The following is a 71,776-nucleotide window of genomic DNA, read 5'->3' on the forward strand; positions in this document are numbered from 1 at the left end:
GATAGGAGAGATGAAGCCATTAGAAATCAGATTCTCTCTACACAGAGACCTATACAACACAAAGATCAAACCATGGCACCTACAATCACTATGATCCACTATAGACCAACATGGTCCATTGTGTTTGTCTCAGAGTGGAACTCCAGTCTGTAAGACTCTACCAGGGCCTCCAGAGGGCGATGTTAACTGGACTTCTCTTCACTGATGTTGTGCTAGGTTGGGGAGCTCAATTTAGGTAGGTCACTCTCCATCCGGTTCTTATCAGAGGATGGCTGCAGGCTCTGGAAGTGGCTCAGCAGTCTTCTCTATGATCCTCCATTCGCTATGATCCACTCTAAAGATTCAAATTCAAGGACCATTATTCAATTTGATTTGATTATTATTTATTTCAATAATGCCATATTGCTGAGCAATGTTATTAATGACTCTCCTCTTCTTACAGCTAAGAAAGCCAGTGGTGGAGATAGTATCAACAGCAGTGTTGAGTAGCTCATGTCTCTCCTGGGTCCAGAGATCCTCAATCAGCAGCCTGACTCCAAGCTGGAAAAGTGACATCCTGGAGATGATGCTTACTGAGATGACGGCAACAGTACCAGCCAGTGAGCTCCTACTCATACTCAGCACCTGTCAATCTTGGTTACTCCAGATGTGCACTTCAGATTGTGCATGTCCTGTCCAAGGATGAGGTGAAGACACTGTCCCAGAGAAGACTGCTGAGCCACTTCCACTTCCAGCCACCATCAGTAAAGAGAAGAGTCCAGTTAACATCGCCCTCTGGAGGCCATGGTAGAGTCTTACAGACTGGAGTTCCACTGAGACAAACACAATGGACCATGTTGGTCTATATTAATGTCATATGTGTCATGGACAATAATGACAATAGGAAGATATATTCTATATCTCCTTATTCAGGAGTTTTTTAAAGTCTTGCTGTGATTGAGACTGTTAATTTCAGTTGTACTCAAGAAGTTGTACTGCTAAATGGCCTATACTATTATTGTATTATTCTAAGACAAGTGTCCATGAAAATTAGATTTTTGTTGTGTGATGGTATTATAAAATTGACATCATAACCTTTATGTTTTGTGAAATATGTGTTGAATATGTTGATTATGTGTTTATTCAACTTTAACAGTCCTCTATGAGGACTTTTACCTAAAATTACCAATATTTTTGTGATTGTCTAATGATCTGTTTTAAGGTCAAAGCTTAGAGAATAAGCAATTGTTTCCACTACATTTGTGTATTGATAAAGATTTACATAATATTGAGCATCTTATATGAAGCATGTATCAGATATCCATTTGATAATAATGGACCTAAAACTACAGCATCATTTTTCATGTGAGGATGATTTACCTAAACTGGGTAGCCTATTATACCTGTAATCATCACTCTATGTGATAAGCAAAAACGTATCTGTTTTAAGATCATAATACATTACCTGAATATGTCTATACTGAAGAAAGACTTTCTCAAAATTGTTGTTAATTTTCAACAATCCGGTGTGTCTTTTGTAAAGACAGTAAATGTAGGCAATATCCCCATACTCCACCTGGCAGCCCATACTCTGTTAGAGTATGTCTTGGAGATTTTTCCAAGTTTCTGTTTGTGATGTATAATTACTTTGCACAGTGTCTCATTGAGACGATTTTAATAAATTCAAAAACAATCAAATGAAATACTTTTTTTTCTTGTTCTTTATTTACTTTTTCTTATCTTTACTATGATAGTTTACATTTCAGTTCAATAATTGTGTAGGCGTAGGCCTAAACGTTAAATGCTTGCAAATGACCATTTTGTTATGAAGATATTCCCATCACATCAGCATGACATGCAGGAGGTTTATGATGATATGATATTGATTTTAGGTGCACATCAAATGTGTGCCGAATAGCTTCGTGTTTTACCAAATGTTCACCTATGTGTATGTATGTATGTTTACAGAAAATATCACAGAAAACCAGAGATTACCTACCACATTATCACAGAAATCCGGGGCCATGTTCAGTTGCCAAACGTTATCGAACGTTGCATATAGAAATCCCATGAATAGAACCAATTCACTGTTCTACATGTCTGAACGTTCCAAAACGTGGCGTCCTCCTGAACGCCCCAGAGATTTTTCCATTGAGGGATTATTATTTATTTGTACCTGAACGTCATTGCGCAACACAAGATGGCGGCGGAAAGTGAGAGAGTAGACAGGAGTAGTCACAGCATGGATAAAAGCATAACTCTTCCACCCAATGAGATCTTCAGGAATTTGGAAAATGCAAAGAGGTTCGCAATAGACATAGGTATAAACTAAATTAATATTTAGATCGCTACTTGAATATATTCACTTGTCTTGTTACTTTGACAACACAGCAGGCACACAAGAGGCTAGCAAGCAACGACGTGTGGCTGGCTAGCTAAACTAGCTGATTTAAGTACTGTAGTTAGCTACCAGTAGTTGCGAAGTTACCTTTGCCACATACATTTTAGCTGGCTAATTAGCGTTTGTTTATGGGCTGGATAGCTACAGGTTTCTCAAATGGCTAACTAGCTAACCAACCAGCTAATTTGACCGCTGCGCCAGAGTGGCTGAGTTGTCAATAGTTGACTGATGGAATTATTTATCTCACGTGAGACTGCAGAAATCTTTTTGTTCCTCCCACAGGTGGCTCTCTGACGAAACTCGCCTATTACTCCACTGTTCAACACAAAGTAGCGAAAGTACGGTCATTCGACCATACTGCAAAGGTATGTGGTGTCAACAAACTTTGCAACACTGTCCGTAACAAACGTTAGGTCCAATGTAGCAGATGACACCACTAAATAAGAGCTTGCGTTCAACGTGTAGTGTGCTATTTGTCGTAGGTCTCCAATGGGCCAACCTGATAAAGGTGTGTGAATGGAGCTACAGAAAAGTAAACTAACTAAGCATGTGTTAATTAGAGAGTAGCCAATATGGGATTGCTTGAGTGTGGGGTTTGTGGTAGACATATAGGCCACTGATTCATGATGTTGGGCTTCAAAAGGCTGTGTACCTTGGGACAGTGAATATGTAGACTTACTGAGCCCACTCAGGTTGCCCTGGAGGTCTCAGGTCTGCAGATTTGGTCTGGTTCCTTATCTGTGTCCCTCTTTACCAGGACACTGAGGATGACCCCCTCTATGAGATCTCAATGCAGGAGGAGATCTTGGCTCGCCTTCACTTCATCAAGTTTGAAAATGCCTACATTGAAACCTGCCTGGACTTTATCAAAGACCACCTGGTCAACACTGACACCAAAGTCATCAAAGCCACCGGTGGAGGGGCTCATAAGTTCAAAGATCTCATAGAGAAGAAACTGAAGCTCAGGTGAGAAAAGGAATATCTTTTGAGTTATTTTGTTGAAATCTAAAACGGCTTTATTTTTAAAGACAGCTTGACCGGTATAAGGTTGAGCTCATTATAATGTAGCTGCTCTTTATGTTTTGACAAGGGTGGACAAGGAGGATGAAATGACATGCCTGATTAAGGGCTGCAACTTTGTGCTGAAGAACATCCCCCACGAGGCTTTTGTCTATGTCAAGCATGCAGACTCTGAATTCCGCTTCCAGAACACTCACCCTGACATCTTCCCTTACCTGCTCATCAACATCGGCTCAGGGGTGTCAATCATCAAGGTACCAATGCCTGATACTCATCTAGATCTGGTGTGACGTTTGGCCTATGTACCAATTAATTCAACAAACAATATTTATTTCCAAACAGGTTGAATCAGAGGATACATTTGAGCGTGTTGGAGGAAGCTCCATAGGTGGGGGGACGTTCTGGGGCCTTGGAGCTCTGCTCACAAAAACAAAGGTAAAACCCCTCCTCACCCCCATGCAGACACTTCAAGCAATAGGCTTTTTAAAAAGTCAGGCTACTCAAATGAACTGATGTATAGTCTTATTTTCTGTTTGTTCTTGCCTAATATCTTGCCAGTTGACATTACTGCAACTTTTATTATCAGGAAGACTGCCTTCTGTACTTACAAGCTCTTGTTCTGTATAGGGTTCAGGGGATTTTCTGTGTGGAAAAGTCTTGGCTGGGCAGTCTGTCCAAACAGCATGCACATTATTAATGTGCACCTTGTGCTGGGGACAATAAATGCCCACTCTAAAATGTACAGTTTTGTCACACTACACAATGCCACAAATTTGTCAAGTTTTGAAGGTGTGTGCAATTGTCTTGCTGACTGCAGGAATGTCCAGTAGAGTTGTTGCCAGAGAATTGCATGTTAGTTTCTCTACCATAAGCCTCATTCGTTTTATAATTTGTCTGTACATCCTCCCGGCCTCACGACCGCAGACCACGTGTTACCAGCCCAGGACCACATCGGGCTTCTATACCTGTGTCTAAGACCAGCCACCTGGACAGCTGATGAAACTGTGGGCTTGCACAACCAAAACATTTTTGCACAAACTAAGGGAAGCTCATCTGTGTGTTAATCATCCTCACCAGGGTCTTGACCTGACTGCAGTTTGGCATCATAACTGACTTCAGTGAGCAAATTTTCACCTTTGATGGCCACTGGCACGATGAAATTCTCTTCACGGATGAATCACGGTTTCAACTGTACCAGGAAGATGGCAGACAGGGTGTATGGCATTGTGTGGGCGAGCGGTTTGCTGATGTCAATGTTGTGAACAGAGTACCCCATGGTGGCAGTGGGGTTATGGAATGGGCATGCATAAGCTACGGACAATGAACACAATTCCATTTTATTGATATCAATTTGAATGCACAGAGATACTGTAATGAGGGGTCCCGTGCGACTCAGTAGAGAGTGGCGCTTGCAATGCCAGGATTGTGGGTTTGATTCCCTCGGACTGGTACGGGAAAAAAAGTGTGAAATGTTTTCTCTCACTACTGTAAGTCGCTCCGATCAGAGCGTCTGCTAAATTGCCAAAATCTAAATTTGTTGAGATGCTAAGACCCATTGTAGTGCCATTCATCCACCGCCATCACCTGATGTTTCAGCATGATTGTACACGGCCCGTGTCGCAAGGATCTGTACACAATTCCTGGAAGCTGAAAATATCCCAGTTCATCCATAGTCTGTATACTCACCAGACATGTCACTCATTGAACATGTTTGGGATGCTCTGGATCGATGTGTACGACAGCATGTTCCAGTTCATGGTAATATCCAGCAACTTCGCACAGCCATTGAAGAGTAGTGGAACAACATTCCGCAGGCCACAACCAACAGCCTGATCAACTCTATGTGAAGGAGATGTCACACTGCATGAGGCAAATGGTGGTCACTAGGGCATAAAATTAACACCTGCTAAGTGCGGGTAGATTTAGGTAAGAATGTCTATTTCACCAGACCTGTTGGCAGGTGGTCAATTTCCATGGCTCTACATTGCGAGCATTACATTTATTAGTAAAAATAAAGTATAATCTAATAAAATTGTCACGTGCGCTGAGTACAGCAGATGTAGGTAGACCTTACCATGAAATGCTTAGATACAAGCCGTTAACCAACAATGCCACTCAATAAAAAGTTTAGAAAAGATTTACTAAACTAAAGTTTAAAAAAAAATTAAAAAGTGACATTAACGAGGCTGTATACAGGGGGTACCGGTTCCAAGTCAATGTGCGGGGGCACAGGTAAGGGAAAGGGGGATGCCTAGTCTGTTGTACAACTGAAATGTTTCTTCTGCATTTAACCCAATCCCTCTGAATCAGAAAGGTGTGGGACTGCCTTAATCGACATCCACGTCTTTGTCGACTGGGGAACAGTGGGTTAACTGCCTTGCTCAGGGGCAGAACAATAGATTTTTACCATGTCAGCTCGGAGATTGGATCCAGTAACTTTTCGGTTACTGGCCAACGCCCTAACCACTAGTTGTGGAAAATTGTACTTGAAGGTAGGCGCAAAGTGACTATGCATAGATGATTAACAGTGAGTAGCAGCAGTGTAAAAATAAAGCTGGTGTCAATGTAAATAGTCCAGGTGCCCATTTGATAAATTTTTCAGCAGTCTTATGTTAGTTAGAAAAATGCTGCAGTAGCTGTTTATAAAGTATTTATGCTGTTTTGTTTCATAGCTGATATTTAAACAAATAATTATTCATCCTATATCCCACCACTGCCTGGCAGGGGAGCTGTGCGCACTGAGTGAAGTGCTGATACTGTAGATTTTTGGAGGTGCTGAGCACAGGCATAAAACTTGGTCTAATTTACTAAAGTCTACAAAGTGAGACTTTGTCCTTGTGTTTTGTCTATTTACATTGTTTTGTTCACAAGCTTGGTGGTTTTTCAACGTTAGTTTGAGTCTGCTGCTTCAACTAATAGTCAGATCTCAGACAGACACGTGACATGACTCCAGTGGCCCCGTTACCATGGTAATCTCTCTGCCTGATTACAAGACTGGTCACAAAAAATGTAATTAAATTTAACATACCACAATTCTTGTTTTAGGAACATTAAAAAGCATGGGCATCAGATTGTTTTTATATTATAAATCTATATATTTTGACGAGTAAAAAAATATTGTACCTGCCACACTGGCTGGTGGACCAAAAAGTTAATGTTAGGCCCTGGGGGTCAAACCTGATACGACTGGTTTTCTGCTCAGTGGTTGTAGAGGGTGCAACAGGTCAGCACCTCAGGAGTAAATGTCAATTGGCTTTTTATAGCTGAGAAGAGAGGGGGGAGAGGGAGAGAAAAAAACTATACACACACTTAAGTTCACACAGGACACCACAGAAGACAGGAATTTCACCAGCACATTGACTATTGCAGCATAGATACGGGAGGCTGAGACGGGAGGTCAGGGGACACTGGCCCTGTCCGACTATACCCCCAGACAGTGCAAACCAGGCAGGATATAACCCCACCCAGTTTGACAAAGCACAGCCACCACACCACTAGAGAGAGAGCAGCTTACTACCCCGAAACAAGGCTGAGTATAGCCCACTAAGATCTCCTCCACTTCACAAGCCCGAGAGGGTGCAAAAACAGGCAGGCATATCACGACAGTAACTCAACCCACTCGAGTCAAGTTTAGCAAAAAAGACTCCTAGGGATGGCATGGAATAGTGCTAGAAGGCCAGTAATAGGGTCTGAGGCCGAGAATCCCAGAGGAGAGCCGGCCAGGCAGAGACTGCAATGGCCATTCATCTTCGCACTCCTGGGCTAGATTACACTGGGGGGGCATTTGAGGTCAGGGGTCTGCAGGCCAGTCAAGTTCATCCACACTGATCTCAACAAACCATTTCTGTATGAACCTCACTTTGTGCATGGGGGCATTGTCATGCTGAAACAGTAAAGGGGGGGGCCTTGCTCGAAACATGAAAAACAGCCCCAGACCATTATTCCTCCTCCACCATACTTTTTACAGTTTGCACTATGCATTCGGACAGGTAGCTTTCTCCTGGCATCCACCAAACCCGGAGTCGTCCGTCGGACTGGCAGATGGTGAAGCGTGATTCATCAAGACAGAACGCTTTTCCACTTCTCCAGAGTCCATTTGCGGCGAGCTTTACACCATTCCAGCCAACGCTTTGCATTGTGCATGCTGATCTTAGGCTGAAGTGAGGCTGCTCGCCCAAGGAAAACCATATTCATGACTTTCCCGAAGAACAGTTCTTGCTTGTGCTGACGTTGCTTCCAGAGGCAGTTTGGAACTTGGTAGTGAGATTGCAACCTAGAACAGACTTTTTACGCCCTATGCACCTCAGCACTTGGTGGTCCTGTTATGTGAGCTTGTGTGCCCTACCACTTTGCGGCTGAGATGTTGTTGCTCCTAGACATTTATACTTCACAATACCAGCACCTACAGTTGACCGGGCAGCTCTAGCAGGGTAGATATTTGATGAACTGATTTGTTGGAAAGGTGGCATCCTATGACGGTGCCATGCTAAAAGTCACTGAGCTCTTCAGTAAGGCAATTCTACTGCCAATGTTTGTCTATGGAGATTGCATGGCTGTGTGCTCAATTTTATACACCTGTCAGCAATGGGTGTGGCTGAAATAGCTGAATCCACAAATTTTTAAGGGATGTCCACATACTCTTGTGTATGTTCGTCAAAAGAGATCAGGGTCTAGAGTAACGCCGAGTTCCTAAAGTTTTATTTGAGACGACTTTATAACCATCAAGATGAAATGTCAGATCAAACAGCAGATCTGTTTGTTTCTTGGGACCGAGAACTAGCATCTCTGTTTTGTCTGAGTTTTAAAATGTTGACGCCATCTATTTCCTTATGTCTGAAACGCATACGTCCAGGGTAGGTAATTTTGGTGCTTCACCATGTTTCATAGAAATGTACAGCTGTGTGTCGTCTGCATAGCAGTGAAAGTTGATATTGTGTTTCCGAATGACATCACCAAGAGGTAGAATATACACTACTGTTCAAAGTTTGGGGTCACTTAGAAATGCCCTTGTTTTTGAAAGAATTCCTCACTCTTTCTATTCTGTTTAGAGCCAGTTTGCGCTGTTCTATGAAGGGAGGAGTACACCGTGTTGTACGAGATCTTCAGTTTCAGAACAACAGTTTTCAGCTGTGCCAACATAATTGCAAAAGGTTTTTCTAATGATCAATTAGCCTTCTAAAATTATGAACTTGGATTAGCTAACACAACATGCCATTGGAACACAGGAGTGATGGTTGCTGATAATGGGTCTCTGTACGCCTGTAGATATTCCATTAAAAATCTGCTGTTTCCAGCTACAATAGTAATTTACAACGTTAACCATGTCTACATTGTATTTCTGAATCAATTTGATGTTATTTGAATGGACAAAATATTTGCTTTTCTTTCAAAACAAGGATATTTAAGTGACAACTTTTGAATGGTTGTGTGTATAGATGGTGAAATCGGAACCTTGAGGAACACCGAAACAACATATAATTGATTTGTCAGAGGACAAACCATCCACAGAGACAAGCTGATATCTTTCCGACAGATAAGATCTAAACCAGGCAAGAACTTGTCCGTGTAGACTAATTAGGGTTTCCAATCTCTCCAAAAGAGTGTGGTGATTGATGTCAAAGGCAACACTAAGGTCTGGGAGCATGAGGACCGATGCAGAGCCTTGGTCTGACGCCATTAAACACTCATTTACTACCACCTTCAAATGGACTCTGCAAGGTGTTCAAAGCTTTCCAGAGATGTTGACTCCAATGCTTCCCACAGTTGTCAAGTTGGCTTCATGTCCTTTTTTGAGTGGTAGACCATTCTTGATGCACACAGGAAACAGTTGAGCATTAAAAACCCAGCAGCGTTGCAGTTCACCGGTGCGTCTGGCACCAACTACCATACCCCGTTCAAAGGAACTTACAGTTCTCTTGCCCATTCACCCTCTGAATGCAACACATACACAATCCATGTTTCATTTTTCTTGAGGCTTAAAAATCCTTCTTTAACCTGTCCATCTACACTTATTTAACAAGTGACATCATCAATAAGTGATCATCGCATTCATCTGGTCTGTCTCATGGAAAGAGCAGTTGTTGATGTTTTTATACTCAGTGTAATACATACATTGCACGTTACCCTTATACTGCTCAGGCACATGCATAATACTTTACATTTTCCCATATTCTGTCTGGTGTTCAGCCTTATGGCGGTTTAGGTATTTGAGGGACCCTATAGCATCTGCCTGAGGGGAGGAGCTGATACTAAGAGTGAAGTACATGGGATGGATCTGAAATAATTGAGCATACTACTTCTATGATTGCATGGTAAAACGAGCATTCTTTTGTTTTTCAAATATTTTTTAACTCCTTTTTCTCCACAGTTTTGTGGTATTCAATTGGTAATTAGTCTTGACCCTTTCGCTGCAACTCCCGTATGGACTCGAGAGGTGAAGGTCGAGAGCCGTGTGTCCTCACACAACCCAGCCAAGTTGCACTGCTTCTTGACACGATGGCCGATTTTAACCCGGAAGCCAGCCGCACCAAGGTGTCGGAGGAAACACTGTGCACCTGGTGACTGTCGGCGTGCAATGAGTCCGGCATGCCACAGAAGTCGCTAGTGTGCAATGGGACAGGAACATCCCTGCTGGCTGGGCCAGTTTTGTGCCGCCCCATGGGTCTCCCGGTCGCGACAGAGCCTGTACTCGAACCAGAACTCTAGTGGCACAGTTAGCACTGCAATGCAGTGCCTTAAATCACTGCACCACTCGGGAGGCCCCAGAGCATTATTTTCTGGTCAACTTCAAAAACCTTGAGTCTATGTAGGAAATGGAGGTGTTGTTGGACTCTGCAGCATGCCTTTTACTTGGCCCTTCCAGCTCAGCATATTGTCCATGTGTACACCCAGGAACAAACTAACCTGTGCTATGGCATTGTGGACAACCACAGCCACGTGGCCACCGACAGATTTAGGGTGAAACACCATTGGGGTCAAAACACCAATTTGTATTGTTTGAATATCTGACCTGTACGCAGTAGTATCAGCATCTTTAGGCATCAGACCAGGAATGGCAGTATCATCAGAAAACTGGACAATATATTTATCAGGATTACTGCTAGTTCATTCATTTGTGTACAGAGTGAATAAGATGGGTGTCCTCACACAACCCAGCGGGGCCCCCATGCTAATGTCTATAGCCTCAGAGGGTACTGTTAACTAATCTGTTGAGTACTGCTAGTCATGAATGAGTGGTACCACCTTATGGTATAGGGGTTAATGCCCATCTGCTTTAACTTGCTGAGTACGACGTGTGGCTGTATTGTGTTAAATGCTTAACTTAAATCAATAAATGGCAGTCTAGCACAGGCCTTGGGGTTTTCCAGATTCTTAACAATGATATGCACTATGGTGTTGATTGCATCATCAGTCCTGCAACTTTTCTTATAGGCAAATTGATACAGATCTTTTCAGAACTTCATTATGATGGCCAGACCAACAGGTCATTATTTTATTTTTGGGACTGGAGTGATGATGGCCTTTTTCCACAGAGATGGGACTGTATGGGAGTCTAGAGACCTCTGAAAGATAGGGCACCAAGCCGGAGTAAATTCCTCTGCACATGTTTTTAGAAGAAAAGCAGAGATGCCATCAGGACCTGTTGCCTTATTCATACAGGTGTGCTTGAAGACTAGTGACCTCTATTAGGTTGATTTCCAACCTATGAACACAATTATCAATGGAGCCAATCACATCACACTTGACAGAGAAGTCATGTACTGTGCATTCAGACCCATTGACTGTTTCCACATTTTGTTACGTTAGTCTTATTCTAAGATGTTTTTTTTATCAATCTACACACAACCCATAATGACAAAGAAACAGGTTTATAGGACTTTTAGCACATATACATATGTATTTTGACCCTTTACTCAGTACTTTGTTGACACTTTTGACAGTGATTACAGCCTCGTCTTCTTGGGTATGACACTACAAGCTTGGCACTTGAATTTGGAGAGTTTCTCCCATTCTCTGTCGATCCTTTCAAGCTCTGTCAGGTTGCATGGGGAGTGTCGCTGCACAGCTATTTTCAGGTCTCAGAGTTAATCGATAAGGGTTCAAGTCTGGGCTCCAGTTGGGCCACTTAAGGGCATTCAGAGACTTGTCCTGAAGCCATGCCTGTGTTGTCTTGGCTGTGTGCTTATGGTAGTTGTCCTGTTGGAAGGTGAACCTTTGCCCCTGTCTGAGGTCCTGAGCAGGTTTTCGTCAAGGATCTCTCTGTACTTTGCTTCTTTCATCTTTCCTTCAATCCTGACTAGTTTCCCATTCCCTGCTGCTAAAAAACATCCCCAACCTGGTGCCAGGTTTCCTCCAGACGTGACGCTTGGCATTCAGGCTAACCAGTTCAATCTTGGTTTCATCAGACCAGAGAATCTTGTTTCTCATGGTCTGAGAGTCCTTTTAGGTGCCTTTTGGCCAACTCCAAGCAGGCTGTTATACCTTTTACTGAGGAGTGGCTTCAGTCTTGCCACGCTACCATAAAGGCCTGATTGGTGGAGTGCTGCAGAGATGGTTCTCCCATCTCCACAGTGGAACTCTGGAGCGACCATCGGATTCTCGGAACACCTTGCTGACCATGGCCCTTCTCCCCTGATTGCTCAGTTTGTCTGCATGGCCAGCTCTAGGAAGAGTCTTGGTGGGTCCAAAATTCTTCCATTTAAGAATGGTGGAGGCCACTGGGTTCTTGGGGACCTTCAATGCTGCAGACATGTTTTGGTACCCTTCACCAGATCTGTGCCTCAGCACAATCCTGTCTCTGAGCTCTATGGTCAATTGCATCGACCTCATGGCTTGGTTTTGCTCTGACGTGCACTGTCAACTGTGGGAACTTATATAGACAGGTGTGTGCCTTTCCAAATCATGTTCAATCAATTTCATTTACCACAGGTTGTCTCCAATTACGTTGTAGAAACTTCTCAAGGATGATCAATGGAAACAGGATGCATCTGAGCTCAATTTTGAGTCTCATAGCAAAGGGTCTGAGTACTTATGTAAATAAGATATTTCTGTATTTTATTTTTTATAAATTTGCAAACATTTCAAAATATTGTTTACGCTTTGTAGTTATGGGTTATTGTGTGTAGATTGATGAGGAAAATTTCATTTAACCCATTTTAGAAATGCAAAGTAACTAATGTAACAAAATGTGGAAAAAGTCAAGTGGTCTGAATACTTTCTGAATACTTTCTTTGGTCAGCTAATCTGGTGTGTGCAAGTATTTATTATGTAGTGTTCATGTCAGTGATTGTGTCAACATAAGGGCCTCTTAAACATGGTTGGAAACTGCACCAATCGCCACGCTAACCACCGAAGCCCCATTTTGATCCAGAAAAAAACATGGATGTTAGCCAAGCTATTTTGTATCTGGGTTAAAGTGCTGTTTTTAAAACTACTGTACTCCCATGTCCTCCTGCTCTCACCTCCTAGAGATTTGATGAACTACTTCAGTTGGCTTCGAAGGGGCAGCATACAAGTGTTGACATGCTAGTCAAAGACATCTACGGGGGATCTTATGTGTCCTTGGGCTTGACTGGGGACCTTATCGCAAGCAGCTTTGGAAAATCTGCGACGGCTGACAAAGGTAAAGAGAGAAGAGCCCTGGCAGTATGTTTATTCTTTGGCCCCATAACCTGTTTTTCATTGTCTTCAGGAGCGGACTCCCTGGCATGCAATCTACCTGTGGAAGCTGGTGGGAGGACCTATAGGAGGACAGGCTCATTGTAATTGCTGAAATGGAATGTATGTTTGATACGTTCCATTCCAGCCATTACAATGATCCCATCCTCCTATAGCTCCTCACACCAGCCTCCACTGCCATATACTGTAATGTAGGTTACATTCCTGTTTAGCACTAACAGATTGACTTCTAACCCAGTTACTGTGGCCTTGTCCCCTCTAGGCTGTGTGGTTACTGTTGAGAAATAGATGAGGCAGACAGCCATGGAGGCAAAGCAAGCAACTCATTCACTCACTCTATTAGATAATGTTTTTAATGTAATGCCGATAATACCTGAGACAAACAGTCAATACATAAACCAACACTGTACTTACTACAATGGGACCTTGGCTTGTTGTCTAGAGTGACTCCATGTTTCTGGATCTTCACTTGGCTGTATGTTGACACTTTTACTTTTGTTTCCCCCTGAATTAGAGTTCTCTAAAGAAGATATGGCTAAGAGCCTGCTCCATATGATCAGCAATGACATTGGGCAGCTGGCCTGCCTCTATGCCCGGCTCCACAACTTGACCAGGGTCTACTTTGGGGGTTTCTTCATCCGAGGACACCCTGTCACTATGCACACCATCACTTACAGTATCAACTTCTTCACCAAGGCAAGCCCCCCCCCAATGTACCTCCTAAACAAGCATTTCTTTCTCAATCTAGGTTTTGCTGTCAGGTACATTTGATGAGCTCTAGATTTAGCCCTGAAAGAGCTTGATCTGGTGTCAGCTGACTAAAATCAGGGATATGTCCCTTGGGCCTGGCTCAGAGCTTGAACCAGCAATCCAATCTGCCTTGCTGTATTTACACAGTAGCATGGAAATATACCCTTTTTCCTGAATTCAATGTCTTTGGGTTCTGTTACGCAGCAGGTAACAGAACCCCACCTAACAGAACTCACCTCACAGGTAAATTATTTATGTTTTCAGATAGACATTTGTGTGGGCAGTTAGGAAAAAAACTAAAACATTGACATGACAGGTTTGATTATATTGTCCCCATAGGCTACTTTTACATGATACAATCTGCAAGTGTAATGAGTGTTAGAAATGGTTCCTTCTGACTGGATATGTATATTTTTTTTTTGCAGGGTGAAGTCCAGGCGCTGTTCCTGAGACATGAAGGCTATCTGGGGACTATTGGTGCCTTTCTCAAGGGAGCAGAGGAAGACAGTAAGTCGATGTTTTCCTCTATGGAATTTCTTCATGACAGAAAGTGGCACTGGCAGTCATGCCTTATTACTCTCTTTGTTTGATTTGCATTTTCCTGTTGATGAGAAGTTATTTTTGAGTCGTTTTCACTGGTATTATAATTGTCACTTTATCTAGATCCTAACCAGTACAGTTGGGGGGAGAACTATGCTGGGAGCTCTGGCCTAATGAGTACCTCTCCAGACCTGAACCCCATGCAACGTGCACGCAGTGGAACAGTAAGTCCTTTGTAGAAGAAAATACCTTAAGGTCAGCTTTGGACCACTAGGGTGCGCTCATAACCCACTTGGTGACATTTCATTAACCATTTTAGCAATTCACCCCCACCACCCTTTTATCTGATTTCTGAGATAATTGTAGATTTGATATTTTCTGTGGAAATGTCACCACCGCTGTCCTTTTTAAAATCCACAGGCCTGGTGTGACAACAACCTTCATTGATAATTTCATCTAACATTTGATTGTTTTCATCTCTTCTCTTCATATCCATCATATCTTACATCTGTTTACCTACTGTAACCCTTTCCTCAGTTTCCCGTAAGTACTTCCTCATGCTCTGTGTGTAGTGGTTTGATTAGGGATAAATATTTCCTCATGCTTCTGGCTTTGTAGCTCTACACCTGCCCTAACATTCACATTGGGTTAAGTAAGGTTTCAGAGAGACAATTGTTGCATTAACTGCCAAATGCCAGCCTTTTCCTTTCACATTGCATTGTTTAACAGCATTTGAAGTGTTGCTTTTAGCAGTCACTGTTTTGAATTATGTTGTGACGTGTTATAACCAACCCTAAAGTCACCTGAGACACTAGAGAATAGTTATCAGGTCTATTCACCTTAGACACTGAACTTAAAAGCATACTCAAGGCACTGATAGGTGTGAGAAGTCCGTATAGGGTACATCTAAACTTTGTTGTGTGTGTCGACTGCACTGACAGTGTAATTGTCCCTGAGTGATATGAAGCTTGACACATGCTATTGTCAGCTCACTGACCACTAGGTGGGGTATTGAAAACGGATATATTGGCATTTTTTGTGACGTTTGAAGGAGTCTGGTTGCTTTGGTTTTACTTTGCTGTGTGCATGAGTGCATTAGCCCTGCACTATTTTGCAGTGCTTAGTGTGTCTCTTGTCCGGCTCCAGTTTGACATGTTGGAGATGGATCGTCTGGAGAGGCAGCTTGTGAATCTGCCCCTGCTGCAGGACCCGTCCTCCTACATCCCAGACACAGTGGACCTCTCAGAGGATGCCCATGCACGGGAGTACTGGCTCTACTGCTTTGAGGAGGCCCTGGATGGGGTAAGAGGCAGAGCATCTTCTACTGGTCTATTCATCAATACACACACATTGCATTGCACACACAGCGAGTCCTCAACCTGGTTGCTTTTAAAATTGCCGATCTGGGTGATGTGCTTTGGACAGGTGGTAAAAAGAGCTGTGGCCAGCCAGCCTGATCTACCAGAGGCTGCTGAACGAGCGGAGAAGTTCCGGCACAAGTACCTGCACAAGCTGCAAACCCTCCGCCATCAGCCTTTGTAAGGGGAGCCACAGCTGCAGATCCTTTTTAAAGGCTGTTAGACTACTAGAGCTGTTTATTGATCATTTATGTAGATGCATATCTTTGAAGGCCTCCCAAGTAGTGGATGAAATTGACTCTTGTACATGATGAAGTCTCACTGTTTCCTGTGCAATCTGTATGTGTTTTTGTCTGCTAATGTAGAGTACTTCTCTTCTCACCTGTAGTGCTTATGGATCCCTCACTGTCAGAAGTCTTTTAGACACAAGAGAACACTGTTTAAACGAGTTCAACTTCCCTGACCCCTACTCGAAGGTTTGACTGGATTCTGTAGCACTCCTTTTCCTCTGTTCACGGTTCCCAATACATGTTCCAGTGCTTCTCTTTTTCTGGTCATCTAATGATGAAGCTTACACATGTGGTCTTGGGTGCATTTTGATGTCATTTCATGTCCACTTTCCTTGATTAGTGTCTGTCATTATATGATTTGCTAATGTGGTAGATTAGCTGTGAGAAGATGGAAGCTTCTGTGTCTCAGTTTTGTCTTGATCTTCCACAGATCAAGCAGAGGGAGAATGACATGGCCCTCAAGTACTTCCAGAAGGCAGTCAAGTCCTTGGAGGAGCTGAGCTGGGAGCAGAGGCAGTTTGCCTTGGTCAGGGGCCTCCTGGCTGGGAACGTCTTTGATTGGGGAGCCAAGGCTGTTTCAGAGTGGGTCTGCACTCCTTAATTTGGGACTATGGATGATTATTATGACAAATTCTGGCTATAATATATATGTGTGTGTATGTGTATGTATGTATGTGTATGTATGTGTGTATGTGTATGTATGTATGTGTATATATATGTATGTGTATATATGTATGTATGTATGTGTATGTATGTGTGTGTGTGTGTGTGTGTGTGTGTGTGTATATATATTCTTGAGAATTATATGGCAATTTTGAATGAACAAAGACTGTCGCTCACGTTTCCACTTAGTGTTCTGGAGTCTGATCCGGAGTTTGGCTTTGAACAGGCGAAACGACAATTGGAAGGTATGAAAGCCCTTGTTGACTGGGAAAACATTTTGATATTTAAAGGGATCCTGCATTTTATATTGCTGCTGTAACCTACGTAGGCTACATAATGAGTCATGTTTTCTCCATAGAGCGGCCGTGGCTTATCGACAACTATGACCAATGGCTCCAGAGACTGAATGTAAGAATTTACACTGTTTTCTGACGTTAGTATTTAAATGGATTATTTTAGCTGTATTCTTGTTATGGGCCACATCCTAACTTAAGCTCCACAGAAGTTCTGTGCCTGGATCTCAATTTAGGATTTGTCCCAAAGATGTGTATGACTTCATGCTGTGGAACAGTAATTGAATACCATGCCTACTGGCTTTCTTTTGCAGGGCCCACCTCATAAGTGTGCATTATTTTTCGTAGATAATAGTGGAATAGACATCATACTGGGAGTCTTCCCATTTGTCAGAGAGCTTCTCTGCAGGGGAACAGAGGTAAGGAACCACACTGTCCACCCCCTAATATCTTGAAATGCTGTCACCTTCACCACCCCTTCAAATACACACTGGATTTAATAAAACAAGATGACCGAAGCAAGATTAACTTTTTTCCACTTTATGATATTTTTGGGCCTTTGACACCCTGCATTTGCTGTTTTCCAGGTAGTCCTTGCCAGCAACTCAAGCCCAGCTCTGAATGATGTAACAAACAATGAGCTGCAGATCTTGACTGAAAGAATAGCTGCAATGGATCCAGTCATACAGTGAGTATTTAAATCTTTTAGCACTGCATTTGTGACTGAATTATGGATACAGTGATCCTTTCCCACCATTTCAATGCCATTTAATTTGTTTTTCAGGTCTGCTGTGAAGGAGGACAGGTTGACGCTAGTCCAGAGTGGCTCCAGCTCTCCGTGCTTAGACTTAAGGTTTGTTTTATTTCCTATGTATGAATTCTATTTCAATGTTACATACCTGTGTTAACCATGTTTAAAAACAACCTTACTGCAGGAATGACCACCAGAGCTGTTGCCAGATAATTGAATGTTAATTTCTGTACTATAAGCCACCTTCAACGTCATTTTAGAGAATTTGGCAGTACGTCCAACCGGCCTCACACCACGCCAGCATAGACTTCCACATACGGCTTCTTCTTCACCTGCGGGACTGTCAGAGACAAGCCACCCAGACAGCTGATGAAACTGAGTTTGCACAGCCAAACAATTTCTGCACAAACTGTCAGAAACCGTCCCCGAGAAGCTCATCTGAGTGCTCGTTGTCCTTACTAGGGTCTTGACCTGACTCCAGTTTCAGCGTCGGTACAGACTGCAGTGAGCAAAGGCTCAACTTCGATGGCCACTGGCGAAGTGTGCTCTTCACGGATGTATTCCGGTTTCAAGAGTACCGGGCATATGGCAGACAGTGTATGGCCTTGTGTGGGTGAGTGGTTTGCTGATGTCGGCGTTATGAACCCCACCGCCACCATTGGGCACTCTGTTATGGTATGGGAATGTACCAAAGCTGAAGAACATGTGCACATCCAGGTACTTTCTACAGGTGCTGGAGTTGTAGGCAAACTCATGGAAAGCAGAAAGGAAAACGCCGCACTCCTGCTTCCAGGTGGTATTTATTAACAACGTTTCGACCCTTCGGTCTTCATCAGACATCCATATCCCAGGTGAGGGTGGAAGGTCCTATATATAGGGGCAGTACTGAGTGACATCACTTCCTGAAACAGGAGGTAATTATTTTTATATTACTTTGTTTCGCAATAAATACATTTCAATGGATCAAAATAAATATATGATCATACACAGGGAATGTGATCAATATTTACAGTAATATACATACAATATGCAATTAGGATTTTAAAAAACTATTTGGACATTGAAACTATAAAAACGGTTTCAAGTCAAACTCCTCCATTAAGGCCAAGAGGAGAGTGTTTTCAGCCTGTGGATCCAGAAAGATTCCCTTTGAAGAAGTTAACTCTCAATGTACCCTCCCCTGTGTGACATCTTGACCATTTCTATTCCAATGTATCTCAGAGAGCTAATAGGATTCCAGCGTGTACAAAATGATCAGCAACCAGATTTTGTCTCATGTCGGGGCGGCAGGGTAGCCTAGTGGTTAGTGTTGGACTAGTTACCGGAAGGTTGCAGGTTTAAACCCCCAAGCTGACAATTTACAAATCTGTCGTTCTGCCCCTGAAAAGGCAGTTAACCTACTGTTCCTAGGCCGTCATTGAAAATAAGAATTTGTTCTTAACTGACTTGCCTAGTTAAAGACAGGTAAAAATATATATATATATATTGCTGCAGTGCTCACTGATCCGTGTCTTAAGGCTTCTACGGGTTTTCTCTATGTGAGACAGACCACAATGACATTTTCAACATGTAAATAACATTGGTGGACATGCAGGTAAACAGCCCCTTGATCTTAAGTATTTGTCCTGTACGAGGGTGGGTAAATGAGTTGCCTTTGTACGTAAAGCTGCATTGTGCACATCGGCCACATTTGTGGGGGATATTTAAAAAATGGGTTTCAATTGTGAGTCAGTATCAATAAATGTACCAGTTCTTATGGTATGGGAAGACATAAGCTACGGAAAACAAACACGTGCATTTTATCGATTCCGGTTTGAATGCACAGAGATTCCGTGATAAGATCCTGCTATTGTCATGTCATAAATGTTTCAGCATGATAGTGCACTGCTCCATGTCGCAAGGATCCGTACACAATTGCAGAAGCTGAAAATGTCCCCGTTTTTCGATGGCTTGCATACTCACCAGACATGTCACCTATTGAAAATGTTTTGGATGCTTTGGATCGACGTGCACGACGGTGCGTTCCAGTTCCCACCGATATCCAGCAACTTCGCACAGCCATTGAAAAGGAGTGGGACAACAGGCCACAATCAACAGCCTGATAAACTCTATGCAAAGGAGATATCGCGCTGCATGAGGCAAATGGTGTTCACGTCAGCTACTGACTGGTTTTCTGATCCAATCCCCTACCTTTTTAAAAATGTGTTTGTGGCCAACAGATGCATTTCTGTATTCCAAGTCATGTGAAATCCATAGATTAGGGTCTAATGAATGTACACTGCTCAAAAAATAAAGGGAACACTAAAATAACACATCCTAGATATGAATTAATTAAATATTCTTATTAAATACTTTTTTCTTTACATTGTTGTCAGCACATTCAACTATCACACAAAAATTATCAATTGAAATCACATTTATCAACCCATGGCGGTCTGGATTTGGAGTCACACTCAAAATTAAAGTGGAAAACCACACTACAGGCTGATCCAACTTTGATGTAATGTTCTTAAAACAAGTCAAAATGAGGCTCAGTAGTGTGTGTGTGGCCTCCACGTGCCTGTATGACAACGCCTGGGCATGCTCCTCATGAGGTGGTGGATGGTCTCCTGAGGGATCTCCTCCCAGACCTGGACTAAAGCATCCACCAACTCCTGGACAGTCTGGTGCAACGTGGCGTTGGTGGATGGAGCGAGACATGATGTCCCAGATGTGCTCAATTGGATTCAGGTCTGGGAAATGGGCGGGCCACTCCATAGCATCAATGCCTTCCTCTTGCAGGAACTGCTGACACACTCCAGCCACATGAGGTCTCGCATTGTCTTGCATTAGGAGGAACCGAGGTCCAACCGCACCAGCATATGGTCTCACAAGGGATCTGAGGATCTCATCTCGGTACCTAATGGTGGAGCACATGCATGAAGGGCTGTGCGGCCCCCCTAAGATATGCCACCCCACACCATGACTGACCCACCGCCAAACCGGTCATGCTGGAGGATGTTGCAGGCAGCAGAACGTTCTCCACGGCGTCTCCAGACTCTGTCACCTCTGTCACATGTGCTCAGTGTGAACCTGCTTTCACCTGTGAAGAGCACAGGGCGCCAGTGGCGAATTTGCCAAACGTCCTGCACGGTGTTGGGCTGTAAGCACAACCCCCACCTGTGGACGTCGGGCCCTCATACCACCCTCATGGAATCTGTTTCTGACCGTTTGAGCAGACACATGCACATTTGTGGCCTGCTGGAGGTAATTTTGCAGGGCTCTGGCAGTGCTCCTCCTGCTCCTCCTTGCACAAAGTCTGAGGTAACGGTCTTGCTGCTGGGTTGTTGCCCTCCTACGGCCTCCTCCACATCTCCTGATGTACTGGCCTGTCTCCTGGTAGCGCCTCCATGCTCTGGACACTACGCTGACAGACACAGCAAACCTTGCCACAGCTCGCATTGATGTTCCATCCTGGATGAGCTGCACTACCTGGGTGGGTATTCACTTGTGTGGGTTGTAGACTCCGAACCACTCCTTTATTGGGGGTGTCTTGCTAATTGCCTATAATTTCCACCTGTTGCCTATTCCATTTGCACAACAGCATGTGAAATGTATTGTCAATCAGTGTTGCTTCCTAAGTGGACAGTTTGATTTCACAGAAGTGTGATTGACTTGGAGTTACATTGTTGTTTAAGTGTTCCCTTTATTTTTTTGAGCAGTGTATTTCAATTGACTGATTTCCTTATGAACTGTAACTCAGTAAAATCTTTGAAATTGTTGGATGCTACATGTATATCTTTGTTCAGTGTAGTTACTAAGTAATTTCTTCTAATCTACATGTTTTAAGGTTATTCCTGTAAATATGATAATTTCTCTCCCCTCAGCCGTTTGGACAAGGTGTTGGCTGGGGTTGTGCGGGAACGCCACACAGACCTGGTGATCATCGAGGGCATGGGCCGGGCCATCCACACCAACTACTATGCCTTGTTGAGCTGCGAGAGCCTCAAGATGGCAGTCATCAAGAACTCCTGGCTGGCTGACCGACTGGGAGGCAAGCTCTTCAGTGTGGTCTTCAAGTACGAGGTGCCACTAGACAAAAAACCCACCACCCTGGATCATGTTCCTGTGACGCCTTCATGATCTCATCACTCTCTTTTGAAGTCTGATTATGGGACAGGTTGAACTGTTTCCGGTACAAGTTGGAGAGGTCCAGCTAGCTGTGATGGGGTTGATTTCACCGACTCATGATGATTGATATGCAGATTGTACAGTGAGGAGATTTTAATCAGTTTCAGTGGGCTTGGATTGATTTGAAAATTTGGCAGCCTATTTTAGCAAGGATGTCAAAACAGGGTAGAGTATAACATCGCTTAGTAACCTCAATGTTTAAATGTCTTCCTTTTTTGAATATAAAACTGTACTTTGCACCATCTTGTGTTCTTGCAGATTACTGCCAAAATTGTAGTTATGGTATCAGAACAGACAAACTTGTCAGTGGTAGAGGTGTCCTCTTTGCAGATTGACTGTCTATGCAAGTGAGATCCTCTACTAACTGCATTTATAGACAGGTTATTAGTACCCTGCTGTTTACTTACAGCATCCCAATGGTTACCATGACAACAAGGTGCCCCTTTCAGTGTTGAAGAGATGCTTTGCGAGTGCTGTGCTACCAGGGTAATTATAGCAATCTGTGGTGATGCTTCACAAATATATGGTAGATGTGCCTTGAGGTGGGAGTGATAAAAAGCATAGCTCGTTCAAAATGTAACCAACCTGGTTTAATTTCTATTGCAGGAGAAACATGGGTGTTTTGTTACCAGGGGCTACATGAAAGTGGCTTTTCTATGGGTTGTGTTTAGTCTTCCTTTTGAATCCCAAGATTTTCATCACTGCCACTAGGTCAATTGAGATTATTCACTTATTTGTGATGATCATTGCCTGAGAAGCTAAAATGTTGCAGGGAATGTTTGGCACTTTATTGAGGGGTTTAAAAAATGTAATTACAGAAGGTGGCAGTATTTTCATGTGAACATGAGCTCCTAACAACCAAATTAATGATACGGATATTTTGTTATTCATTGGATGTTCTGAGAGCTGTCAATCAAAAAAGTGTATTTAAGGTAATTTTATAGCTTAATGTGCTATCTTTTTATCAATAACATTATGTTGGCAGCCTTTGTAAATTCAAGGAGTTTTTGTTGGGTTGAGGCATTGCTGTCCAAATGTTTCCATGACTTGATTTGCTTAACCTGTGGATTTATATTGTGTCATTTGTAAATACATGTGAAATAAGTGTAAATAAAATTCATTTGCATTACATGGGTTCATGATGACATTTAGGGAAATTATTGTTCTCTTTACAATCACTTGTAATTAAATGTGAATTTATTTTATTAAAGTAATGCAATTTCTCTTTGTTAATTGATTTTGGAGGGCGGTACTTAAGGAATTTTAAGGAGTTGAGATGAGTGGATAACGGCGAGGATGTGAGGGGAGTACAACGCACTGCTCGAGAATCATCAAAGCGTTTTTAGTGCCGGTGGCGCTATTTGAGAATGGAGTGCTGGTGTGTGTGGCACAGTAGTTGCTCGCTGTGCGCTCTTGCTGGGGAGTCATACTTATAATACGCCGTGCCAAGCAGGGGGTCCTCCACAACATGCTGTGCCTCAACTTCTTCATTACCCCCTACTGCCACATGAACGGATGCCGGTTCATAAAGTTATACAATATTCTTACACAAGAAGAAACCCAATTCTGTTGTTTTTATTTTTCCTGCGAAATGATTAATTGATGCACACTTGTGTACGTACACACTTTGCGTACTATTTGTTTCAACGTTCAGTTCCCATTGCATGTAGGAAACTTTGATATAATTCACGGTGATAATTGTAATCAAAGAAGGAATACATTTCGACAGTTTCTCACTTTACCGGCGAACACTGGCGACAAATTGATGTATCCTATCGCAAACTCAGGAAACATATTCCCATGCGCCTCACCTAATGGGACAAACGCTGACATAAATCTCCGCATGAACGCGCATACGGTTACGCGCTTTCAGCCGGTGACTTCAAAAACCAGATAGAATCCCAACGACCAGCACACAGACTGTGAACGGAGCCTACACAGACGGAATTTGAGTCCTGTGCGCGTTATCAAACTATATCGGTCTTCCCATATGACTGAATGCCCTTTGCAATAATAGTCAACCTCAACGGATTAACCAACGCGGGTAAGTTAATTTGCCAATTTATTCAAGTGTTAAAGAAGGTTCTCTGTCGCAATAACGAACTATAGCCAACCAAATGTGCCACCTGTATCATTCATTTAGCTTTATTTTGTTGCATTCAATAGACTACGTCTTGTACAAGCTAGTGCATTAATAACACCCACTTTCTTCTATAAAGTTATTAGGCTATATGAATTAACTCCACTGAAGGCAAGATAGAAACCGTGGCGGCCAATTATTCTAAATTTAAAGACATATATGTGAAATTGTTTGCCTTTTTATTATACCCAATAGTGCCTTCAGTATTACTAATTGCTTAGTGGTACGTTTTATGATTATCTTATCTGAATTTAACTGTGTTCTGTTATTTGGCATAGGGGAAAGTCATTCTGATATTGGAAATAAAATATGTTTTTGTTCTGTATCTTGAAAATAGCTCAAAGAGTATTAATGAACATGTTAAAAGAGACAATCATATATTGCAATTATGTAGAGAGAGAGTGAGAGATTTTAGGTAGGCTGTCTCCTTGTGAGATCATGCATTTTATTAATCAACTGTAAGTGAATATAAAGCAGAGACAGTGGGTGTACAATATTTGTGGACTCATTAATAAGCCTGTTAATTAAAAGCAAGCCAAGCAGCAGGAATGTGAATGTGAATGTGATCCCTATGAGAACTGTGGAGACACCTGATTGTGAAGCTCCTGGCAGGGCGATCTGGGGGTCACATCCAGTCCACGTTCACTATTGAGAGACATTTCATAAAAATAATAGCCAACCCAAGGAAAATATGGAAAGATTAATCATGACTTTATGGTAGCCTAACCAAGCATTAATTAACAAAAGTTATTCCTCCATTCCACTTACGTAGAAAACGTCTTAGTACACTATCACTATGCTGCCTCTTCATATAATGTGTAGGCTAGGTAAAGCAGTGAGCTGTGCCAATATAGCAAATCTCCTCCACTATGGACTACATTGATGATCTACTACCTAGCGTGGCCACCATCTCCATGTCTTCTAATGAGCGTTAAAGTGTGATATGCTGTCAACAGTGATCTTTTCGGGTTCAAGGTTGGTTCAGTCTGATTGGTTGTTGTTGTGTTTTGGTTTTTGAACAGTGGACCCAGCTGGTCTCCTTGTGTGACATCAAATGAGAGAGAGATTCCACTGTCACTGTTCCAATTAACCCTGCCCTGGATAAATTGTCTGTCTGTCTGTCTGTCTGTCTGTCTGTCTGTCTGTCTGTCTGTCTGTCTGTTCTGTTCTTGGCCTACCCTCCCCCTGTCTCTTTGTCTCTCCCTTGTCTTTCTCCTCTCAGTGGGATGTCTGTAGCTCTGTTCTCCTGGTGCTGTTTGTGTCTCAGAGCGTTGCTGGAACGTGTTTCTCTCTCTGCTCTGTGGGTATCTGGAGGAGGTTGCCCCGCTGTGAGTGTGTGTGTGTGCACTGAGCGTGCTCTACGGGAAGATAATGGCCACATTGCGGGATGTCTGTGATGTTGCTGTGCAACCGTGGCAATGTTCGATCTTGCCCCACATCTGTTGTACCTGCAACGAAATTGCCACAGAATCAGTTTGTGCCTCTTCTCTGCATCGGCTCACTTGCTGACAGATGGGCCTTCCTTATGGCTCTCATCACACTGAGCAGTTTCCAGGGGCTCAGCGGATAATGCTGCACACCCAGAGCTGCAAAAGCGCCCAGTTGATGGTATGAAATCTCCAATATTGTTCTCTAGAGAGCTGAAGAATTCAAACTGTTTAAATCAGCGGTCATCGAGCTCGCCAGCTTGTAGTCCTAAAACCCAGAAATGAGTTACCTCTGGTTCGTTCAGCTGTTCCTATGAGGAAAGAATAGGGTTTTGGGATAAACGCCGAAAATAAGGTCTGAGATTAACTCAGGCTGAAGAGATCTTATATGTTTTGTTCTATGACATATCAGTCAATTAACATGACCTTTAGGGATTATATTGCCATTATGTACTCAAAATTCACAAAAAGTGACTTTAGCTGCTGAAGATGATCTTATAGAACAAAATGTATAAGATCTCCTAAATCCATGTTTACCACATACCTTATTTTTGGCATTTATCCAAAAACCCTACAAAAATTCCATTAATTTTCTCATAGGTCGAGTTAGTGCCTACAAAAAGACGCCTTTACTATTGCTCTCTATTAATTGGGCAGTTGAAAGGCTACTTGCTGACACAATTGTTTCTAGTGCTTTCAGTAGCTTTCCTGAAGTATTTGTTGAGAAATCTGATGGAAATCAGACTTATGAAAGTTAAGTGTTGGTAAACATTGAGAATCTTATGTGTTTATTACATGGCGAACACCTGATGAACAGCATATTTTAATCGACTAATAGATACATGAATGCATCCATTGACTCTTTAAGTCTGCCAAATGATTGAGAAATCAATCCTTTCTTGGGCATTTAAATATACAGGCTATTGAATGATCTTTTTCTCTGCATTCTTATTTTGACTAGAGTGTACAGTTATCGCAGTGGATCACCAGCTGTGTTTACCACAAGACCTCCCATTTGGTTTTGTTTTGGGTGTGGGGGGGGGGGGGTTATTGGCATTGTTCACGGTGGGAGCAAAGAAATGATGGTGAATTAGTCATGCGTTTCTGGTCTGGTTGGTGTGAAGTCTGTTGTTCTCCAGTGAGCCATATGTGATGGGGACAGGGACCAGAGTCCACCTGAGCCCAGCCACCCCCTCCCTTCCTGACTTCCCATTGTCCTCTCACTCTCACATTACACAGAAGGCACACACTCTGCAACCTGACGGAACACTGCTAATCAGATAAATCATCTGATATAAATGTGCTTTTGGACATGGGCCTGTAATCTCTTTATGTAAACCCAGAATGATTCCGGGAGTTTTTGGATCTTTGTTTGGTCGTTCTTCGTGGCCACGCTGGTTGCTAGGAGAGACAACAGGACAGGAGCAGATGGCTTCTGGAGGCTTGTGGCCCAGCAGGTGAAGTTATCTATGCACATAAAACAGAGTCCACTGCCAGCCCAGTGCCCAGTGCCACTTCTTCGCCTCACCTTGCCTCGCTGCTCCCCTCACTACCAGGCCCTCTTCAAACTATCATTTCAGCTGTGTCCATGATCTGTGAAGCATGTCAGGGCCTGATTTTGTTGAGCACTGACCAATTGGTCATGGACCAGAGAGAGGTCTCAGATCTCAGTGTTTAATGAACCAGGCCTCAGAGGTGGCCCTTTGCACTCTGCTGCTAGATTACCCATCATCACTGGACCTACCTCTGTCTGAACACATCTCAATTCATATCATCTCAGTTTTTCAATAGGTTGTTCAATATGTTCACAGCTTTCCATGTGTATATAAACTGAAGGTACACCTTACACTGTATCCTACTCCTCCTCATGTGCTCTCAAAGCCCTCTCTGTCTTCAGAAAGAGTTTCACGCTTGGCCTGGCCATTTGGTTTTGCCCCCCTGGCCTGGCCACCGCCTCGGCGCCAGATGCTAACCCCTGCTGCGTCCTACCTATATCACACAGCGCTGTATAATACACTGTTTAGTAGGGGCTGCTTATCATCAGAAGATGCTGAGAACTCCACCCCAGAGTGTTCTATTTCCACCCCCATCCTGAGTCTTCTCAAAGGACCACCTGTTGACGGCTACATCAAAGGGCCAAAGGAGAAGGGGCTCTGCTAGGCAAGGATGCTCTTTGCCTCTGTGCCCCTCTCTGTTACCCACCGCCTTCCTTTTAAGGTGACAGGGCTATTCAGTCTCCGACTCGCAGTCCACTCCGTTTCTATGGAGGCGCCCCATTTCTCTTTATGTGAGAGAGAAATATTTGTGGTGCCATTCAATCAGAATGCTGCTCAGCCTCTGTCTGCGCCCCATTATCTGCACACTCATTTCAGAGGACTCTGTGATCTCCAATATGAGTCTGGGCTCAGTCAATATGTACAGTACGTCATGTGCATTTTGATGCTGTTTGCTGCCGTCTATTTTTTGGGACTGGTTGGTTTGTTCATTTTGTCAGCAAGGCCTCATTGTTCTCACTGAGCAGACCAACAAGCTAGAGTGTTTTCTTGCGATGCCATTTTTCTGCGAAGTCTCTCTGTACTGTGATTAAAAATACCCTTCTCTACCACAGCAGTGTCAAATGTACAGGGCTGGAGGATGAGATAAAGCCTAACCAAACACTTTGTGTGGGAAAGTGCACTGTACCTCTCTCTCTCAGACACACTGTAAGGTTATAGACGATAAAGGTCTCACCTCAGCAGCTACCGTCCCACTGTTGTTTGCAAACTGCACAGTGGGTAGAACTCCCTCCAGAGACAGGCAAGAGATAGCAGTTTGTGTCTAATCCCCATACAGGCCTGCTTGCAATAACACCACACATTCCCCTTGACAGCAGTTGCTTCTCCTCCTCCCCATAACGCAATCTCCTAGTCCTGGCCTGTTTTCAAAGCACCTAAATAACTCAGTGTAAACCTCAGGGTGGAGTGTTTTTGAAAGTGTGTGTGTGTGTGTGTGTGTGTGTGTGTGTGTGTGTGTGTGTGTGTGAGATTGAGAGGCAAGGCTATCGACCCACAACACCCCTGCAGCAGCAGGTCAATACTTCTCCCCTATAGATTTCCTGTATGGGCCGCACCGTCGTCTGTCTTTAACATAAAAGAGTGGCCTGCCAGGGGCAGAGCAGTCATGCTGCGTTGCCAGGGCGATGGATGGTCCAAACCCATCAGAGAGGAACAGAAAGCTCACCTTGTTCTTTTTAATAAACAACCCAAATGAACTCACATGAACTAGACCAGGGGGTTGGAAACAAGGACTCTGACATTTTACGAGGACATCCAGAGTTGAATACAAATGAAGTCGGTCAGTTAGCTAGTGGTTATTAGTCCTCAGGCCCCATGCCCATTCTCAGAAAGTCCCATCTGTACCAATCACCTTTTGATCTCCTTAGTGCAGTCAGTGGCAGTGCCACTAATTGGGTTATGTCATTATTTCTCAATCATATTGACCTCACACTTGATTCTTACTGTTATAATAAATAGACAGGTGGGTTGGAGATGCATCTCCTAGAGCCCACAGGTATACATAATGCAAGGCTGTGGTGGAGAACGGCTGAAGCATCTTATGATGAAGAGGATGACAGACCGGGAAATTCATTTTTACAACACTAAGGGTCTGTATGTCTCTGTCCTATATAGGCTCCTAAAGAGCCACTGCAGCTTGAGAGGCTAGCACAAGAGGGTAATGATTACTGCTAAGACTGATGAGTGCTGCCATAGCACAGCAACAGGGATGGTGGAAGGGTGAGTAGGCTATGATAGGGTGGTACTGAGTGCTTCTGGGAACAGAGGACAAGGGAACAGCGTACTGCCTGGGGTCTTACGAGGAGGATAGTGTGGCTGCCTGGTGGTGGACTCCATGGCGGAGGAGGATAGTGTGGCTGCCTGGTGGTGGACTCCATGGCGGAGGAGGATAGTGTGGCTGCTTGGTGGTGGATTCCATGGTGGAGGAGGATCGTGTGGCTGCTTGGTGGTGGATTCCATGGTGGAGGAGGATCGTGTGGCTGCTTGGTGGTGGATTCCATTTTCGGAGGAGGATAGTGTGGCTGCTTGGTGGTGGACTCCATGGCAGAGGAGGATAGTGTGGCTGTTTGGTGGTGGACTCCATGGCAGAGGAGGATAGTATGGCTGCTTGGTGGTGGACTCCATCGCAGAGGAGGATAGTGTAACTGCCTGTTGGCAGAGGAGGATAGTTTGGCTGTCTGGTGGTGGACTCCATGGCGGAGGAGGATAGTGTGACTGCTTGGTGGTGGACTCCATGGCGGAGGAGGATAGTGTGGCTGTTTGGTGGTGGACTCCATGACGGAGGAAGATCGTGTGGCTGCTTGGTGGTGGACTCCATGGCGGAGGAGGATAGTGTGGCTGCTTGGTGGTGGACTCCATGGCGGAGGAGGATAGTGTGGCTGCTTGGTGGTGGACTCCATGGCGGAGGAGGATAGTGTGGCTGCCTGGTGGTGGACTCCATGGAAAAAGAGGAGGATAGTATGGCTGCTTGGTGGTGGACTCCATCGCAGAGGGGGATAGTGTAACTGCCTGGTGGCAGAGGAGGATAGTGTGGCTACCTGGTGGTGGACTCCATGGCAGAGGAGGATAGTGTGGCTGCCTGGTGGTGGACTCCATGGCAGAGGAGGATAGTATGGCTGCCTGGTGGTGGACTCCATGGCAGAGGAGGATAGTATGGCTGCCTGGTGGTGGACTCCATGGCAGAGGAGGATAGTATGGCTGCCTGGTGGTGGACTCCATGGCAGAGGCTCAAATCCACAGGCACTCACAGAGGGATATCACACCAATCAGCAGTGACTGATGGTGTGAAACACTATGTTCTGTAGGGATTATATAAAACATGACGGGAGACAAGTTTGTCTACATACTGTATATTTGAATGTACTCTGGACTTTCTGAGAAGTATAGTTCACCAGCCCAGTCCATAGTGTGTTTGTGTCATCATAATGTAGCTGCTTCTGTCCATTTTCGTCATGTAAAATATAGAATGAGTGTACTGAAAACTGTTGTATTTTTACAGCAGGTGGCTCAGTGGTTATAGATGATGTCTTCCTCCTGGTGTCTGCCTCTGGCTCTCCTGTTCTCCACTCTGGCTGTTTCACACAGCGCTGAACCTGGCTCCACACATGCAAAGAGGAGACTGGCACAGCCCTCGCCAGGCAGTGGCAATGCCCTCCAGTACCCTGATCAGGGCTTCCAGAGTCACGGGCATGGGCACGTTAGGGAGCGTGGAGTGGGGCATGGTGGTCAGGGGTCCCGTGGTGCCAAAGCCAGTTCTGGGGCTGGGCTTCTCTCCCGCAGGCCCCTGCACCCCGCAGCTCGGCCTGAGGATGATGGGACGGGTCTGGAGGGCCTGAACCCGGTGAGACTGGAGATGGGTCCTGTGGGCAGGGAGCAGGAGAAGGGTCGTGGGGGCTTCAGGAACCCGTCTCATGCCCGAGAGAACCACCCTCTGGGGCCACGCAAGGGGAGGGGCCAGGGGCATGGGCACCACTTTGACCAGAGGAGACATGGAGGTCGGAGAGATAAGGGTCGGCTCACTAAAGGTGAGTCCCCAATGGATCTAGGGTTATCAGATAATGAGCCGTGAGCCTGTTTGGGATTAGTTCTCTATAAATGTAATATAAAGAGTTCTAAAAGAGCACAAATACTAATCAATTTAAAAACATAATGATAAATAAATTGATTAAGTATTTTAAGTAGTTGACCTTCTACTTAACAATGAACAAAAAAATGTAATACATTTTTCTTGGCAACAGGGAGAGATCTTGTTAGGTGTATATGATAATGTCTGGCTATCCTTCACCTCCCCCACCCCTGTTCTGTCCTTCTCTCCCTCATTGTAGGTTTTCTCCCTGAGCCTGAGCTGGGCTCTGTTCTGAAGAACAGGGATCTGTCTGAGGAGGGATCTGTCTCCTCCGCCGCTGCAGCCGCCTCCTCTCACAAATTGACCCCGCCCACTGAACCCCCCTCCCCCATTTACGTGGTCTTTGGCTCCGGCTCCTATGCGGTTTCCACGGTGATGAGCGAGCATCTCCCAACGCTGCCCCCAGCCTCCACCAAACCCCAGGTACCCCATAAAGACATGAGTGCTTATTAGAAATACCATTGTCAGTTGTGCCTCAGTGTTGTAGGGTTTATAGAGATACGTGTTCATGGTAAAGAAAGCGACTGTATTTCCTATTTGGAAATACCTAGGCACCATAATGGGCTTAATGTATCACATAGCTCATTATTCATCTCAGAAAAACGAGGAGACAGGCTTTTTAAATTACCTATCAGTTGAGGGTGGTTGGAACATAATAGCCAATATGGTAGACTGGTCTCAAGGGTTTTTAGATATGATGGATATAGTTATGCTAATCTACATAACACATGCCTTGGGGGTCAAGTTCACACCATCATTGGTCAAGTAGTAGAATAACCTCTCTGTTACTGTCTTGGTTATTATGTATTCCTGTCTGGTAAATCCATGATTGAACGTCTAGGAGGCAATGGGCTCATTTGTATGAGGAGGGGGGTTGTAGAAGTGTGGTGGGTGAGGTGTAGCAGCCTGGCCCCTCCTCCTCATAGCCATCTGTCAGTCACTTTCTCCCAGTATGCTGCCTGCCATCACAGCGCTCACACACACAGCGTTAGATATCTTCTCTGCTCCTCAAATATAAATACTCCTTCTCATCTATCATCCATCTATTAATCACAGGATGCTATCAAACCACCAACACACTCATTAGACTGGTAAATAACAGTACTCATCTGTTCCGAGGAGCCTACTCTTTGTCTGTGGTGCTTTCCTCTCCCAGGCCCATGGTGCTTTCCTCTCCCCAGGCCCATGGTGCTTTCCTCTCCCAGGCCCATGGTGCTTTCCTCTCCCCAGGCCCATGGTGCTTTCCCCAGGCCCATGGTGCCCCTCCCCAGGCCCATGGTGCTTTCCTCTCCCCAGGCCCATGGTGCTTTCCCCAGGCCCATGGTGCTCCCTCCCCAGGCCCATGGTGCTTTCCTCTCCCCAGGCCCATGGTGCTTTCCTCTCCCCAGGCCCATGGTGCTTTCCTCTCCCCAGGCCCATGGTGCTTTCCTCTCCCCAGGCCCATGGTGCTGCCTCTCCCCAGGCCCTGGTGCTCCCCAGGCCCATGGTGCTTTCCCCCAGGCCCATGGTGCTCCCCCCAGGCCCATGGTGCTTTCCTGGTGCTCCCCCCATGGTGCCCATGGTGCTTTCCTCTCCCCAGGCCCATGGTGCTTTCCTCTCCCCAGGCCCATGGTGCTTTCCTCCCCAGGCCCATGGTGCTCCCCAGGCCCATGGTGCTTTCCTCTCCCCAGGCCCATGGTGCTTTCCCCCCAGGCCCATGGTGCTTTCCTCCCCAGGCCCATGGTGCTTTCCTCTCCCCAGGCCCATGGTGCTTTCCTCTCCCCAGGCCCATGGTGCTTTCCTCTCCCCAGGCCCATAATTCCAGAGTTACTGTAGCCCTGTCTGGCTTTACTGGCCTCTGTGAGTGTTTGATGTCTGAACTGTCTGACTGCTTGGTATGCTGTTTACAAGTTGCCGGAGAACCTTGGAAACCGTGTGTATGTCTTTATTCAGGAGCTATCAGATATCGGCCTGAAGTGGAAGCCTCGCTTGGAGTGGACCTGGGTTCAATGACACAGGGATGCTGGGAGCGTTCTTAATTAATATTTGATTCCGGCTGCTGGCTAAATAAACAGCCAAGCACTAATATCCCACATCTAATTGATGTTCCTCAATATTTCCTCGGGGTGAGACGGAATGAGCTGGGATCAATGTGCACCAGAAGCCTGGTTGGTCCAGTCTCTCAAGACATCACCAGGAGACCTCTCAATGTCAAATTGACTTCATAATAACCTGCTATTATTTTGTTAACACAGCCCAGAGGTCCAGGGGATATGCATTATGTAAAGAGTTTTGTTGAAGTTTATGACATATCGGTTTTGGCTGAGTAATCCTCAGAGGAGTTGTTTTGTTAAATTTGACTTCAACTTAAAATTGCTTCGGCTCAGGGTTTAATATTGTAGGACATTGTTGACAGTGTTGGTAAAATCACAGCTGTGTGAATCAGCACAGACCTTCTCCTCTGACCAGTAGTAACACTACCATCTGATGTATGTATGCTGCCTCAGGTCCATAAACAGTGTAGTGGGTAGCCATGTCCTCCGTAGCCAACTGATTGCCTGTAAAGCACTCTGGGGTGTGAAGTCCTGGGTGTTCACAACTAACAGGCTGTTTTATGGGCCAGGTGGCAGTGCACATCAACACCCCAACAGAAACATACTGGAATGTAGTTAGAGACCAATGGTGTGAGGCTGTAATGGGGTATTTTCTCTGCATTACAGAAGTCTAGCCGGGGGAAGATGCAAGGAGAGGTGATGCCCACTCTGGACATGACTCTGTTTGACTGGACAGACTACGAGGACATGAAGCCAGTGGACGCCTGGCCATCTTCCAGGAAGAAAGGTCAGCACTTTAGATGTTTTGAGAAGATACAGCTAATGTTAATGTTGGTGGAAAGTCACACATGAATGTGTTCACTCCACCCCCCCCCCCACCCCCCCATAAAAAACATACAGATGTAGGATCTTAATTTGAGCCAGTCTACTACAGCAGGAAAATAATCCTGCAGCAACACGAAATCTGAATTATTATGTGGATTATAATTAATGGACATTTTTGTAGGGGTTGATACAGTTTCATAATGTGGAAATTACAAACTTCAGAATCATTTTAAAACCTCAAATACACTACAAATGTAACATTGCCTGGATTGCAGAAAAAGTTCTGCTATAACAGGGTGATCATATTAATGTCCTACATTTGTAATGATCCCTTGGCATGTATTGAACACGCAGCACAGAATAAACACGTGTGATATATCTGTTATTTCTATTGACATTGAAGTGTTTGCTTGATTGTCCATCTATTTGTCTGAGCCTGGGTTGAATCATTCAGTCCAAGTACTTTATTGGCAATCTGTTGTTTGTTGTTTTGCATGCTGAAGACAAGCGGCGCAGTAAGAACCTGAGCAGTGGCAATGTGACAGTGGACACTGATGCCATCGAGCCATGTGACCACCATCTGGACTGTCTCCCAGGTCAGTGACTAAACTGTCGCACATCCATTACTCTCCTGACCTCTGATCCTTGACCTCTGACCTCTCAAGTCATGGTTTCCTGAAGGATCGTTATGATAAAGGCCATGTGACGGTTGAAACATTTGTTTTTAAATTTACAACCAGAAGTCACATGGTTTCTCCCTCCATCCCCTCCTATAGGCTCCTGCTGTGACCTGAGACAACACGAGTGTAAGCCTCACAACCGGGGCCTCAACAACAAGTGCTATGATGACTGTATGTGCGAGGAAGGTGAGTAAGGAATGTATCAGGTGAAAGCCACAGAACATCAGAGATTTTGAGAGAACACAACCAACAAACAGTAGGTGATAAAGGTATTTTTATATATGTCAGTAACCTGCTTATCCATCCTCTATTGTCCTATTACTTTGTCTAAGGGTTCCGTTGCTATGCCAAGTTCCACCGGAAGCGTCGAGTGACCAGGCGAAGGGGCCGCTGCGTAGTGCCAGAGTCAGCCAACAGTGACCAGGGTGCCTTCATCACAGTGTGAGGGGCGACAGACACACACCAGAGGCCCCCACACACACCACAAATTGAACATGACCACTCCCTCTGACAAAAGACAGAACACAGGTTATACATCACCTGACAGTGATAGTTCATTCAGCATTTTCATACTACCAACTCATATCATCTCCCCCACTTCAATGCCACAAAATCATGTACATGTATGTTAGGTCCAAAACAACAACTGTGCAGTGTCTGATTATCTGTGTCCTGTACATATGAATGTCTTTTCTGAGAATGGATTGATTACCAATTGCTTTTCTACTGATAATGTTACACTACTCTTTAAAAGGTAATTAGTATGATAAGCAAACATGTTTGTTTGAGTTTCCTTTTATATGTTTAACTATATGTTTTATTTATACAATACTTCAAACAGAACTCTCTGTCTATATTGTGTTTTTTTTTTCTTCAACTTAATTGTATGTGATTAAATTCTTGTACAATGATGACGGTTGTCCCTAGTGTTATTGAGGGTTGATCTCTTGGGTGTAGGATTTAGCAATGTCAAATGTCCAGGACCTCATGTTACATCATACCACAGAGTTCCACATGATACAGAGGGATCTATGGCTCATGTGAGTCAGTGGGGGTTCATGTCCTTTAACCATTTCATGGACAGGCAGGGCAGAGGCAGGCTTGGTTAAGATTCTTATCATTATGCTACCTCGATGGATTCAGTTTGTTTAGTCACGGGGATCAGGGTCTTTTATGAAACATTATACTCCATGACACCAGTGAGAATAATTCTTCTCAGCACTCTGTGTGGAGACAGATGTGAGAGTTGGTTCCAAAGATCCACAGGAGCTCTGAGGATGGGGCTGTATGCCCCCTGCTCTCAGTGGGATGCAGTGTGTCAGAGCCCAGGGCCTCCTGGAGGAGGACAGATGCTGTCTCTTTCACTTTCTTTCCCTGTCTCTCTCTCTCTCTGCTTCTACGCAGGTGACCTTGATCCTCCACAGTCTCACTGCTGCATCCCTCTTTCACACTTTCTCTCTTGTCTCTCTTTCAAATGGAGAAACAAGGTGGTCAAACAAAAATTGAAACACAGAGTGTAAAGAAAGTGAAATAAATGACATCAAGTGCATTGGTGAGTAAAGCATTAGCTGACATGAAGTGTATTAGTGAGTAAAACATTAGCTCACACTCCCACCACACAATTGCACCTGTATCAATATTTGATCAGGCAGAGTAAGTAATACTTGTCTTTTGTCCCAAACAACCAGCACACTGGGAGCACCATGTTGCTCTCACTCTGATTTACAGTCTTGGAATAAAAGCAGTAGTGATGTATTTTTTTATAATAACCCCTGAGAAAGTGTTGTGCTACTGAGTGCACTGCTGAAACTTGGAAAGCAGCCAGTCGAATGATGGATCACACCCAGCCAAATCGTGGCAGGATACATGGGGAATAGCAGCATCAATAAGGGACCTGCCTAGACTGTAAAACAGCCCATAAAGCCTTTAGATAGAAAGGAATGGAGAATTGTTTAACACTTAGTGTATGAGAAGATGTTTCAGAGGAGTGTTACCACATATTCAATTAAATTCCGATTATTGACTTGGCTCCCAGGTGTAAAGCAAAATTACAACACAAATTAAAGTAATACATCCATCTGTCACAAACACCTCCCTCCCTCCCTTCCTATCCCTCCCTTCTCAGTCCCCTCTAGAGATAGAGGATACCCGACCAACGTGCAACGAGACAGATGTGGCTGTTTCTACGACATTTTGAGATCAAATACGTCTTTAAATTAAAATGACAGAAATTATACCCGCTTTGAATAGAAACATTATTGCATGAATTCTACGTTGGTTACTGTCGCTGATGTCACAGAGGTCAAAGAGGTCAACAGGAGGTCAGGTCAGGGGTCGCACCTGCTACGGTTGGCCAGTGGCCATCTGCCATGTTACTGTCACAACAAATGGGTTCATTACCAGCAGGGTGCAAGAGGACAGACACCTTAAAAGAATTGGGAGACACTAACGATAACCAGGACTGTTTAATCCCTGTCACACCATTAGCGATAGTTAGAGCACTCAACTTGGTTTCTAAATAGTTTTAGCATGGACATTACCATTGAAGGCTACCACCATTTTAAAGTAGTCAACTGGATGGGGATCCTTATGGGTTGGGAGCAATCAGCCAATGGGAAAATCTCAATTTCATCCTCCTCAAATCCCATTGAAGGAGAAGGTCAAAGGGGAGGGACCTCTGCCTTTCTCATCAATGGGTTTTGGGAAGGAGACAAGGAGAGAGGAGTATGAAATTGAGACCTTCCCATATATCAGAGCGAGACACTCTTTTCAAGCGGCACAGACACAGCTATGACCGGACGTGATTTTCGTAGCAGGTTAGGAGACCATTTTCGAAGTGGCGTGAAAAGAGTGTTTCTCAGATCAGAGCATTGTCTTCTTCTTCAAATTGGGTGCTATGGTTTCTAAATGGCTTCAAGCTATATCACCTCCATCTAGTGGCCACAATAAATTAATGACATACAAGATTTGGTTCAAGACTCCAGTACAGCAGGTGGCCAGCCTGGTCTCATAGACTAGACGTAACATAGTAAATGTAAATCCGAGACACTCAATTTATTATGATAAACTCAGCAACAACAAAAAAATGTCCTCTCACTGTCAACTGCGTTTATTTTCAGCAAATTTAACATGCAAATATTTGTATGAACATAACAAGATTCAACAACTGGACATAAACTGAACAAGTTCCGCAGACATGTGACTAACAGAAATGGAATAATGTGTCCCTGAACAAAGGGGGGAGTCAACATCAAAAGTAACAGTCAGTATCTGGTGTGGCCACCAGATGCATTAAGTACTGCACTGCATCTCCTCCTCATGGACTGCACCAGACTTGCCAGTTCTTGCTGTGAGATGTTACCCCACTCTTCCCCTAAGGCACCTACAAGTTCCCAGACATTTCTAGGGGGAATGGCCCTAGCCCTCACTCTCCGATCCAACAGATCCCAGACATGCTCAATGGGATTGAAATCCGTGTTCTTCGCTGGCCATGGCAGAACACTGACATTCCTGTCTTGCAGGAAATCACGAACAGAACGAGCAGTATGGCTGGTGGCATTGTCATGCTGGAGGGTCATGTCAAGATGAGCCTGCAGGAAGGGTACAACATGAGGGAGGAGGATGTCTTCCTTGTAACGCACAGCGTTGAGATTGCCTACAATGACAACAAGCTCAGTCCGATGATTCTGTGACACACCTCCCCAGACCATGACGGACCCTCGAACCTACAAATTGATCCCGCTCCAGAGTACTGGCCTCAGTGTAATGCTCATTCCTTTGACAATAAATGCAAATCCGACCATCATCCCTGGTGAGACAAAACCTCAACTTGTCAGTGAAGAGCACTTTTTACCAGTCCTGTCTGGGCCAGCGCCGGCGGGTTTGTGCCCATAGGTGACGCTGTTGCCGGTCATGTTGCTGGGGTGGAAGGTAGCCTAGTAGTTGAACTAGTGTTGAACTAGTAACCGGAAGATTGCAAGATCGAATCCCTGAGCTGACTAAGTACAAATCTGCCGTTCTGCCCCTGAACAAGTTAACCCACTGTTCCTAGGCTGTCATTGAAAATAAGAATTTGTTCTTAACTGACTTGCCTGGTAAAATAGGCCTTACAACAGGCCTACAAGCCCTCAGTCCAGCCTTTCTCAGCCTATTGCGGACAGTCTGAGCACTGATGGAGGGATGTTCCTGGTGTAACTTGGGCAGTTGTTGTTGCAATCCTGTGCAGGTGGTATGCCACTGTGAGAATGATCAGCTATCTCCCTGTCGTGCTGTTTTAGGCATCTCACAGTACGGACATTGCAATTTATTGCCTTGGCCACATCTGCAGTCCTCATGCCTCCTTGCAGCAAGGCCTCTTTAGTGTTCTAAGTTTTCATAACTGTGACCTTAATTACCTACCGTCTGTAAACTGTTAGTGTTCAACAGGTGCATGTTCATTAATTGTTTATGGTTCATTGAACAAGCATGGGAAACATGTAGTACATGGAGGTGAAAATCTGTGAAGTTATTTGGATTTACAAATGATCTTTGAAAGACAAGGTCCTGAAAAAGGGACATATCCTTTTTGGTGAGTTTATATATATTCTGAATGGTGACATTTGCGTGATTGGTTTTCTATCGCTCATTAGCATGTCACTTCAATGATATCATGTCACTTTGTGGGACTGTGGGCCAATTAACCTTGTCGGATTGGGAGTTTGGTGTTACGTTTGGTATGGTTGCATAAGACGAAGTTACTTCGCGTAAAACAAAAGGAGTGTGGTTGGTCGGGGAGGATGGGTGGGGTATAACACGATGGATGGGCATAGAACATGAACCTCTGGCAACCCAAAAGAAGTGTGTTTGAATCTCATCACGGACAATTTTAGCTACTTAGCATGTTCGCTAACCCTTCCCCTAACCCTAACCTTAACCCTTTAACCTAACTCCTAACCTTAACCCTAACCCCGAACCCTAACCCCTAGCATAGCTAACGTTAGCCACCTAGCTAATGTTAGCCACAACAAATTGGAATTAGTACATATCAAAAATATTGCAAATTCATTACATATTGTAAGAATTGCAAATTGTGACATATCATATGAATTGTCGTTTGTAACATATCACACAAAATGTTTTTTGGACATCCACAAATGAATACATACCTTAAGATATCATACTAGAGCATTGGGCCAGTAACCGAAAGGTTGTTGGATCAAATTCTCGAGCTGGCAAGGTAAAAATCTGTCGTTCTGCCCCTGAGCAAGGCAGTTAACCCACTGTTCCCCAGGTGCAAAAGATGTGGATGTTGATCTGGCAACCTGCCGCACCTCTCTGATTCAGAGGGGTTGGGTTGAATGAGGAAAACACAATTCAGTTGAATGCCTTCAGTTGTACAATTGACTAGGTATCCCCCTTTCACAATAGCTGGAAGGAGGCAGATTTACATTTACTGTGTTACAACTACCCCTGAGTTCAGGTTGCAGCAGCAGTAAATCACCAATTAGCTGTACTTTTTTATCAAACATAAAAGAAGAATAAAATGGACTACGTTAAAATACTGCTGTCACAGACACCATAACGCCACACATACAAAGATGAGACCTCTTCCACCTCTATAGTCACACCAAAGCATTTAGCATCCAGTAACTGTCTCACTGCATGAATCAACAGCCATACAAACGAATGGGGTTAGAATAAAGGATTTTCTATTGTTAGCAGTGGACCTCAGAAACAACTGTTACTTTACAGAGATGTACCTGTAGAGCAAAGGAGGCTGCTGACGGGAGGATGGCTCATAATAATGGATGGAACGGAGCAAATGGAATGTAATTAAACACCTGGCAACCTTGTGATGTATTTGATACCATTCCACAATTCCGCTCCAGCCATTACCACGAGCCTGTCCTCACACATTAATAATTATTAAGGTGCCACCAAACTCCTGTGCTGTAGAGATGCATAACAGGGTGACACTGTATATTTTGCACAGCATAGTTTCATATCTACCTCATTTGGATTTCATGAGGAACATGACAAACTGTCTATTAAGAACCCATTTAAGGTGAGTTACAGAGAGATGAGATACATTAGCAATTCCATGAAGCACTTGCTGTTCTGAGAGATCGTATTCTCTTCACGCAGGATCTGGATGTTATTACTAGAAAGACCACCTCAGTCAGTGAGATAGGTTTAATAACCATCTGCAGAGAAAATTACAAGATATGTAACATCAGCCTGGTCTCATAGACTAGACATAACATAGTACATGTACATTTGGAAAGATATGATATGTTATGTTTGGTATTGCCAGGACGGCAGGGTAGCCTAGTGGTTAGAGCGTTGGACTAGTAACTGAAAGGTTGCAAGTTCAAATCCCTGAGCTGACAAGGTACAAATCTGTTGTTCTGCCCCTGAACAGGCAGTTAACCCACTGTTCTTAGACCATCATTAAAAATAAGAATTTGTTCTTAACTGACTTGCCTAGTAAAATTAAGGTAAAAAACTAAATAACAATTGTTACATAAGACAGATAGTTACTTCAGGCAATAATGAAAGTAGGGTGTTTATTCAGCATACAACACAACATTGATGCAACCCAGAGGTTGTGAGTTTGAATCTCATCAAGGAAAATTTTAGCTAATTTTCAACTACTTGCTACTTTTTAGCTACTTTTCAACTACTTAGCATGTTAGCTAATCCTTCCCCTAACCCTTACCGTAACCATTTCAGCTGACCCTTCCCCTAACCCTAACCTTAACCCTAACCCTTTAACTCCTCACCTAGCTGACGTTAGCCAGCTATGTTACAAATTCTAGCCAGGTGGTTAACATTAGCTAGCTGGCTAACGTTAACCACCTGGCTAGAATTTGTAGCATATCATATGTCTAACATGGGTTTGCACTTCCCACTGCAGTTATGAGCTGATACAATCATATTACCAACCTGGTCTTAGAGCATTTCATATTATTATGTACGTAAATCTGAGACTCCATTTCATATGGTATCTATTAATTTGTCGATGTCCATTACACATTTCATATGATATGTTAGGAATTTCAATTCATATTATATGTTATGAATTTGCAAACGTACAATATGTTACAAATTTCCAAAATGTACGATATGTTAAGAATTTGTCAAATGTATTATATCTTACGAATTCTAGCTAGGTGGCTAGATGGCTAACATTAGGTAGCTGGCTAATGTTAGCAAGGCTAGGGGCTAGTGTTAAGATTAAGGTTGGCGTTAGGGTAAGGGTAAGGGTTAAAGGGTTAAGGTTGGGTTTAGGGTGAGCTAAAATGCTAAGTAGTTTCAAAGTAGCTCAAAAGTATTAAATAGTGGAAAAGTTGCTAATTAGCTATAATGCTTAAGTTGTCCATGAAGAGATTCAAACTTGCAACCTATGGGTTGCTGGACGTTTACATTATATGCCCACCCATCCGTAGCAAAAAAAGTAGTAAGTCGTTGAAAAGTTGCAAATCAGCAAAACATTTTCATGAAGAGATTCAAACTCACAACATTTAGGTTGCTAGACATTTAAGTTCTATGACCACCCATCCACTCACAACCATACCAAACATAACATATCATACTATTTTGAGTGTCCCGGATTTACGTTTACTATGTTAAGTCTAGTCTATGAGACCAGGCTGACGGAAGACACCTGGGTGGGAGACAGTGGAGAATAAAACCATCAGAAAGATGTTATTTGTCTTCTGTCCTGGAACAGTCATTTATAGACTCATGGGAACAACACCAGATATTTAACTTGTGATTTATATTATTTTGAACACCTTACTTTTGTGACATGTAGCCTATGAAAAGTTGCCACTGTAACCAGTTCAGCCCGAATGCTTGTAATACAGTTGATATGTTTGAACATTAACATATTTGCCCATATTCCAATAAATAGACTGGCTACATGGTCTAATGTTTATGATAATTGATTTACAGAATGGTGACCAAGATCAAGCAGCTGATGCTCACGTGTTTTTTTTTGCAGTATGAAATAATGGGGTGTGCAAAGGGTTAGGTGGAAGGAGTCAGGCTGTTGTCACATGGTTTGTGTTTGCTGCCTGGTTAGTGGGAGTGGTTGAGACATTTTTTGAGGGAAGTTGAACAGTTATGTATTAAAACTTCAGAAACCTCAAAAGTTGAAGGGGACCACAATATCTGTATTGCATTGGCCTGAAAATATGGAAATTCCTGCCGTAAACCTCAAGGTAAAGTCGGTTGATAACATGTTTGCAATAGTTGAAAGTCATACATACAATGCTGACTTTTTATTTACACTGCTCTTACTTGATACGCGCTTCGACAGTATTTGCATTTTATTATTAACGTGTCACATCAGCCCAGTTACAGGAACATAAGCGCTATGTCATTGTAGACTAAAAAATAGCAACAATTGTGTAACAATCTTTTCCCTTCTATCGTGCGTGAAATGTCTCAGGGCTTATCACGAGATGCTGAGTTCGTGGTTAAACTTCTTCAATCAATTCACGTTCTTAATTTATTGTAAATCATTGATCGTTTAATGAAATGTCAGGCATCCGTTGTCAACTCCACTTGAATTGATGCAAATTGCCTCATTGGGCACTAAAAATGTGAAAATCACGTGTATGATGTTGACTTTCTTTGTCCCCACAGGCCATAGTACTAATGCACTGGCTCCTGACCATCTGGTGAGTAAGTGGGTGGGTTGGCTCCTCTCAATGTTTTTTCATACACCTGTGGAATTTCGCTTGTTGCCGACTCCAACTGAGGAAAGTGGTCTACATGGTTCACTTGTGTTGCGTTTTCTCTGGATGGCTGCACAAACATAATGTTCTACCTGAAGACTTCATAGTTACAGTCAGTCACAGAAGGGGCTTACTTTAACCACAAGCTGATAATGGACCACTTCTCAGCTACATGCTTTGCCTCCAGAGTTTGTCAAATACAATTGTCAATTTGGAGATTTGAGGCCTACTCTTTTAGAGAAGCTTGTGTATGCTGAACATTTGGAAGTGTCTGTTGGTATTTTTTTACTGTGTGTGGTTCCTAGGGGCTGCATGGCCTGGCTACCCCCCTCCTATGCCTGGGGGAACTTCAGTGTCCTGGCTGTGGGTGTGTGGGCCATCGCTCAGAGGGACTCCATCGACGCTGTACTTATGGTGAATCACTTCCTCAAACTCCTGTACCATCTCAGACAGAAAATGCCAAAGAATAACCCTCAATTACACACAACGTTACAGAAAATGACATCGGCGCTCCAGTCCGCCCAGATTAGTCGCTGCTCAACACCATAGTAAATCAAAGAGTTGAGTTTAGCCTGCTAGCTATCAATAAGAATCATCCTACCTCATCAGGCTCTTATATGCATTTGTCTAGTTTCTCCATCTGCATTTCCCTTCCAGTTTCTCATTGGGATTGCAGTGACGATACTGACGGACATCATCCATTTTGGGATCTACTATCCGCTGGCTGAGGGTCTAGCAGAGAGGAACAGGGACACGTTCCGCTTCAGTGCGGGCATGGCCATCCTGGGCCTGCTACTCAAACCTGTCTCTTGCTTCTTCGTCTACCAAATGTACAGAGAACGTGGAGGAGATTACAATGTCAACTTTGGTGAGTGTGAGTAGAGGCAGCATGCGTTAACCATTAGTTTACAGTAGTTACTCACTGTCACTTCTAATGGTAAAAATAAGGTTTTGGGGTTTGTAGAAATAGTCTCAGGACTATCCCTGGACTGGCATGGACAAAGTCCGAAGCATGGTGTGATGTGATATCATCCTAGTGCCAAGGAGATTTTGAGAGGAAATTACATTCTCCAGGCTATAATCTTGCCTGGGCTGTTTCATGTCGTTGGACATGAGAGGATTGTAGAGCACAAGCTGGCTGCTCAGAGCCTTTGTGTAAAACTGTACTGCAGGCAGATCAAACCAGAGTCCAGCTAATTGAGTTACAGAGCCGGTCACAAGACCAATGCGCCTGAGACACCCACTAACTAGTGGACCATCCTCGCCAGGTCACATCACTGATGAGCAAAATAATCTGATTGGAGTTTGTCTTTCCCAGCTAATTGGAAGAATACAGTATACAGTAAAGGACAATTACACAGTGGAATCTATAATGGCAGTGGCAGAACTCATTCCCTTCTCAACTTGATCTAAGTCAAACTGAGATGTTAGCACAACACAAGTCCTGGGTGTTTTTGCAGAGGTTTGGTGACTGTTCTCAAAACCTACTGGAACAGGAAGGGCATGTTATGCTACCTCGTAGAGCAGTAGGACATGCCTGAAATCCATTTGAATGGTGTGTTCATACTAGATAATTTGATGGTTCTGTCAGGCCTTGTTACCCTGAATAGACAAAGATATGTTTTGTCAAAAGTTGTAAAAGTTGATCAACCCAATTTGACTCTCATTGATATTCAAATAAGAATAGAGCATTAATGAAGTTGACATGTCTGTGGTAAAGTTGAATGATGCACAGCAGGGACATGTGGCTTTGATTGGAAACGCGGTGATTAGTAAAGTTAATGTTCTAAGTTTTCAAGGTCTCTTTTAAATGCTCTCTGATTGCTTGACGTGGGGGGGGGGCTCTGGGATCAAGGTGGCGTCCTGCAGTGCTATACACCAAGGAGAAGGCAATCAAGGTGTGTGTCGATTTAAAACCATTTAACGCTGATAAGTACAGTACATTATGTAGAATTACAGTACCAGAAGTTAGTATTTTGATTGGCAGTCATAAAACCACTTCTCACATTACTTTGCCCCTTGACATTACTTACAAGAAATTATGTTGTAGCCTATTTCTTGTACCAGTATTTCTATAAGCATTCAAGTGCAAAATGTCTGCCGTACATCACCCTTCTACATTATTACACATGATATGAATAAGTAAACCATTTTATTTATTCCACTTTCATCAATAATATTAAAGGTAAACTCAGCAAAATTACATTGCCATCAGCAGCACTGCGGATATTGAGACTAGATGCAAGACTTCGCCCATACACAGTATCTGAAGGTGCATGGTAACCTGGACACCAAAACAGAGAAGTTGAACCTTGCACTTCAATGCTCTGTTATTGTGGAAATTGACCAACTATGCTGTTTACTTTCTGCATTTACTTTCTGCATTTACTATCACACTACTAGTGATTGAATGTTGTCTTTAGCTTTCTGTCTGTGAGTGGATACAATCCTCTGTCTTGTCTGTTGTATCTCTGTTCTGACCCTGTTTGCGTTTTGTCTCCATTCCCCCCCCTGCTGCTTGCCTCTGACCCCTCAGACTTAGACACCTCAGTGGACAGTCGCTGCACCACGGATAGTGCCGACAGTGCCTTTATTGGCAGCCGCTACTGATCCTCTTCTTCTTTTTCATCATTCCTTTATTTCCATCAATCCTCCCCTCACACAGGAAGTAAGGGAAACTGCTGGGCTGAAGGACGACAGCCATGCCTCTACTTCTTGTCTTGTTTTCTGACTGTCCAGTCTTACCTCTTGCCACATGACTCCAGTATCTGTGTTTGTGTCCCATCATCCTCCTCTGCTAATCACACGTCATATCTGCTTGTCACTCCTTCCTACAATTCTGAAAGTCCCATCTGCTTCACTCCATGAAAATGATCTTTACATATTCTTGCTTGAAGTTTGTGCTTTTGTTTGATTTAATGTTTTTATGACTTTATGAAGTAAAGAATATTTTGGACTGCATCTGTATTCATCAGAATAAGGTTGAATATTAAGGTCATAAATGGATGATTTGAGATTAATAACTTTGTGCACTTATATCAGTGTTAGACTTTTGAAAATTAATTTATGCAGACATTTTAAAGTAATATTTTTTTTAATAAACGCTATTTAAGTGAAAATGCTCAATCTATTTTTGCGTCAGTGTTTTCGTTATCTGATTTTCATTATCCATATTGTGGTTGAACGCTAAGGTTGGCTCTTACAAGATTGATCACATGTCGGGCACTCAATTCTATGTTCCCAGGTTTGGTTTTAGGCAGCCATTGGTATTCTGTCTGCGTGACCATACAGGACTGGGTGACTGTTCAGTATGCACTAGTGGTTCATCATGAGTGAATACTGCAGCCTGTAAGATTAGCCCCACACCTTTCCTCTTCAAAAGTGTGTTATAAATCAAGTTTGTTTGCAATGTGCTGTTTTGAAGGGACTCTCATATAGAGGGTTTTCAGTGTAAACAATTCCCAAGGAGTTTGGCTTTGTAGATATCCATTCCTTTTATCTCCTGGGTGGTGTTCTGTTCCTCCCTTTTCATTCTCTATCATTTGACTGTAAGTCACCTGACTGTGGTAGTCTAACACCGCTATGATTGTGTGAGTCCTGCAGCTTGGTGTCATTGAATGTAATTCATCAAATGTAATTTGCCATTTTCTGTATGAACCTTAACATGGAGGTCGGGTTTTATGTTGAAAAAATTATAACATTTGACAGTTTAATGTTCTGTGTATCAGCTATATTTTGAAAGATCTCTTGTCTCTACACAGCAGGCTTCCCCAGTGTAACACGAAACAGAGATGCTTACCAGTCCATTGACCAGCAGGACCAGTCCACCAGCTCGGCCAACCCTTTCAACCAGGCCGAGGGCACCAAACCTGGACCACCACACTCCTACTGAGATACAGCACTCACTTTATTCTCTTGGAATTACATGGTGTCAAGAAGACATCCATAATGTTTTTTTTCCTTTCATATGGGTATTTTACAACTGCAAAATACCTTTGTTCTGAGCTTTATTCAATCCCTTACCAGTAATGCCTCATTCTAAATACTCAGTCATGGTAAAATAATATGATCTGCTTACTGTATGCTTGATGCTCAGGGTAATGTCACATACACTGGAAATACCTTGGACTCAAGCCCAACACTAAAAGGAGAAGTGAAGTTTTTGAATTTTATGGTGTAGTAACAGTGGGATTATACAGCGGAGTTTGCCTGCCTTCTTAACAATATCTACCCTTTCCTAAATGCTACTATATTTCTTTGACTTTATTTAAAATATGCCTGATGAAAGGTCTGTGTTGTCCTAACCCTTAAAGATGGACATGAGTGTTTACAACAGTATTATTTCCAGTGTTTGGAATAACCAGTGCTCTGGTTTTGTGTTATTTTAGCAAGCATTATGTTAGTGTATCATAAGCTATTCCAGGCACCACCATCTACTCAAATCAAAATGTATTGAAGATGTAAAATAGAGAGGATAATGGTGGTGCTGTTTGTAAACCCTTCCATTTGACTATTAATTTTAACACAATGCCATCAGACATTTCCAGTTTTACCTCACCATCTATGTGACAGAGCATTACAGCTTTCAGGGAGGACTTGTATCTCTTTGTTGTAAAGTCAAATATAAACCTCTGTTAGATCCTGTTTCAGGATCAGGAGTGTTTTGAAAAGGTCAAGATGTAGAAAGCTTGCAAGTCATTTGGTCTGCAACGGTTCTTTGACATTCTTTATTGAAACTAGTTCACTGTGAGTATACTTTTAAAATCAGAATTAAGAATGAGAGAGACTTTCTGCCTTCTATACCTTACGGGTAGGATTTACCTCTGAGCTGAGAGAGAAGCAGATATCTGTTACAGCCCAGTAAATATGAACCAGGAAGAACTATTCCTGGTTGTGATTTGCATAGTTTTGTCAGTGTTTTAACATGGCACATTCTTTGTAAAATGTTAGCACTTGTGTCCTCAATCATTCCAAATGCATATTTTTTTTTATGTACCTGATCAATTTTGTTAGATTTTTGTCTTTGCCTTTCATGTGTAAATGCACTAAAGCATTTGAAATGCTTTAGTGCACTCTTAGCTTTACATTGACTGAGGCAATTTTCTTTAACAACTAATGTGTTTGTCCCAGCAGTGTTGAGTTGTTCTCTTGATAAAATACAGAAACTCTATTGATCTGAATGAGTTACAAGCCATATTGATTTGAGTAACATGGGTGAATACCAAACATTCACAACCTTGAAATTCTATCCACAGTTAATTAAAAAAACTACAGCTCTGACATAATTTGCATTTTTCATGGAGTGTTTTATTGAAGTATAATCCAGGGTTGAGAAAAATATGCATAATAACTTTAAAAAAACTAAATGCTGCAGTACTTGCACTTAAAACCAAATGCTGTACCCTTGCATTTGTCAATTAAAACACTAGACAATCAGTTTTCTACACTTAAAAAAATATTAAAGTAACAATTTCAAAGATTTTACTGAGTTACAGTTCATATAAGGGATTCAGTCAATTGAAATAAATTAAGCCCTAATCTATGGATTTCACATGACTGGGAATACAGATATGCATCTGTTGGTGACATAGACCTTAAACAAAAAGGTAAGGACGTGGATCAGAAAACCATTTACTATCTGGTGTGACCATTTGCCTCATGCAGCACGACACATCTTTGTGTGAAGTTGATCAGGCTGTTAACATTCAATTATCTGGCAACAGCTCTGATGGGCATTGCTTCAGTCAGCTTGCCAATTGCACGCTCCCTTCTGTGGCATTGTGTAATGTGACAAAAGTGTGACAAAACTGCACATTTTAGAGTGGCCTTTTATTGTCACCAGCACAAGGTCTACCTGTGTAATGATCATGCTGTTTAATCAGGTTCTTGATATTCCACACCTGTCAGGTGGATGGATTATCTTGGCAAAGGAGAAATGCTCACTAACAGGGATGTAAACAATTTTGTGCACATTTTTTGAACAATATGCTTTTTGTGCTTATGGAACATTCCTGGGATCTTTTATTTCAGCTCATGAAATATGGCACCAACACTTTACATGTTTTTATATTTTCGTTCGGTGTAAACAACATATCTTTTACATTTGTCTTTATATAAGACAATACAGAGCACTGTTTCTACAAGGTGCACAGTACAAGACAACATGGCTATTGTTGGACACTACTTTGAAAATCATATAGCACTATAAATTGTCAATAAGTTGTTTCCATTGACTCTCCATTGACTCTTTATGGGACGGCAGGGTAGCATAGTTGTTAGAGCGTTGGACTAGTAACCAGAAGGTTGCAAGTTCAAATCCCCAAGCTGACAAGGTACAAATCTGTCATTCTGCCCCTGAACAGGCAGTTAACCCACTGTTCCTAGGTCGTCATTGAAAATAAAATTTGTTCTTAACTGACTTGCCTAATAAAAAAAATAGGAACCCACTTGAGCACATCTTAAACATATTGACATTGCTGGGACTGCCCAAGCAGAGCTCCTGATTGACATGTGCATTGAGTTGGTTGGAATCTCTCCAGCAGCCTGGATTGACTTCCAAGTGTCCCTGTGTAAGAATTTCCACGACACTACTTTGAAAAACATATAGCACTATAAATTGATCTCAAGTGGGTTCTACTATAATGCCTGTCGGACAGACAGGCTCTCCTATTTTTTTATTTTACTAGGCAACTTATATTTGCATGATTTAGCATAATTAATTAATCATTTTTTTCATGAATGTGACCGACCAATACTGTTTCATAACATGTGACAGACCAACACCTCACGAGGCTTCTTCTCTCTAAGCTGAGACCTTGAAACTGAGATATCTTTCTTTCATGCCAAATTGCAGATACTGATAAGTGAGGATTCGTTAAATTAGGCACTTGCATGAACATATAAATTGCCTATTAGAACAGCACATGAATAGAATGTAGAAATCAGTTATCAGAAAAACACAAACATTCAAATTCCTTTACAGTACTTTTTATTAAGGTGACCCCTAAACAGGCTTTACCATATCATACATCTCCCTCATGCATCATAATGATGTTTCCACCATGTCCCTTCCTTTTTCTTCTTCCCTCTCTTTCAATCTGTCCTCTCAGACATGTCTCTGATAACCTTGGCACTGCTCTCCCCTGCCAGGAGCCACTCCACAGCCCCACCACTGCTTTGATTTATCAGAGTGGACTGGACAGGACACTGATCTACCTTGGTATACAGCCCTGCCCCTTTTACACTCAACTGTATTTATTCTGTAGGTATTATATTTAATACATTGCCAAAGTTGATTTAAACTCGAAAAATCGAGGAATCGAGGAAGTATTTATTAATTGGCTTTTGGTGAGATTTCACTCTGGTATGCAATTCTTCTGCTACTGTTAGTTTACCAAAGTTACCGGAATCTTCAGTCATTTTGGTAATTAACAGAAAATCTATGGCACTCTATTGTAACTTTAGTAGTTTATACTTGAATAACTTATTTTTCAGAATTATTCATATATAGTATTCATTTTTTACATCTGTCTCCATATTTTCCATGAATTTCTAGTAGATATACCTTATGGTTCAAGATAAATTAGCCTAATTAATTTAAAAAAGCATCTAATCAACAATGACATTACTTTCAATTAACTCTGCAACGCTTCAAACTATTGACATAGTAAAAAAAATAAAGATGGGTAAAAAAAAATATAAAGGATATTTCATGCTGAAACCCTCACCCAAGACCCACTCCAATTTGCATACCACTGCAACAGAACCACAGATGATGCAATTTCAATTGCACTTCATATTTCCCTGTTCCATGAGTACTAGAGGGGAAATAACAATGTGGGAATGCTGTTCATAGACTACAGCTCAGTGTTCAACACCATAGTCCCCTCCAAGCTCACCACCAAGCTAGGGACGCTGGGACTGAACCCCTCCCTCTGCAACTGGATCCGGAGGGTGTTAATGGGAGCCTCTCCAACATAATCCAAATAGAGTCTAGGGCAGCTGTCTAGGCCACTTACTTTTTTCAATCTTTACTAATGACCTGCCATTGGCTCTGAGTAAAGCCTGTGTATCTATGTATGCCGATGACTCAACACTATACACGTCAGCTACCACAGCAAGTGAAATATCTGCAACACTTAACAAAAAACTGCAGTCAGTTTCAGAATGGGTGGCAATAAATAAATTAGTCCTAAATATTTAAAAAACTAAAAGCATTGTATTTGGGACAAATTCCACTAAACCCTAAACCTCAACTAAATCTTGTAATGAATAATGTGGAAATTGAACAAGTTGGAGTAACCCTGGATTGTAAATTGTCATGGTCAAAACATATTGATGCAACAGTAGCTAAGATGGGGAGAGGTCTGTCCATAATAAAGCGCTGCTCAACGCTATCAACAAGGCAAGTCCTACAGGCCCCAGTTTTGTCCCACCTGGAATATTGTCCAGTCGTGTGGTCAGGTGCCACAAAGAGGAACTTTGGAAAATAACAATTGGCCCAGAATGGATCAGCACTGCTGGCCCTTAAATGTACATGGACAATATGCATGTCAATCTCTCCTAGCTAAAAGTAGAAGAGAGATTGACTTCATCAATACTTGTATTTGTGAGAAGACATGTTGAATACAAGAGCTCCCTGTTTAAATTACTACCACACTGCTCAGACACGCATACCCAACAAGACATGCCACCAGAGGTCTCTTCACAGTCCCCAAGTCCAGAACAGACTATAGGAGGTGCACAGTACTACATAGAGCCATGACTACATGGAACTCTATTCCATATCAAGTAACTCATGCAGGCATTAAAATCAGATAAAAAATACACTTTATGGAACAGCGGGGACTGTTTAGAGACAAACACACAGGCACAGACACACGCATACACACATATGATAACACACTCACTATACACACATGTACACATGGATTTTACCTTCATTATGCTGGGCCCCAGGAAGAGTACCTGCTGCCTTTACAGCAGCTAATGGGGATCCATAATAAATACAAATCCTGGACTTCCTGACAGGTCGGCCCCAGGTGGTGAGGGTAGGCAACACCACCTCCACCTCGCTGACCCTCAACAAATCACATTTTATTTGGCACATACACATACAAGGGGGCCCCTCAGGGTACGTGCTCAGTCCCCTCCTGTACTCCCTGTTCAATCATGACTGCACGGCCAGGCACGACTCCAACACCATCATTAGGTTTGCTGATGACACAACAGAGGCTTGATCACCGACACTGATGAGTCAGTCTACAGGGAGGAGGACAGAGACTTAGCAATGTGGTGGCATGACAGAAACTTCTCTTTCAACGTCAGTAAGACCAAGGATCTGATTGTGGACTATAGGAGAAAGAGGTGAGAGCACGTCCCCATCCACATCGACAGGGATGTTGTGGAGCAGGTCGAGCGCTTTAAGTACGTTGGCGTCCAAATCAGGACTTAACATGGTCCACACACACCTGCACAGTCGTGAAGAGGGTACGGCAGCACCTTTTCCCCTCAGGTTGCATCACTGCTTGGTATGGCAATTGAACTGGCCTTGACCACAAAGTGCTACAACGGGTGATGCGGACAGCCCAGCATGTTACTGGTGCCGAACTCCCTGCCATCAAGGACTATACCAGGCGGTATCAGACGAAGGCCCGAAAAATTGTCAAAGACTCCAGCCACCAAGGCCATAGACCGTTCACTCTGCTACCATTCTTCTCTGCAGATCCTCTCAAGCTCTGTCAGATTGGATGGGGAGTGTCGTTGCACAGCTATTTTCAGGTCTCTCCAGAGATGTTCGATCAGGTTCAAGTCCGGGCTCTGGCTGGGCCACTCAAGGACATTCAGAGACTTGTCCCGAAGCCACTCCTGCATTGTCTTGGCTGTGTGCTTAGGGTCGTTGTCCTGTTGGAAGGTGAACCTGGCTTCCGTCTGGCCACTCTACCATTAAGGCCTAATTAGTGGAGTGCTGCAGAGATGGTTGTCCTTATGGAAGGTTCTCATCTCCACAGAGAAACTCTGGAGCTCTGTCAGAGTGACCATCGGGTTGTTGGTCACCTCCCTGACCAAGGCCCTTCTCCCCTGAATGCTCAGTTTGCCAGCTCTAGGAAGAGTCGAGGTGGTTCCAAACTTCTTGGAAGGCATTGTGTTTTTTGGGACCTTCAATGCTGCAGAAATGTTTTGGTACCCTTCCCCCAATCTGTGCCTCGACACAGTCCTGTCTCAGAGCTCAATGGCAATTCCTTCGACCTCATGGCTTGGTTTTTGCTCTGACATGCACTGTCAACTGTGCGACCTTTTATAGACAGGTGTGTGCCTTTCCAAATCATGTCCAATCAATTGAATTTACCACAGGTATACTCCAATCAAGTTGTAGAAACATCTCAAGATTGATCAATGGAAACAGGATGCACCTGAGCTCAATTTGAGTTTCATAGCAAAGGGTCTGGATACTAAGGTAAATAAGGTATTTCTGTTTTATATTTGTAATACATTTGCAAAAATGTCTAAAAACCTATTTTTGCTTTGTCATTATGGGGTATTGTGTGTAGTGTGGAAAACCTCTTCAAGTTAGGAGCGTTTGTCACAAATGAAGTGGGAAACTGTCAGCAAAATCACCCCAGAATGAGAGTTACCAGTGGGGCAAAAACGTATTTAGTCAGCCACCAATTGTGCAAGTTCTCCCACTTAAAAAGAGAGAGGCCTGTAATTTTCATCATAGGTACACGTCAACTATGACAGACAAAATGAGAGAAAAAAAATCCAGAATATCACATTGTAGGATTTTAATGAATTTATTTGCAAATTATGGTGGAAAAAAAGTATTTGGTCAATAACAAAAGTTTATCTCAATACCTTGTTATATACCCTTTATGAGCAATGACAGAGGTCAAACGTTTTCTGTAAGTCTCCACAAGATTTTCACACACTTTTGCTGGTATTTTGGTCCATTCCTCCATGCAGATCTCCTCTAGAGCAGTGATGTTTTGGGGCTCTTGCTGGGCAACACGGACTTTCAACTCCCTCCAAAGATTTTCTATGGGTTGAGATCTGGAGACTGGCTAGGCCACTCCAGGACCTTGAAATGCTTCTTACAAAGCCACTCCTTCGTTGCCCGGGCGGTGTGTTTGGGATCATTGTCATGCTGAAAGGCCCAACCACATTTCATCTTCAATGCCCTTGCTGATGGAAGGAGGTTTTCACTCAAAATCTCACGATACATGGCCCCATTCATTCTTTCCTTTACACGGATCAGTCGTCCTGGTCCCTTTGCAGAAAAACAGCCCCAAAGCATGATGTTTCCACCCCCATGCTTCACAGTAGGTATGGTGTTCTTTGGATGCGACTCAGCATTCTTTGTCCTCCAAACACGACGAGTTGAGTTTTAACCAAAAAGTTCTATTTTGGTTTCATCTGACCATATGACATACTCCCAATCTTCTTCTGGATCATTCAAATGCTCTCCAGCAAACTTCAGACGGGCCTGGATATGTACTGGCTTAAGCAGGGGGACATGTCTGGCACTGCAGGATTTGAGTCCCTGGCGGCGTAGTGTGTTACTGATGGTAGGCTTTGTTACTTTGGTCCCAGCTCTCTGCAGGTCATTCACTAGGTCCCCCCGTGTGGTTCTGGGATTTTTGCTCACCGTTCTTGTGATCATTTTGACCCCACGGGGTGAGATCTTGCGTGGAGCCCCAGATCGAGGGAGATTATCAGTGGTCTTGTATGTCTTCCTTTTCCTAATAATTGCTCCCACAGTTGATTTCTTCAAACCAAGCTCCTTACCTATTGCAGATTCAGTCTTCCCAGCCTTGTGCAGGTCTACAATTTTGTTTCTGGTGTCCTTTGACAGCTCTATTGTCTTGGCCATAGTGGAGTTTGGAGTGTGACTGTTTGAGGTTGTGGACAGGTGTTTATACTGCTAACAAGTTCAAACAGGTGGCATTAATAAAGGTAACGAGTGGTGGACAGATGAGCCTCTTAAAGAAGAAGTTACAGGTCTGTGAGAGCCAGAAATCTTGCTTGTTTGTAGGTGACCAAATACTTATTTTCTACCATAATTTGCAAATAAATTCATTAAAAATCCTACAATGTGATTTTCTGGATTTTCTCATTTTGTCTGTCATAGTTGAAGTGTACCTATGATGAAAATTACAGGCCTCTCTCATCTTTTTAAGTGGGAGAACTTGCACAATTGGTAGCTGACTAAATACTTTTTTTGCCCCACTGTATTTTGAACGGGCTGCTGGCAAGGTCAAGGATAGCAGGGTTCGGTACACGAATCGGGTTCTCGGTAGGTCCAAACGCCAACAGGTAAGTCCAAAACAGTCTAGTTCATACACGGTAAATCCAGCCGATATATATTGTCTCTTTCTCCATGGTTCACAGATCCTTCCAGCCCTCTCTCCAACTTCCTGGTTTGTCTTAACCCTTTATCTGTGGGTTGGCCCCACCTTCTGAGGGTTCCCCTTGCTTCTGGGAATTGTAGTTTTGGCAGTCGGACATTTTGTGATCTGTCGTTCTGATAGGGGTGTCCATTTTAGTGATCGGGGAGAGCCTGTTTATTAGTTCTGCCCTCACATATCTGCCATTTATCACTCGACCCCTTCTTTGCCACACATCTCCCCCCTAGATCCGACCCCCTAGGTCGTGCAAATAGCAGCAAAATATGCGTGCATGCGGGATAACCCATTCACATTTCCCATTTCCTTCCCTGCTCTGTGTTTCAAGTCAAAGTGAAACGGTTGGAGACTCAAAAACCACCGCATCACCCGAGCGTTCTTCTCTTTGGCCCGATGCATCCAGGTGTGTGGGGCTTGGTCACTGATGAGGGTGAAGTGGCACCCCAGCAGGTAGTATTTCAGACTTTCTAGAGCCCACTTTACTGCCAGCGCCTCTTTCTCAACGACTGAGTAGTTGATTTCCTGTGGTTCCAGCTTCCTGCTTAAAAACAGGATGGGGTGTTCCACCCCTACTACCTCTTGGTATAACACTGCTCCCAAGCCGACCTCTGAGGCATCCGTCTGAACCACAAACTCTCTCTCAAAGTCTGGTACCACTAGCACTGGATTACAGCAGAGATCCTCCTGTAACTTCCTAAATGCTTTGGTGGCCCTTTTATCCCATTTGACCATGTTTGGCCCCCTGGCTCTACTCATACCGGTGAGTGGGCTGGCCACTGTGGCATAACTTGGGATGAACTTCTGGTAGTAACCGGTCAGCCCTAGGAAGGCTCGAACCTGCTTCTTATTTACTGGTTTCGGTCATTCTCTAATTGCCTCCACCTTCTTACGTTGGAGTTTGATTAACCCGCATCCCAGATACTCTGTTTCCTCTAACCCCACGTAACACTTGGCAGGGTTCGCCGATAGCCCTGGCCTTCTAAGTGCGTCTAACACTGCCTGTACCCGGGGTAAGTGGGATTCCCAATCTGGGCTGTAGATCCCCACGCCAACTAAATAAGCTGCATCATACGCTTGGTGCGGTTACAGGACCTTGTCCATTAGCCGTTGAAAGGTGGCTGGGGCCCCGTGTAAGCCGATTGACATGACGGTGTATTGAAACAAACCGTCAGGGGTTGCAAATGCTGTCTTTTCTTTGGTCCTGTGGGTCAGAGGAAATTGCCAGTACCCTTTGGTCAGGTCCAGGGTCGTAATGTACCGAGCTTTACCAATTTCCTCTAGTAGTCTACTCGGGACATGGGGTAGGCATCAAACTTGGAGATTTCATTTACCTTCCAAAAGTCGTTATAGAACCACAAAGACCCATCGGGCTTGGAGACCATCACAATTGGGCTAGACCACTCACTATGTGACTCTACGATCACTCCAGCTGTCAACATTTTCTCCGTCTCTGCTCTAATCGCGGCCTGTCGAGTCTCGGGTACCCGATATGGCCTCATGCTCACTTTTCTCCCTGGTAGGGAAACGATATCATGAGCCGTAACCTTAGTTCAGCCAGGTACCTCTGAAAACACATCTCTGTTTTTCTGGATCAGGGTCTTTACTTCCTGTACTTGTGCTGGGGACAGAGTAGGTGAAATATTTACTTCGGCTGTCTCTTGAGTGTGTGTGGGGTACGTGACCATTAGTGTTTCTCTCTCTCTCCATGCTTTTAACAGGTTTATGTAATAGATCTGTTCCTGGGCCGTCGACCTGGCTGTCAGATCCGATAATTAACTTAATTAACTCCTATTCTCTCCAGTACTTCATATGGTCCTTTCCATGTAGCCAGTAGTTTGCACTCTACCGTGTGGATCAGCCCTAACACCTTATCTCCCGGTTGAAATTCCCTCAGGGTAGCCTGCCGGTTATAAGTGTACCGCTGGTGCTCTTGTGCTTGTCTTATGTGCTCTCTGACGATGGGCATGACTGTGGCTATCCTGTCTTGCATTGCGGTGACGTGCTCTATGACACTAGTATACAGGGTGGATTGGTACTCCTAGGTTTCCTGGGCGATGTCTAAGAATCCCTGGGGGTGCTTCCCACATACCAGCTCAAAGGGGGAAACCCCCAGCGAGGCTTGAGAAACCTCACTAATGGCAAACATCAGATACGGCAACATGCAATCCCAGTTTTTCCCATCCTGGGAAAAACTGGGATTGCATGTTGCCATATCTGATTACCTATCTGATTACCTACCTTCCTGAGCATTGACTTCAGGGTACGGTTGAATCTCTTAACCAGCCCGTCCGTCTGAGGATGGTAAACCGATGTCCTCAACTGTTTCACCTGCCACAATTTACAAAGGTCCGCCATAAGGCGGGACATAAAGGGGGTCCCCTGGTCAGTAAGGATCTCCTTTGGAACCCCTACCCGGGTGAACAAGAGCATTAATTCTTTGGCAATAATTTTGGAAGCCCTCGTCCGAAGGGGAATGGCTTCTGGGTAGCGAGTGGCATAATCTAAAATGACTAGAATGTATTGGTGCCCTCTGGTGTATTTGGGTAGTGGGCCCACAATTTTTATTTTTTTTACCTTTATTTAACCAGGCAAGTCAGTTAAGAACAAATTCTTATTTTCAATGATGGCCTTGGTACAGTGGGTTAACTGCCTGTTCAGGGGCAGAATGACAGATTTGTACCTTGTCAGCTCGGGGGTTTGAACTCGCAATCTTCTGGTTACTAGTCCAACACTCTAACCACTAGGCTACCCTGCCACCCCGGCATTGCTATCCTCTCAAATGGTGTTTTGATTATGGGGAGTGGCACTAACGGGAATCTAACAGCTGGTCGGGGAGCTGTTAACTGGCACTCTGGGCATTCTCCACAATGCCGAGCCACTTCAGCCTGAATTCCTGGCCAGTAAAACCTCCTTACAATCCAGTCTCGGGTTTTATCAATACCAAGGTGTCCACCCAGAATGTGCCCATGAGCTAGATCCAGTACTGTCCTCCGGTACCGGGTGGGGACCAACAACTGTTCCACCACATCAACCTCTATGTTTGAGACTCTGTACACCAAACCCTTTTTCGTGATGTAGTGGGGGAAACTATTAGGCATCATCCCATCCTTTATGGGACTACCATCTATGACTTGCACATCTGCTCTGGCTTATGCAGGGTTGGATCATGGTTTTGGGCTGTCCCGAAATTAGTCACGGACCCTGCCAGGTCTGCTGGTTCTAGATAGTCGTCCTCTGGATTCAGATCGACCCCAGCCCCACTAGTACCGGGCTGTTCATTATCAACAAGGTCTGCCACTTCATCCTCATCCTCCCCTACTAGCACCTGTGAGGTTGGCCCCTGGGAGACCTCTTTTCTTGAAGGCCCCATGCTTCTTCCTGCTTGGTCAGGGTTGTAGGCTTCTCAAATATGCAGTTCCTTTGGCCTAACTTCGCAAAGTTAGGAAAGTATCTACCCAATATTACATCATATCACATCTTTGGAACCACGCCGACCTCATATTCCAGCAGACCGTCCTCGGTTTGTATGCTCACTAAGGCAGTGGGGCACAGATGGGTATCCCCATGAATGCACGTAACACTGATATCCTGACTTGAATCCAGTTTATGAGTCGGCACTAGGTTTGCAACAACCAGGGTTAGCATACTGCCGGAATCCAGCGGTGCTTCAACCTCTTTCCCTTCAACCTTCACCATGCACATATGTTTGTTTCTTGATCATTCAAGTACAGTGGTTACCACAGGACATGAGTACCATATATCATCTTCTTTTTCACAGAGGTTACATTGCATTGACTCTTCTTTAATAGGGCAGTAGGCTGCAATATGTCCCGGTCAATTACAATTGTAATATCTATCTCTTGCTCTTCTCTGAGCAGCTGGTTAGTGTGGTGCTCGACCTGTAACGTGTCCTGAAACATTCGCATTGCATCCTGATGAGCTATTTGTTGAGCTCTAGTTGACTCTTGTTTGGCGGCCGCCGCTTGTAACAGGGCCTGTATGGCTCCCTCCATACTCATTTTCCTGAGAAACTGTCCTAACCAAACAAAGCCACAAAAGAAAACCTGAATGCTAACTGAATATTTATTTATTTATTTTTTCTACCTAACCAGCGGTATGGTTAGTCCATTGCCCGCATTCTCCACCACGTGTGGCAAACCTCTTCAAGGTTAGGAGCGTTTGTCACAAATTAAGTGGGAAACTGTCACCAAAATCATCCCAGAATGAGAGTTCTTTCGAACAGGACAGTACCTGTGTGTTTGTTTCTCCGCCCGGGTCCACCCAGGCTGAAGGCAAGGTCAAGGATAGCAGGGTTCGGTACACCAATTGGGTTCTTGGTAGTTCCAGGTCCAAACGCCAACAGGTAAGTCCAATACAGTCCAGCTCATACACGGTAAATCCAGCCTATATATATCGTCTCTATCTCTATGGTTCACAGATCCTTCCAGCCCTCTCTCCCTTTTCCTGGTTTGTCTTGACCCTTTATCTGTGGGTCGGCCCCACCTTCTGAGGGTTCCCCTTGATTCTGGGAATTGTAGTTTTGGCAGTCCAACATGTGATCTGTAGTTCTGATCGGGGTGGCCATTTTAGTGAGAGGGCAGAGCCCGTTTATTAGTTCTGCTCTCACATATCTGCCATTTATCACTCGACCCCCTTCTTTGCCACAGTAGATTGATGAGGGAAACAAATAATTCAATCCATTTTAGAATAAGGCTGTAAGGTAACAAACTGTGGAAAAAGAGAAGCGGTCTGAATACTTTCCAACTGCACCGTATCTTCCTCAAGTACCTTTCACCTCTGCACATTGATCTGGTACTGGTACTCCCTCTATATAGCTCCATTCTTGCATATTTAATTGTATTCCTCTTGTCTTAGTTACTAATTATATATATTTTTTAATTTCATAAAACTCCACATCATTGAGAAATGTTCGAGAGGCGAAGGAAGTCCAGAATGAGTCCGGGATCCAGAATGTTCTGAGTCGGAACCCAGGATCGCTCCTCAGGACCGTAACCCTCCCCGTCCATGAGATACTGGCGACTGGAGAGGATGCGTCGCACAGTGTAGGCTGGCTGTCCCGCTATCATTTGAGGCGGAGTTGGAGGCTTACTGGCCAGAACCAAAATTTATTTATATAGCCCTTTGTACATCAGCTGATATTTCAAAGTGCTGTACAGAAACCCAGCCTAAAATCCCAAACAGCAAGAAATGCAGGTGTTGAAGCACGTTGGCTAGGAAAAACTCCCTAGAAAGGCCAACACCTACGAAGAAACCTAGAGAGGAACCAGGCTATGAGGGGTGGCTAGTCCTCTTCTGGCTGCGCCGGGTGGAGATTATAACAGAACATAGCCAGGATGTTCAAATGTTCATAAATGACCAGCATGGTCAAATAATATGTCTGGGACAGGTAGCACGTCCGGTGAAAAGGTCAGGATTCCATAGCCGCAGGCAGAACAGTTGAAACTGGAGCAGCAGCACGGCCAGGTGGAATGGGGACAGGAAGGAGTCATCATGCCAGGTAGTCCTGAGGCATGGTCCTTGGGCTCAAGTTCTCCGAGAGAGAGAAAGAGAGAAAGAGAGAATTAGAGAGAGCATACTTAAATACACACAGGACACCGGATAAGACAGGAGAAGTACTCCAGAAGGAAGGTGGGATGAACCCTCATGGACCGGAGAAGACGAAGGCAATAGGCCACTGGATTGACGCGCTGTAGAACCTTGAATGGCCCAACGTACCGGGGTGTCAATTTCCTAAATTCCACGCGTAGGGGCAGATCCCTAGTAGACAACCAGACCATCTGGCCTGGATGCAGGAGAGAGTGGTCGGCCTGTCGTTGAGCCCGAGCAGAGGACCTCAGGAGCACTGACCGAGCCCTCTTCCAGGTCCAGCGGCAAAGAGACCAGGTTCTTGGGGACTTTCCAAACCGTAAAAGGATGTTCCGAACCCTCCAACCAGTGCCACCACTCCTCCAAAGCCAGTTTGACCGCAAGCAGCTTCCGATTGCTGATATTTCCTCTCCGCTGGAGTGAGACGTCTTGAGAAGAAGGCACAGGGGTGAAGCTTTTGGTCTTTAGCCGAGCGCTGAGACAGAACCGCACCCACGCCAACGTCAGAAGCAATCATCTCTACCACAAAGGGAAGAAAAGGATCCGCATAAACTAGAATGGGTGCAGAAGGAAACCGACATTTCAGGTCCTGAAATGCCCTCTCAGCAGCAGAGGGTCCAGCTTACATGCCCAGCCGAGCCCTTGGTGAGTGCTGTCAATGGCGCAGCCATAGAACTAATGTCTCTCACAAATCTCCTGTAGGAGTTAGCAAAACCCCCAAAACGCTGGACTTGCTTGACAGCGCTGGGCTGCAGCCAGTTGACCACCACTTCTACCTTGTGGGAGTCGATCCGTACACAGTCTTGAGACACAATTGTAATTATTTTTAATAACCTGCCCAGGGACTGCGGCTGAAAATTAGCCGGCTGGCTAAAACCGTCACTTTTACTGAAACGTTGATTAATGTGCACTGTCCCTGTAAAAATAAATAAACTCAAACTCAATGTACACAACTTTTTGGGCTTCAAGAACAAGTGCTGAGAGAGGAGTCTTTGAAGGACCTGGCATTAACCAGGGCCTGGAAATGGCTGGAGTATTAGTAAGTCCAAACGGCATGACACGGTACTCATAATGTCTATTAGGGGTGTTGAACGGTGTCTTCCACTCATCTTCCTGTCTGATATGCACCAAATTGTACTCGTTTTGTAAGTCCAATTTTGAAGAAACTTAGCTCCCTGGAGTCTCTCAAAAGCTGATGACATAAGAGGCAGAGGGTAACGGTTCTTTATGGTAATGTTATTCAAACCCCGGTAATCGATACAGGGACGTAATCCCCCATCCTTCTTCCCAACAAAGAAAAAGGACCAATCGTAGGACCTGTGAGGAGGTAGTTTGCTGGCCCTTTGTTTGCTGAAGACCTGACCCAGATCCCAGTAATCCTGAGGTACATGGGAAAGATCATTCCCAGCCAGGGGAACTGAAGCATCAGAAGCCACCAGACGAGCAGGACCAGAAGGATGAGAAGAGAGCTACTGGCAGGTGAGCTGGCATGAAGGACTCCATCCCAGAATCCTTCCTGAGGGCCAGTCAATTTAAGGATTATGGATAGAAAGCCACAGATGTCCAAGAACCAGGGGAAGCTCAGGAGAGTCCACCAGATGTAACTGGATAAGCTCCACATGGTAATCCAGAACTCGTAACTGAATAGGCATGGTGAGTTTCTTCAACTTCCCAGACCATAGTGGTTGACCATACAACGCAGTGACCGACAATGGAATGTCCAGCTTATTGAGAGGCAGTTCCTGTTGTCGAGCTAATGTGCAATCCAGAAAACAGCCGGTAGCCCCAGAGTCTATGAAAGCAGGAATGTCCAACTGCCCATTGTCCCACTGCAGGTTGGGCGGAAGCATGGTGCATACCGTGTCGGCCGCGGAAGACTGTATCTGACTCACCAGTATTCTCTCGTTTACTGACAAGTCATCCCATCAGCTCGGGACAGGAGCTCGGGACAGGAGGCACGGAAAGGTAAGTAAGGACAATGTTGCTCGTTAATCCTGGGCCTTCTCTCCAGAGCAGAAAGCCTTGTGCGTCCCAATTGCGTCGGCTTCTCTGAAGGGAAACCAAAGCCGAAATGAGAACTCTGACGGGGTACAGAACAAGCAGGCGCAGCATTGGGCAGTGGGACACCAGAAGAATCGACTCCTTCAGCGGGACCAGAAACACTGGAGACCACTCGGAATCCCTCCTATCCGGATGGCCAGATCCGGATGGCTAGAACGATGAGCTCATCCAGAGTGTCAGGGTTGTCCCGGGAAGCCAGTTCATCCTTGAGAACCTCGCTGAGTCCGTTCAGAAAGGCTGAGTGAAGTGCCTCTGTATTCCAACCGCCCTCAGCGGCGAGCGTCCGAAAGTCAATGGCGTAATCCTCTACGCTCCGGCTGCCCTGCCGGGGTGCAATGAGTCTTTGAGCAGCGTTTCTGCCAATGATGGGGTGATCAAAAACCCTCCTCATCTCCTGTGTGAAGCTTTTCCAATTAAAAACAAATGTCTGGTTGCTGCTCCCATATGGCCGTGGCCCAGGCCAGAGCCCATCCTGAGAGCAACGAGATGACGTATGTAACAATGGAATGCTCGGTGTGAAACGTTGATGCCTGCAGCTCGAATACCAGAGAGCATTGGAGCAGGAACCCACGACACCTCTCAGGATGCCCCTCATAGTGCTACGGTGCCGGGAGATGAGGCTCCCGAAGAGAGGAAGTCACTGAGATGGTAGGGAGTGGAAGATTAGGAACAATCACAGGAGCAGCAGCTGTTGCTCCAGTCTGTCTTGTCTGCAGAGTGGACACAAGAGTTCTTAAATCATCCGACAATGCCTGCAGCCGCACCTCATGGTGGCCAATCACAGTTCCATGGTGGGTGAGAGCCACCGTAAATGGTGGAGTTCAACATGTTCCTTGGCTTAGGTCTTCTGTTACAATGATGCTTGTACGAACTCAAACCCAGTCACAGAGAAAAACAGCAACCAGAGGTAAAGGTAAATGCAGCTCTTTACTTAAAGTCTTGACAAAAACAAGGCAACAGCACAAGAGTGCACTAAACAAAACATAAGCCCTAAGCACAGATACAAGCAACAGAGGAACCTAAATAGCAAGGCAACCAGGTGAACAGAGATGGTAATCAAAACCAGGTGAAACCAATAAGTAATAATTAGGGTGACCTGGAAACCAGAACACAAGGCAAGGGTGTCCCCCAGCGGTAACCCAAGGGAACAACAATCAAATAAACTGAACCTGTGACAATCTGTTGACTTGACCTCAAGCTGAATTCCTCGCTTCTCTCTAGTTTCCGCAGCTGGCCTGCCTTATCAGTGACTAAATATTGCCCTTCGCCTCTGTCGTGACGTTGTATTAGTTAATGTGACGACTGTTGCTCATCGAATGATTAAAAGTTTCTAATTGCGTGATTAACTGAATCAAGCAATTATTAACTCATTAGCCTGGGGCATGGGAAAATACATTTTTATTGAGTTTCTATTTCCCAAACACACTATGGCGCGTGTTACCCAAAATGGGGATTTAAAAGAGAGAGAAAAAGAGAAAGTACACGAGAGAAATATACATTTAGGTGAATTTGTCAGCTATGCTTTTTCTAACCCTAGCCTTGCCCCAAACTGCCGCTCTTATGGGTCAGAATATAATTATGTAATTACGTGGGGAAGGCTGGACCATTCAGGCTGCTCAATGACGCACTTCTCCGGCGCACCTCTCTGGTCGTCCTCACGATGTCAGTGTCCTTTTGGCTTAGGAGTCTGTTCCCTCGTCCTTGTTCTGGAAGGGCTCTTCTGAGGACAGACAGCTCTGTAGCTCATAGCTCAGAGCTCACAGCGTAGGAATGAAACAGTGTAGATACCATGATTCGATGGGAAGTAGAAGCTAGGTGGTTCGACTTGAATTCACCCGATTAGACACAGCTACTCATCCGTAGCTTGGGTGTACAAATATTTCTTTGTCTTCAAACTTGTGTTGCGTTTTGGGTTCGTTGACTTTTTAGACCTCGGCTGCAGCTTGGGTCACGTAGTCTTATCTGTAAATTCTTTACTCACAGGTTTTATACCCTTTTGTCAGAAGTGGGCGTAGCCGCCTTTAGGGCAATTCTCTGGGCGTACCTAGTTAAGAGGCAAGGTCTAGATTTTACTCAAATCCAATTTTAGACAACTAACTAACTTCACATTTCATCTTTACCAAAACATTCTCTTTGATTTGGACATTTTCCATACAACGTACAATGTATAAACATCAAACATATACTAGGTAAACTGTTGACGCTACAATGTTTTCGTAAAAACGTAATCTATTAACCTTTAATAACAAACAAAAATGACATACATTTTCATATTCCATCTATCGTCATGACCACCATTGTGGCTGACGGAAACCATTGTTCCAAAGTCCCTTTATTTCATGTTTAATGTTCTGATGCTGGTTCTCTGTAGTAACAGGAAAAAAGGAATTTGTCTGTGGCCTGAGATTTACCAGGGGCGTGAGGGGTCATAAAACCCCCACATCTTCAGAGCCCTAGATCTCTCCTCCTCTGTTGGGGTTGAGAGATAATCTGTAGGGTTGTGGTCTCCTGTAACCTGACCTGATCAGGACAGTCATGAGACCTTCTTCCTTAGAAACATGGAACAGAATATGAACTTTCTGCACTTCCCATTTTCTCAATCAGTAGCTTCCATACACCAAGTCCCTTTTTACCATTCATTGACCCCAACATATAGATTCCTTATACATGTAAAGTAATCAATAAGTTCTAGTCTGGTAACATGAATAAGTATATTTCAAGCTAGAATCTAACAATATTACACACCAATGTTATTCACTAAGTTGATTGTTCGTCCTCTTGAAACTCTAGGGGCGCAATTTCATTTTTGGATGAAAAACGTTCCCGTTTTAAACAAGATATTTTGTCACAAAAAGATGCTCGACTATGCATATAATTGGTAGCTTTGGAAAGAAAACACTCTGACGTTTCCAGAACTGCAAAGATATTTTCTGTGCGTGCCCTAGAACGTGAGCTTCAGGCAAAACCATGATGAGACGGCATCCAGGAAATGAGCAGGATTTTTGAGGCTCTGTTTTCCATTGTCTCCTTATATGGCTGTGAATGCGAGAGGAGTAAGTCTGCCCTTTCTGTCGTTTCCCCAAGGTGTCTGCAGCATTGTGACGTATTTGTAGGCATATCATTGGAAGATTGACCATAAGAGACCACATTTACCAGGTGTCCGCCCGGTGTCCTGCGCCGAAATTGGTGCGCAAAAGTCAGCTGCAAGTATTTTTCCACAGAATTCAGAGAAGAATGCAGGCTTCCACGAACGATATATCAATGAAGAGATATGTGAAAAAACACCTTGAGGATTGATTCCAAACAACGTTTGCCATGTTTCGTCGATATTATGGAGTTAATTCGGAAAAAGTTTGACGTTGTAGGTGACTGAATTTTCGGTTCGTTTCGGTAGCCAAATGTGATGTACAAAACGGAGCGATTTCTCCTACACACAGACGCTTTCAGGAAAAACTGCGCATTTGGTATGTAACTGAGAGTCTCCTCATTGAAAACATCCGAAGCTCTTCAAAGGTAAATGATTTTATTTATTTGGTTATCTGGTTTTTGTGAAAATGCTGCGTGCTAAATGCTACTCAAAATGCTAAGCTAGCTTAGCATACTCTTACACAAATTAGTCAATTGCTATGGTTCAAAAGCATATTTTGAAAATCTGAGATGACAGTGTTGTTAAGAAAAGGCTAAGCTTGAGAGCAGGCGCATTATTTTCATTTTATTTGAGATTTTCAGAAATCGTTAACGTTGCGTTATGCTAATGAGCCTGAGGCTGTAGTCACGATCCCGGATCCGGGATGGGGAGTTTCAAGAGTTAAGTTTAGGATCATTTGTTACAGCTTTGTCATTTTATTTTGTATTTATCTTATTTAATTATTTCATATATTTTACATGTCAACATTCAAATCCTCAAAAAGTTCTACAGCTGCACCATCGAGAGCATTCTGACTGGTTGCATCACTGCCTGGTATGGCAACTGCTTGGCATCTGACCGCAAGGCGCTACAGAGGGTAGAGCGGTCGGTCCAGTATATCACTGGGGCCAAGCTTCCTGCCATCCAGAACCTCTATACCAGGTGGTGTCAGAGGAAGGCCGTAAAAATTGTCAATGACTCCAGCCACCCTAATCAGAGACTGTTCTCTCTACTACCGCACAGCAAGCGGTACTGGCGAGTCAAGTCTAGTTCCAAAAGGCTCCTTAACAGCTTCTACCCTCAAGCCATAAGACTGCTGAACAGTTAATCAAATGGCTACCCGGACTATTTGTTTATTATCTATGCATAGTCACTTTACCCCTACCTACATGTACATATTACCTCAATTACTGTCACGCCCTGACCTGAGTATTCTTTGTTTTCTTTATATATTTTGGTTAGGTCAGGGTGACGAGGGTGGTATGTATGTTTTTGTCTCATCTAGGGTTTTTTGTATGTCTAGGTTTGTGTGTCTAGTCTAGACATATTGTAGGTCTATCGTGGCCAGGATTGGTTCCCAATCAGAGGCAGCTGTTTATCGTTGTCTCTGATTGGGGATCCTATTTATGTTGCCATTTTCTAGTTTGGGTTCGTGGGTTATTGTCTATGTGATGTTGCATGTTAGCACTCAGTTTCGATAGCGGTCACATTCGTTTTGTTATTTTGTTGTTTAGTGTACTTTGTGTTTTTTCGTCATTCATTAAAAGTATGTATTCACACCACACTGCGCTTTGGTCTTCTCACTACGACGATCGTGATAGAATAACCCACCAACAATGGACCAAGCAGTGTGGTAACGGACAGCAGCAGCAATCACAGGACTTCTGGACTTGGGAGGAGATTCTGGACGGCAAAGGACCCTGGGCACAGCCAGGGGAATATCGCCATCCCAAAGCAGAGCTGGAGGCAGCGAAAGCAGAGAGGCGCCGGTATGAGGAGGCAGCATGGCAGCGCGGCTGGAAGCCTGAGAGGCAGCCCCAAAATGTCTTGGGGAGGTGCACAGGGAGAGTGTTGCAGAGTCAGGAGTCAGAACTGAGCCAACTCCCCCTGCTTACCGTAAGGAGCCAAGGATGGAACCAGAGCCGGTCAGGGCGGTATTGGAGTTGAGTGAAGCTAATGGGGAGATTGGAGGAGAGAGTTATGAGGGAGGTGCTGTGTTGGTGCTTGAGGCACGACATCCACCCGACGGAGCGTGTCGGGGATTTGATGTCACCTGGGTCAGCCCTCCATATTCGTCCTGAGGTGCGTGCTAGCCGTCTGGTGAAGACTGTGCCAGCCCCACGCACCAGGCCTCCTGTGCGCCTCTCTAGCCCTGCACGTCCTGTGCCAGCTCGGCGTTACAGTTCTCCGAGCCGTGCTTACTGTGGCGGGCGTTGTACTGGTCAGGCACCATGTTATGCGATGGAGCGCACGGTGTCCCCAGTACGCGTGCTTAGCCCGGTGCGCTACATCCCAGTTCCCGCATCTGCCGGGCTATGGTGAGGATCCAGCCAGGGCGGATGGTGCCAGTCCTGCTCTCAAGATCTCCAGTGCGCCTTCTCGGTCCGGTCTATCCGGTGCCATCTCCACGCACCAGCCCTCCGGTGGCAGCCCCCCGCACCAGGCTTCCTGTGCGTCTCCAGAGCCCAGTGCTCCCTGTTTCTCCTCCCCGCTCTCACCTTGAGGTGCGTGTCCTCAGCCCAGTACCACCAGTGCCGGCACCACGCACCAGGCCTACAGTGCGCCTCATCTGTCCTGAGCTGCCAGAGTCTCCCGTCTGTCCTGAGCCGCCGGAGTCTCCCGTCTGTCCTGAGCCGCCAGAGTCAGCCAGCCAGGAGCCGCTGGAGCCGTCAGCCAGGCAGCAGCCGCCGGTGCCGTCAGCCAGCCAGGAGCCGCCGGAGCCGTCAGCCAGCCAGGAGCCGCCGGAGCCGTCAGCCAGCCAGGAGCCGCCGGAGTCGTCAGCCAGCCAGGAGCTGCCGGAGCCCAGGAGCTGCCGGTCCCCGCTCCTGAGGCGCCACCTTCGTGGGCCAAGACTGGGCCAAGACTGAGGAAGAGCGGGGTCCACGTCCCGCACCCGAGCCGCCGCCGTGAAAGAGGCCCACCCCAGACCCTCCCCTTTAGATTAGGTTTTTGCAGCCGGAGTCCCCACCTTTGTGGGGGGGTACTGTCACGCCCTGTCCTGAGTATTCTATGTTTTCTTTAAATATTGTGGTTAGGTCAGGGTGTGACGAGGGTGGTATGTGTGTTTTTGTCTCATCTAGGTTTTTTTGTATGTCTATGTGTGTGTGTCTAGTCTAGACATATTGTAGGTCTATGGTGGCCTGGATTGGTTCCCAATCAGAGGCAGCTGTTTATCGTTGTCTCTGATTGGGGATCCTATTTAGGTTGCCATTTTCCAGTTTGGGTTCGTGGGTTATTGTCTATGTGATGTTGCATGTTAGCACTCAGTTTCGATAGCGGTCACGTTTGTTTTGTTATTTTGTTTGTTTAGTGTACTTCGTGTTTTTTCATCATTCATTAAAAGTATGCATTCGCACCACGCTACGCTTTGGTCTCCTCACTATGACGATCATGACAATTACCTGGACTAACCTGTACCCCTGCACATTGAGTTGGTACCAGTACACTCTGTATATAGCCTCGTTATTGTTATTTTATTGTGCTACTTTCTTTCTTACTTTTGTTTATTTAGTAAATATTTTCTTACCTCTTATTTTTCTTAAAATTGCATTGTTGGTTAAAGGGCTTGCAAGTAAGCATTTCGCAGTAAGGTCTACACCTGTTGTATTTGGCGCATGTGACAAATAAAATATGATTTGAATTGATTTGAGATGAGCTAGATTGTGATAGATTACATAAAATCCTTCAACGATGCCAAAATTCTGGCAGTTTTCTGATAAACTTTGAAAGTAATATACCCTCCCTTTGCAACCCTAGTTGTGAGTGCCTTTCTTCTTCTTCCTCCTTCCTCCTTTTCTCTTCCTTTCTTTCTTTTCTCTCTCTCCCCTCTGTGAGAGCATCTGGGAGAGGTCTTAATTAACGAGTAACCGATCTGTTAATGATTCATTCCTGCTGAGCTCCTAACGAGAACGGAGGCTGATGTCCGGGAGGAGGAGGAGGAGGAGAATGGGGAAGAGAAGGAGGAGGAGAGCAGGGGGCTGGCAGCCCCAACGAGCTGTTGATTAATACAGGGGCTGCTGGGCTGTGTCTCCTGAGTCCTGCATGGCGCCCTGCTGGGTTGACACATCCTCAGGCACACACACCTGTGATTCCTCCCAGTCAAGGACACGGTGACTGCCTTTGTTGTTCTGAGCATTAAAAAGAGCTCTCATTGCATTAGAAATAATCCTCCAGAGAGGCTTTCTGTGAGTGAATTCCAAAGCCATAAAACTATGGATTTTCAGCATTGTAGAAAGTGCCTCATCAGTATTGGATCAAACATACTGTATGTATGCTTTTTTTAGCATCACTTTGGAATTTCGTAAGTATTCTGTGTAAAAGAAGAAGGAATGACAATGAGGCTGTTCCCTAAAGAAGATAACTAACCACGCACACCGTGTCAGCCTCACATACAAGGCATACAGTATTTACCACTACGCATGTGGTTATTGTTAGGAGGGGTCAATAGGTCCCTCTTTTCTCCTCCTACTTCCTTCCATACTGCGATACTCAGAGGCAGATAGAAGGGAATCAAGAGAAGGCCAAGGTTCCAGTGTATTATCTTGAGCTGTAACACACTATATTATGATGTATTTATCTGTTCTCCACAAGAGTGTGACAATACAGATAGCTGGAGAAAGGCCTTCCATCACTCCTCTGTGTGTGAGTGACCCAAACGGTGTGTGTGTGTTCCTGCCTTGGTATCTGGATCCACTGTGTGGGCAGGGCACTGTGTTCTTGTCACTCTGTTCCATCAGAATCTCAGCTCCTAGTCGGAGCCCTGGCGACAGAGGACAGTATGACCTTCACAGAGACAGGGGTCAGATTAGAAACCCTATGCCGAAAGACAACCTTCAATTATGCAGATAAGAGACAGGGACTAGTAAAGGAAATTGACTTGCATTAACATGCATTGACATTGTCAGTGAGTGTGTGTGCGTGCACCTGTCTGTGCGTGTATGTTCATGTTGAGTGGCGATGTGTGTCTGTGAGTGTGTACGTGAAGAAGTTGGTTTGGTGCTAGTGAGATATGTTTTTTCCTTAAAGATCAACAATCCCATGGGACTACTCTCTCTCCCTCTGACCTTTTGACATGGCTGCCCCTGCACCTGTCACCGTGGTGATCAGGGCATCAACATTGATTCCAATTACTGTCCAACACTGGCCATCAGGCTGGGATCAGTCACGGCTCATCAACATCA

General features: G+C 44.3%; 3 protein-coding genes across 4 annotated transcripts; all 3 read left to right on the forward strand.

The window, feature by feature from the left end:
* The first annotated feature begins 2,176 nt into the window (after positions 1–2,176).
* Positions 2,177–23,022, forward strand: LOC135540070 (4'-phosphopantetheine phosphatase-like). The gene is made up of 19 exons (XM_064966403.1): positions 2,177–2,300; positions 2,663–2,745; positions 3,138–3,346; positions 3,471–3,654; positions 3,743–3,835; positions 12,869–13,022; positions 13,593–13,774; positions 14,254–14,335; positions 14,492–14,592; positions 15,515–15,670; positions 15,794–15,906; positions 16,115–16,202; positions 16,447–16,598; positions 16,869–16,924; positions 17,038–17,087; positions 17,287–17,391; positions 17,560–17,660; positions 17,757–17,825; positions 21,590–23,022. Exons 1-19 carry the CDS (start codon positions 2,180–2,182, stop codon positions 21,843–21,845), a joined length of 2,355 nt encoding a protein of 784 aa, XP_064822475.1. The 5' UTR covers positions 2,177–2,179; the 3' UTR covers positions 21,846–23,022.
* Positions 23,023–23,768: 746 nt separating this feature from the next.
* Positions 23,769–35,589, forward strand: LOC135540072 (draxin-A). Its single transcript, XM_064966404.1, has 7 exons — positions 23,769–23,937; positions 30,513–31,038; positions 31,339–31,562; positions 33,839–33,959; positions 34,501–34,593; positions 34,774–34,863; positions 35,010–35,589. The coding sequence occupies exons 2-7, from the start codon at positions 30,534–30,536 to the stop codon at positions 35,120–35,122; spliced, it is 1,146 nt and encodes a 381-aa protein (XP_064822476.1). The 5' UTR covers positions 23,769–23,937; positions 30,513–30,533; the 3' UTR covers positions 35,123–35,589.
* Positions 35,590–42,742: 7,153 nt separating this feature from the next.
* Positions 42,743–48,679, forward strand: LOC135540073 (type-1 angiotensin II receptor-associated protein-like). Of its 2 annotated transcripts, none has more exons than XM_064966406.1 (5): positions 42,743–42,881; positions 43,309–43,343; positions 43,706–43,814; positions 44,058–44,268; positions 47,162–48,679. In XM_064966406.1, exons 1-5 carry the CDS (start codon positions 42,855–42,857, stop codon positions 47,290–47,292), a joined length of 513 nt encoding a protein of 170 aa, XP_064822478.1. In that variant the 5' UTR covers positions 42,743–42,854; the 3' UTR covers positions 47,293–48,679. The 2 variants fall into 2 exon arrangements, with proteins under 2 accessions (XP_064822478.1, XP_064822479.1); XM_064966407.1 differs by having other exon boundaries at positions 47,165–48,679.
* Positions 48,680–71,776: the final 23,097 nt, after the last annotated feature.

This window comes from Oncorhynchus masou, chromosome 5 (assembly GCF_036934945.1).
Source record: "Oncorhynchus masou masou isolate Uvic2021 chromosome 5, UVic_Omas_1.1, whole genome shotgun sequence".
In the NCBI taxonomy this organism is placed as follows: domain Eukaryota; kingdom Metazoa; phylum Chordata; class Actinopteri; order Salmoniformes; family Salmonidae; genus Oncorhynchus; species Oncorhynchus masou.

Bases quoted from the DNA above. Each gene is read 5' to 3' on its own strand.
- LOC135540070 (XM_064966403.1), top strand. From the start codon at position 2,180: ATGGCGGCGGAAAGTGAGAGAGTAGACAGGAGTAGTCACAGCATGGAT. The intron at 3,655-3,742 runs GTACCAATGCCT...ATTTCCAAACAG, and splicing joins CAGGGGTGTCAATCATCAAG to GTTGAATCAGAGGATACATT. The intron at 17,392-17,559 runs GTAAGGAACCAC...GCTGTTTTCCAG, and splicing joins TTCTCTGCAGGGGAACAGAG to GTAGTCCTTGCCAGCAACTC.
- LOC135540072 (XM_064966404.1), top strand. From the start codon at position 30,534: ATGATGTCTTCCTCCTGGTGTCTGCCTCTGGCTCTCCTGTTCTCCACT. The intron at 31,039-31,338 runs GTGAGTCCCCAA...CCCTCATTGTAG, and splicing joins TAAGGGTCGGCTCACTAAAG to GTTTTCTCCCTGAGCCTGAG. The intron at 34,864-35,009 runs GTGAGTAAGGAA...ACTTTGTCTAAG, and splicing joins TGACTGTATGTGCGAGGAAG to GGTTCCGTTGCTATGCCAAG.
- LOC135540073 (XM_064966406.1), top strand. From the start codon at position 42,855: ATGGAAATTCCTGCCGTAAACCTCAAG. The intron at 43,344-43,705 runs GTGAGTAAGTGG...TGTGGTTCCTAG, and splicing joins CACTGGCTCCTGACCATCTG to GGGCTGCATGGCCTGGCTAC. The intron at 44,269-47,161 runs GTGAGTGTGAGT...GTCTCTACACAG, and splicing joins AGATTACAATGTCAACTTTG to CAGGCTTCCCCAGTGTAACA.